This window comes from Ranitomeya variabilis, chromosome 3 (assembly GCF_051348905.1).
Source record: "Ranitomeya variabilis isolate aRanVar5 chromosome 3, aRanVar5.hap1, whole genome shotgun sequence".
Classification (NCBI taxonomy): domain Eukaryota; kingdom Metazoa; phylum Chordata; class Amphibia; order Anura; family Dendrobatidae; genus Ranitomeya; species Ranitomeya variabilis.
Window position 1 is genome coordinate 59426813 of NC_135234.1, and position 72089 is coordinate 59498901.

The following is a 72089-nucleotide window of genomic DNA, read 5'->3' on the forward strand; positions in this document are numbered from 1 at the left end:
CAAAGGAGAAAAAAACTTTTCTCACTGTTAATTACTTAGAACATTAAAAATAACTTTGCTAATTGCACATCACAATATCTATTATATCCTGAAGCTGTATAATTAATTGAATTTTATTAATTTGAAAAATAAATTAGCATATTGCTACAAGAAAAAATATAGATCTTGCTGGTTTTTACAAGTAAAATAAGTGCAAAAATTGCAAATTCTTAAAACTTATACCACTTTGTCACCTTTTGCCTACTTTAAAAACATACAAAACCTGAGTGTGTTGCTTCAGTTGGGACATCTTAATATGTATCCTGATTTCAGTTAAGTTAGCATAGGGAAAAACAGAAATGTCAAATCCTGGCTGCTGCAATGGCCATTGGCTCTACAATCTTAAAACAAAAAAAGTGTGCCCATTGGGCTCCTGACCACAGGTAGATGGTGTTTTGACTGAGTTACCAGCCACACCATGTTTTTTCATCCTTAGAGTTGGGTTTTGGTTTTTAGCAATTAGTAGAGATTAGCAAATCTTTTGATATTTGTATTTGCTGAATTTTCTAAGAAAAATAAATTCTCTGAGTTGCGGAGAGGGAGGCTCTCCAACACTAGTACACACTATACTTATCTTGGCTAAAAAGTTGATTGTCAAGCATTGGCTCTATTCATCTACCCCACAGTTCTCAGATTTGATAGCCCAATTACATCATTATATGGCAGTGGAGCAAGGAGACACACTTACAAATAAGGAGGCTAAGCGGGCAAATTTCTTAAGAAATGGAGGCAGTTTATTCGAAAACTTTGTAATAGTGACGAAAGTCAGAAGATAATAACTCCCTTCTCCTCCACTAAATGGTACCTTACCGAAAAACTGAAAAATAACCTAGACCCACTTCAATTACCAGAGTATTATTCTTAACTTGATTGGGGTTGAGCGATTTTACTATTTGGAGGGGGAGACAGGCTAGATCGCTGGTTTGGCTGTGATAGGCGGTTTGGTGGAGCCTGTTATGGACTGGTAATTTAGGAGAGACATATGACCAGCTCTGAGCAGGTGGTAACTATACAGACCGCAGTTCCTGATCTTAACACAACACTAGCAGTAGCCGTGGGATGTTCCTGTCACTCTCTGGACACCTCGTCACAGCCAGAGAACTAGCTACCCCTAAAGGTAGGAATAGGAAAGCTATCTTGCCTCAGAGAAGATTCCCAAAGGATAGGACAGCCCCCCACAAATATTGACTGTGAGAGGAGAAGGAAATGACATACGTAGTATGAAACAAGATTTAGCAAAGGAGGCCACTTCCAGCTAGATAGATAGTAAAGGAAAGAACACTGTGCGGTCAGTAATAAAAACTAGAAAAAGTCCACCGCAGAGATATGCAAAAATCTCCACACCTGACTAAAGGTGTGGAGGGCAAAATCTGCAGCCCAGAGCTTCCAGCTTAGCTGAATAGATCCATACTGATAAGCTGGACAAATGAGCAAAACATAGAATGTGCTGAACAAATAAGTCCACAACAAGTGGACTGCAAAAGGACAAGCAAGGACTTATCTTTGCTGAACTGGACAGAGTGTCAGGGAAATCCAAAAGAGCAGTGGCTCCAAGCAGGAACAATTGACAACTGGCATTGATTGAGGAATAAGGCCAGACTAAAATAGCCGAGCCGGAAAGACGATCAGTGGAAACAGCTGCTGATGCTAAATCCAAGAAGCAGCTATACCACTCAAAACCACAGGAGGGAGCCCAAGAGCAGAATTCACAAAAGTGCTACTTACAACCACCGGAGGGAGCCCAAGAGCGGAATTCACAGCAGTACCCCCCCCTTGAGGAGGGGTCACCGAATCCTCACCAGAGCCCCCAGGCCGATCAGGACGAGCCAAGTGAAAAGCACGAACCAAATCGGCAGCATGGACATCGGAGGCAACCACCCAAGAATTATCCTCCTGGCCATAACCCTTCCACTTAACAAGATACTGAAGCCTCCACCTCGAAAGACGAGAATCCAAAATTTTCTCAACCACATATTCCAACTCCCCCTCAACCAACACCGGGGCAGGAGGATCAACAGAGGAAACAACGGGTACCACATATCTCCGCAACAAAGATCTATGGAAAACATTGTGGATGGCAAAAGAGGCTGGAAGGGCCAAACGAAAAGACACTGGATTGATAATCTCAGAAATCTTATAAGGACCAATAAACCGAGGCTTGAACTTAGGGGAAGAAACCTTCATAGGAACATGACGAGGAGATAACCAGACTAAATCCCCCACACGAAGCCGAGGACCAACACACCGACGGCGGTAAGCAAAACGCTGAGCCTTTTCCTGAGACAACGTCAAATTGTCTACCACATGAATCCAAATCTGCTGTAACCTGTCCATCACAGAATCTACACCAGGACAATCAGAAGGCTCAACCTGCCCTGAAGAAAAACGGGGATGGAAACCAAAATTACAAAAAAAAGGCGAAACCAAAGTAGCCGAACTGGCCCGATTATTAAGGGCAAACTCGGCCAACGGCAAGAAAGCCACCCAATCATCCTGATCAGCAGACACAAAGCATCTCAAATAGGTTTCCAAGGTTTGATTAGTTCGCTCAGTTTGGCCATTTGTCTGAGGATGGAATGCGGAAGAAAAAGACAAATTAATGCCCATCCTAGCACAAAAGGCCCGCCAAAACCTGGAAACAAACTGGGAACCTCTGTCAGACACAATATTTTCCAGAATGCCATGCAAACGAACCACATGCTGAAAAAACAATGGAACCAAATCAGAGGAGGAAGGCAATTTAGGCAAAGGTACCAAATGGACCATTTTAGAGAACCAGTCACAAACCACCCAGATAACAGACATCCTCTGGGACACAGGAAGATCCAAAATAAAATCCATGGAAATATGCGTCCAGGGCCTCTCAGGGACAGGCAAAGGCAAAAGCAACCCACTAGCGCGGGAACAGCAAGGCTTAGCCCGGGCACAAGTCCCACAGGACTGCACAAAAGAACGCACATCCCGCGACAAGGAAGGCCACCAAAAGGACCTAGCCACCAAATCTCTGGTACCAAAAATCCCAGGATGACCGGCCAACACCGAACAATGGACCTCAGAAATTACCTTACTTGTCCATCTATCAGGAACAAACAGCTTCCCCACAGGACAGCGGTCAGGTTTATCAGCCTGAAATTCCTGAAGCACCCGCCGTAAATCAGGGGAGATGGCAGAAAGAACCACCCCTTCCCTAAGAATGCCAACCGGCTCATGAACTCCAGGAGAATCAGGCAAAAAACTCCTAGAGAGGGCATCCGCTTTAAAATTCTTAGATCCCGGAAGATATGAAACCACAAAATCGAAACGGGAGAAAAACAGGGACCATCAAGCCTGTCTAGGGTTCAGCCGCTTGGCCGACTCGAGGTAAATCAAATTCTTATGATCGGTCAAGACCACAACGCGGTGCTTGGCTCCCTCAAGCCAATGTCACCACTCCTCAAATGCCCACTTCATAGCCAACAACTCCCGATTGCCGACATCATAATTGCGTTCCACAGGCGAAAACTTTCGGGAAAAGAAGGCACATGGTTTCATCAAGGAACCATCAGAATTCCTCTGTGACAAAACGGCCCCTGCCCCAATCTCAGAAGCGTCAACCTCAACCTGAAAAGGAAGAGACACATCCGGCTGACGCAAGACAGGGGCAAAAGTAAATCGGCGCTTAAGCTCCTGAAAGGCCTCAACAGCCTCAGAGGACCAATTTGTCACATCAGCGCCTTTCTTCGTCAAATCGGTCAGGGGCTTAATTAACCACACTAGAGAAGTTGGCAATGAAACGGCGATAAAAATTAGCAAAGCCCAAAAATTTCTGAAGGCTCTTCACAGATGTGGGTTGAATCCAGTCATGAATGGCTTGGACCTTAACAGGATCCATTTCTATAGATGAAGGAGAAAAAATAAACCCCAAAAAAGAGACCTTCTGAACTCCAAATAGGCACTTAGACCCCTTCACAAATAGAGCATTATCACGAAGGATCTGGAATACCATCCTGACCTGCTTCACATGAGACTCCCAATCATTGGAAAAAAATCAAAATATCATCCAAATACACAATCAAGAATTTATCAAGATAATTGTGAAAAATGTCATGCATGAAGGACTGAAATACAGAAGGAGCATTAGAAAGCCTGAAAGGCATCACCAGGTATTCAAAATGGCCTTCGGGCGTATTAAATGCAGTTTTCCATTCGTCACCCTGTTTAATACGAACAAGATTATATGCCCCTCGAAGGTCAATCTTGGTAAACCAACTAGCCCCCTTAATCCGAGCAAACAAATCAGAGAGCAAAGGTAAAGGGTATTGGAATTTGACTGCGATCTTATTAAGAAGGCGATAATCAATACAGGGTCTCAAGGAGCCATCCTTCTTGACAACAAAAAAGAATCCCGCTCCCAATGGTGACGAAGACGGTCGAATATGCCCCTTCTCCAAGGACTCCTTAACATAGCTCCGCATAGCGGTATGTTCTGGCACATACAGGTTGAAAAGTCGGCCCTTAGGGAACTTAGAGCCTGGAATCAAGTCAATAGCACAATCACAGTCCCTATGTGGAGGAAGGGAACTGGACTTGGGCTCATCGAATACATCCTGGAAATCTGACAAAAATTCAGGAACATCAGAAGAGGGGGAAGAGGAAATTGACATCAAAGGAACATCACTATGTACCCCTTGACAACCCCAACTAGTCACAGACATCGATTTCCAATCCAACACTGGATTGTGTACTTGTAACCATGGAAAACCCAGTACAACAACATCATGTAAATTATGCAACACCAGAAAACGACAATCTTCCTGATGTGCTGGAGCCATGCACATAGTCAGCTGAGTCCAATACTGAGGTTTATTCTTGGCCAACGGTGTAGCATCAATACCCCTCAAAGGAATAGGGCTCTGCAAAGGCTGCAAAGAAAAACCACAGCGCCTGGCGAATTCTAAGTCCATTAAGTTCAGGGCAGCGCCTGAATCCACAAATGCCATGACAGAGAAAGATGACAATGAGCAAATCAGGGTCACAGACAGGAGAAACTTAGGCTGTACAGTACTAATGGTAACAGATCTAGCGACCCTCTTAATACGCTTAGGGCAATCAGAGATAGTATGAGCTGAATCACCACACAGCAGAGAAATAACTATTTTAACTTGCTGAGTGGGGTCACCAGAGAAACGGGGTTTCAGAGCAAAAAACAATTTGCAGTTATTTTTAAAGTTCAAAAACTTAGATCTATCCCCGTAAAACAAATCTGGAGTAGGAATTCTAGGCTCTAAGGCTGGAGTCTGAACAACATAATCTTGGATACTCTGAACTCTTGCTGCAAGCTGATCCACACGAGAAAACAAACCCTGAACATCCATGTCCGCGCCCAAATCCACCCAGAGATTAAGAGGAAGGAAAAAGACAAAACAGACTAAAGAAAAAAAAAATGGCTCAGAACTCTTTTTCTTTTCCTTCTTTTGAGATGCATTCAACTCATTTTTGGCCAGTTGTACTGTTATGGACTGGTAATTTAGGAGCGACATGCGACTAGCTCTGAGCAGGTGGTAACTATACAGACCGCAGTTCCTGATCTTAACACAACACTAGCAGTAGCCGTGGGATGTTCCTGTCACTCCCTGGACACCTCGTCACAGCCAGAGAACTAGCTACCCCTAAAGGTAGGAATAGGAAAGCTATCTTGCCTCAGAGAAGATTCCCAAAGGATAGGACAGCCCCCCACAAATATTGACTGTGAGAGGAGAAGGAAATGACATACGTAGTATGAAACAAGATTTAGCAAAGGAGGCCACTTCCAGCTAGATAGATAGTAAAGGAAAGAACACTGTGCGGTCAGTAATAAAAACTAGAAAAAGTCCACCGCAGAGATATGCAAAAATCTCCACACCTGACTAAAGGTGTGGAGGGCAAAATCTGCAGCCCAGAGCTTCCAGCTTAGCTGAATAGATCCATACTGATAATCTGGACAAATGAGCAAAACATAGAATGTGCTGAACAAATAAGTCCACAACAAGTGGACTGCAAAAGGACAAGCAAGGACTTATCTTTGCTGAACTGGACAGAGTGTCAGGGAAATCCAAAAGAGCAGTGGCTCCAAGCAGGAACAATTGACAACTGGCATTGATTGAGGAATAAGGCCAGACTAAAATAGCCGAGCCAGAAAGACGATCAGTGGAAACAGCTGCTGATGCTAAATCCAAGAAGCAGCTATACCACTCAAAACCACAGGAGGGAGCCCAAGAGCAGAATTCACAAAAGTGCTACTTACAACCACCGGAGGGAGCCCAAGAGCGGAATTCACAACAGGAGCCCTCCCTTTTTCTCTTTCCCTCTCTCACCCCCTTCCTGTTGTTTTCTTGTTCATTTTTATATTATTAATAATTCTTTTGGATATGTCATATAAGTTATATAACATGGCTGACATTACCTTTGCTACCTTTGAAAGAGGACATTCTCAATCAATAACCTTGAATTTTGTATAGCCATAACTGTAACAACTCTAACAATTATACTCTCTTTATGCTATGATTCATGCTAATTAATTGTTGTTTTTTTGTTTTTTTATGAAAAATGTTCAATAAAAATTTATATTAAAAAAAAATAAATTCTCAGGAAATCAACACCAAAGCCTTAAATTGTACTGAAAATTGTGTATGTGACACAGAGACTCTATTTTTTCCCCTATGAATTCAATTCATATTGCTCTCTATTCCTCGCACATTAATATTCACACACTATCTGTACAGTTTCTTCAGTGCTTTAGGCTTTCTCTCCCTACAGTTGTGAGCTGTGACGTCTTCTCACTATCCAGATTCACTACAACATGACTGTTGCATTTGATGATTCTGCTTTTATACATGCTATGATAATCTCCATTCATGCTATGGTTCACTGGGATATACCATGGGATGTGATAGCTGCAAAGCATTCTTGGTAAGCCCTCCCAACCATACCCAAGGTTATGTATAAGTGTTCTACCTGACTCAATCTTCTGCAATGTATGAAATGGCTGCAGTTGTTTTACGTTATTCACAAATTGAATTTACAACATTCAGCAAATTCCTAAAACCCAGGCAGAATTTTGCATCAAATTGATTCACTCAGTGCTAGTAATCATCATACTGTTTTACAGTAATGGTGAAAGAGTGTACTGGATTAGTGTCTGCTTTATTTTCTAGAAATGGCACCACACATGCTGCCTGGTGTTGCAGATTTGCTACATTTAGATTTGTGGGATTGATCTGCAATATTAGAAACAAGCTTTAAACAAGGGAACGTTCCACTATAATTATTTATAAAAACATATATGAATAGAACCTTGCATCGCCTATAACTAAGAGCCCACTAGATTGCTTTACAAACTACAATAAGATCATGTTAATATTATTAATCACAATATAACCAGCCTCGGTTACTCAGTGTATGAGCATATGCATGGATTATTATTGGCATTCACTGCCGTTTCTGATTGAATGAACAGATGGTGAGTGATGCCTGTTTTGTATGTGGCTCGCCTTGTTTAGTGTTGTTGTGTTTTACTTTGAAGATCTTGGCTGAGCTAATGAGATGACTTCCAATAAGATTGCTCTCATATTATCTTAAATCATTTAACCAACAATATTAAGATTATCTCAATTGTATTAAATATCTCTTTTATGCCTCCAGGAACTAGTAAAAATCATATTACCCATTATGTTATTTTGCATTTGTAGAGTTTAATACATTTTTGATTTAGCAGGTTTCGGCATAAATTTATTTACTGCTAGATTCAGTCAATGTATTAAAGCCCCTTGACAAGAATGATGGCTTTCTATTATTTCAAAGGTCAAGACCACCATAGGGAATGATCAAAAATATGAGAACATAAGAGAGACTTATCCCAAAATAAGTGAGAAATTACTTTATAAGGGTGATCAGGAGAAATGAAATTTGTCATCACTGTCCTTCAAGAACATTTATGGTGTAGAAATTGTCATGTTCTCTAAAGCAACCTTCCCTTTGTCAAAGTAGAGGGCATTAGCTGCACTCTAAGACCAAGTGTAAGTAAAAGACCCATATGTGGAACATATCAATGAAACATTCTCAAAAAAACGTATATGCAAGGAATAATGAAAAGGACACAAATCTGATTAGTTTTCAAAGTTGCTATTATTCGCTTGTAGTAAACATTCCATCAAAATAGAATACATACCGTCTCTGAAGGATATTCTATGCAGCAAGTAATTGCCTTGTTTCCATGTAATTATCCCCAAAGTATTTTTAATTCTATTTATATCTTGTATATCCTTTTCATTATGCCTTGCATATGCATTTTTGGAGTATATGGTTCATGTGGTTTTTGCATATCCACTCCTTATTGATTTGAGCAGGGGGCATATGTGCAGTCCCCCACTGCGGCCACTATACAGTAGACAGAGCTGGGTGATGCAGCTCCATAACTGGTCAGTTCCAGCTTCTGACATCAAGAACATCTGATCGGCAGGGGTACTGGGTGTCGCACCCCCCCACCGATCACTGATGATGACCTATCCTAACGATAGGCCATCAATGGTAAAATAGTGGACAACCTTTTGAAAATTATTAACCGCCCAAAACTGAATCCATATAAAGTTAAGTCCATGTATTGTATGTGAAGTATCTTGCTGACATTTTTATTTTGGCATTATGTGCTACAATTTAATTACTAAAGGAAAGCAAATGCTTGTCTAGAAGTGCACACATGCCACAATATACACTGTAAGCAATAAATAACAAAACTGTATTGATGGCTGTACGGATGAGTGTCTACTTCATGTTCTATATGCACTAAAGGTAATCAAATCTGTCAAGTTTTGAACTTGACAAATTATGCCAATTTAACAGTGAAATTCAATTTGCATCAAACTTATTCATTGTTCGTTATGTTCTGCAGTCTCTTCAGACCTTACAGAGTAATAAATGTAAAATGTAAAAGTCCCCAAAAATTACCTCATCCCTCACCTGTAGCACCACCTCCATAGCCTTCAGTCTGATTCTTCATGTCTTTTTTGTTTGCTTTTCCCCATCGATTGCATCCCTCTTCAGTCTCCTTCACGTCATACTGGCACTTCTGGCCTTGACTAGGCCTATAACTTCACTGCATGGCTTACCATTGCGGCTCACATTGTAATGTTATGATGTATGTCCCTTGGAGCACTGACAACAATGGCAGTGATATTAGAGGGTTAATTGGTGATGTAGGCCAAAAAAGCATGTATGCTATAAAAAAGGTTATAATTACATAAGCAAAAGACCAGAATGCAGGCTGAAGCCCCAGTGATGTCATGCGTGCAACGTGCCACAGCTTAATGATATCATAGAACCTACTAATCAGAAGAACCACTGGTGTTCCTAGTGCAGCAGTCCATTGGCCATGGACCAGAGTCTGGACCAAAACCACTGGGGTTCCCTGTGTTATCCTTTATCGGCCGTGGACTACTTTGGACCAGGGTCATGCAAATCCTTTTGCTCAACTGTTGTTTGGTCCTGTCAGATTTTATTTTTCTTTAAATAGCCAGAACAGGATCACTTCCTATGTTTAGTGAAATAGCATGAGAAACTAATGAATCTTATTAAAGTCTTTGTTATTTATTAGGATTCAAAATGCTTATGTTTTGATACTGTATATTGAATCTAACATAAAAATGAAAGCCTTGGCATCAATGTAAGAGAGCCTCAGAATAGGGTTGAGCGAAACGGGTCGGCAATTTTCAGAAGTCGCCGACTTTTGGCAAAGTCGGGTTTCATGAAACCCGACCCGACCCCTGTGTGGGGTCGGCCATGAAGTCGGCAATCTTCTGAATCTGGAATCGGAATTCCGATACCGATTCCCAATATGTTTAAGATATCGGGAATTGGTATCAGAATTCAGATTTAAGTGTCAAATAAAGAATTAAAATAAAAAATATCGCCATACTTACCCTCTGACGGGCCCTGGTACTAACCGGGAACCTTCCTTCCTTAGAATCAGCCTTCCAGGGCCTTGCGGTGACGTCGCGGTGACGTCGCGGCTTGTGATTGGTCGCACGGCCCCCATGTGACCGCTCGCGCGACCAATCACAAGCCGCGACGTCGCGGCTTGTGATTGGTCGCGCGAGCGGTCACATGGGGGCCGCGCGACCAATCACAAGCCGCGACGTCACCGCGACGCCACCGCAGGTCTTGGAAGGCTGATTCTAAGGAAGGAAGGTTCCCGGTTAGTACCAGGGCCCGTCAGAGTGTAAGTATAGCGATATTTTTTATTTTAATTCTTTATTTTACACTTAAATATGGATCCCAGGGCCTGAAGGAGAGTTTCCGCTCCTTCAGACCCTGGGAACCATTGGAAACCCAATGCACTGCATTGGGTTTCGAGTTTCGGCCGACCCCGACTTTTTTATAGGATCGGCCGATTTCACTCGACCCGACTTTTGAAAAAGTCGGGTTTCGTGAAACTCGACCCGATCCTATAAAAGTAAAGGTCGCTCAACCCTACCTCAGAACATTGCATATTAGTTTCCAATTTAAATGACCTTGTAAATAAATTTATAGACACTATCTAAACTCCATGATTATTAGGCATAGTGAAAGTAATATTTTCCAATAAGTCTATGAGTGAATATATGTTACAATTACGCAATACTGATCTATAGTCAATACATTATAATTTCAAAACATTTTATTGATCTTATTTAATTAAAGTAGAAAGGTTAATAATTAAAAAAAATATTTATGAATGTGGACATTTTCCAGAAGAGAATAACACATCCTAATCCATACTCATGATGTACGTATTGTCCAATGTAACATGGAAATTAATTGTCCTGCTTCCAGTTCAATTCAAAAACCATATTAGTAAGAAAAATTTGGCACTATGAGTTGAGTATGATGAAAAACACTCAAGAACAGGGTCCCCACCCTTAAGAACGATGACAATTTTTGTTTTTGTACTTTCCATTTCCATTTTTCATCCCCTTTTTCCAAGACCCGTAACTTTTGTATGTTTCTATTGTCATAGTTATATGGGAACTTGTTTTTTTTGTGGCATAAGTTATAGTTTTGAATATCATAATTAATTCATACCATATATTATATTGACGAAAATTAAAAGTACTCTGAAGTAGTAAAAAAAAAGCCTCCCAGCAATTGTTTTTGGGGTTTGTCATTTGAAGTCTTCAATGACCGACAACATTATTTTTCAGGACATTGAGATCACAGATTTACCAAATTTGCATTTGTTTTTACAATGGTGAAAGAAATGTTGGAATTTTGTAAAAAAATAAAACTGATATGTGTCACCATTTTTTAGAGACACATAGCTTTTTTTATTTTGCTTGTTCTTTTTGTGTCTACCTGACTTTTTTATTGATACAATTTTGAGGGTACAAACGTTTTGACCACTTTTTGCTGCATTTTTTGGTGGAATTTCAATGACCAAAAAAGACCAGTATTTTTTTCATCATATACTATATACTATACATTCACTATAAGGGGTAAATATTGTTTATACTTGTAAATATCATCATCGTGCATGACAATAGCGTTTAAGAGGTTAGATTAATGCAATCAGAGCTAGCTCTGATCTCATAAGCTACTGTTAAGTGCAGGTATCTGTGCTGCATAGAGTGGACTCAAGTCCTCAGCTCATTCCATACAGTGATTGCCAGGGCTGTCGTTAGGGGCAGGAAGACTAGGCATTTGCCTAGGGCCCACACTCCCTCAGGGGCCACCACCACCTGGCCGCTATGGGGCCCATGAGTCAGGGGAGCCCGGCATGGTCACTACCCCTCCGCTCATAGATGACAATACAATTGAAAGCAATGATGGAAGAGAGCACATCAGAGGATCCTCCCACTCTCATTATTCCTCCTCTACCTCTGATGCAGATATCACTTAATCGCACACCTTGCTGTGCAGGACAGTGTAGCTGCTGAGAAGCACTGCTGAAACCAGAGAAGCAGGGGAACAGGGAGAGGTAAGTATTGTATTTCATATATCAGTGAGTACATGGTGGCCATAATCAGGAGAACTGTGTTGCTGCATTATACTAAGTAGGGGCTGCTTTATACTCTATGAGGGGGCTGCATTATTCTCTATGGGGGCTGCATTATACTCATTGGAGGTTGCATTATACTTTATGAGAGGCTACATTATACTCTATGAGGGGGCTGCATTATACTCTATGAGGGAGATGCATTATACTCTATGAGGGGACTGCATTATTCTCTATGGGGGCTGCATTATACTCAATGGAGGTTGCATTATACTCTGTGAGAGGCTACATTATACTCTATGAGGGGGCTGCATTATACTCTATGAGGGAGATGCATTATACTCTATGAGGGGACTGCATTATTCTCTATGGGGGCTGCATTATACTCAATGGAGGTTGCATTATACTCTGTGAGAGGCTACATTATACTCTATGAGGGGGCTGCATTATACTCTATGAGGGAGATGCATTATACTCTATGAGAGGGAATGCATTATACTCTGTGAGGCTACTGCATTATTCTCTATGAGCGGGGCTGCATTATACTCTACGAGGGGGGTTGCATTATACTTTTTTGAACACTATGGGTTGCATTATACTATATGGGGTCTGAATTATACAACATGGGGGCTGCATTACACTGTATGAAGGACTATTGAAATTGCATTATACTATATGAAGGACTTTATACCATGGAGAGTGCATTGTACTACATGTAGGACTATGGGGGTGCATTACACAATATGGAGGACTGCATTATATTATAAGGAGGATATAGGCTGTGCATTATACTGTATGCAGGACTATGGAGAGTGCATTGTACTGTATGTAGGATTATGGGGTGTGCATTGTACTATATGGAGGACTATGGGTAGTGTATTGTGCTATTTGTGATATACAATAAACTGAAAATTGCAGATATGCTATTGATAACATGTATTGTATGTGGACAGATTGATCTTTTAATGATTGTTCTGTCCCCATCTTTATTCCTCAGCCGGAAATGTTTCTGTGCGATGGTGTAATATGTTAGCATTTGGGGCCTGACTTTAAACCTTTGCCCCGGTGATACCTCACAGCTATCATATATATGGGGATCATCGTTAAGGGGTTAAAGTCCATTATTATTGGAATCCAATTAAAGTATATTATGGGATGAGTGAACTGGCTTTACTCTCTTAGATAGATCTATACCATCCATTGGCTAGCTTCTGCATAGTAAAAGAGTGGTTGCTTTATACATTCACACTCTGTTCTATTAATGTTAACTAAATAGAGAAAAAGGAATGCTATTTTTAAGAATGCAAAGCCAAAGAGCGATGCTGTCATGCTGTGAAATGACTGGAACTGGCAGGTAAGCAGTACTTTTACACTGAAAGCACAAGTTGGAAGATATTTACTAGAACTTCATGAATATGCATCTATATTGCAATCATCCAAGCCAGGGACTTCAATTCTCAACTTCCTTGTCATATTTCTAGCGTAAAAAAGTGATATTTCAGGAGACCGTTGCAACCAAACAGGGATTGATATGTTAACTTGCACTGTTGAATGTGAGGATCTACTTTATAAGCCTGGAATATATAAATAAAACATGTTAGAGGAGCACAGCGGATTCATGCATCACTGCCTGGATTGAAGACAATAAGAATAAAATTCACTCAAACTGTGACTGTGAGCTGTGTCATTTTGAAAGCACAATAGCTACTTTAGTTTAAAGTGGACCTGTCAGCCTTTTGTAAAACCATACCAGCATCTTTAAAACCTAAAATAAGGATTAGGTCAAATTCTCTGGAAGCACAGAGGCAGAAGGAGACATCCATGACTACCTTTTTAGTTGCCATCTAAGAACCAGAACGGTGACATTTCTGTAATTGCAGTTTGGACCATATTTGTTTTTAAGGTCATCTTCTACCATGAGAGGTAGTGAGCCAGATCCATCAAAAATTTGGTGCTTTTGTATTAGAAGCCATTTTTAGCAGGAATAAATGCACTCAGTATCTCATGTTGCAAAGTACCTGTACAAAATCAGCGTCTTATTTGTATGACTTGTATTATAGTGTGGCGTTCTGGTCCTCAGTTGGCTATGGATCCAATAAAATTCTATACTTACAATAGATGAGTCCCATGAACCACGCTGTTGTCCATGCACACTTGGTGCAACCCTCTAGAAGGTTGTAGCACTACAGAGAAATATCGGAACAAGGGCACCCGACATCCTCGTTTTGATAACTTTATTAGTACATAAAAATCACAATGTTTTGGCCACACAGGACCTTTATCAAGCCATTAAAATGCATATTTCTTTGTTTATAGCTTTATAAAGGCTCTGCACTGCTGATATGTTGGTGCTTTGATTCCTGGATTTCTCTCTCCAATAAAATTCTAGATAGAGATAGATGAGAAGATTGATCAGTGGAAGGTCGCATTTGAGTTGAATTTCCTGAAATTTGCAGGTACCAATGTGCAAGGATCATCAAAAATATGCCCAGCACATTTTTGCTCACTACTTAAGTGACCTCAGTGGGCTAATCAGGTTATGTGCAGCCGTTCAATTCCCCTATAATGTCCTACAGCTACCACATCGCATAGTTTACCCAGACAGTAATGATAAAACAGTTATTATAAAAGATGGGCTGGCCAGAGAGTACAATTTTATGCTTGTACAGTGTAGGAATAAGAGGTCACAGCTCATTCCACGTAGTGACAGAAAAAGGCCCAATCAGATAGTGGTGTACTACTTCAGCATGTTAAAAATAGGAGTGGTAGTCTCATTCTGGGAATAATAATCCAAATAATTAATTGATATAGGGAAGTTCTATATCTGTATAGTTAATCATTGTGACTGTGACTTGATTGATCTGTGATATACTGCAGCAAGACTGCTTTAATAGAACCCTTTTTATATTAGACACCCTTAGTGCTAATTTTGCACTAACCCAAATCCCGATATCAAGACTTTTGTGTCATCGAATGTGCACCTCCTCCTTTGTTAGATGGATAAGCTATATGGGTATTTTTTAAGCCAAAATAAGAATCTCCAAAATCCAAAAATTTAAACACAGCTGTCTACCTCTCAAAATTAGCGTGAGATAAAAAAAAAAAGTATTTTTGTTTTGCATTTACACTACTTTGTTGTAATAGTTCAATATTATTCCCATACCTGTTGCCCAAATATCACTGTTGGTTACCACTGGTTGCTATCCATCCACCTAGCCAAAGAGGTTGAGGTCACTTGGACATAAATAAGGCAGTGTTTGCATTAAATAGCTCAAAATGGGTTTAATACACAACACGTAGAGAACTCATAGTAGTATACACATATTTTTGGTCAATCAGAGGCTTTTTAGTAATACTATTTTTTAGGAAAATATCGGCAAACCTGGTGAATTCAAATTTTAAATAATACACCCACCTGTACCTCTAGTTACCCCAAAGATAAACTTTTCTAGTGTTTAATTTTTTTTATTCATCTTAGAGTTCCATAATTGTGGCATAGCCATGTAGAAATCTTTCATACCATAAGATTCTTCTTCCCATTTACATTACTTAATACCTATCCTAATCCTCTTGATTGATGTTTACTAGTGATTAGCGAATATACTCGTTACTCGAGATTTCTCGAGCATGCTCAGGGGTCCTCCAAGTATTTTTTAGTGCTCAGAGATTTAGTTTTTCTTGCTGCAGCTGAATGATTTACATCTGTTAGCCAGCATAAGTACATGTGGGGGTTGCCTGGTTGCTAGGGAATCCCCACATGTAATTATGCTGGCTAACAGATGTAAATCATTCAGTTGCGGCAAGAAAAACTAAATCTCCAAGCAATAAAAAATACCCGGAGGACCCCCGAGCATGCTCGAGAAATCTTGAGTAACAGGTATATTCGCTCATTGTTACGGAACCCCCCAGCACCCAGAATATGTTATGCAGTTATATGTATATATAATAGGTTCCATGTGAGATGCATGTCCCTAATGCATCAGTCCACAGGCTGCGCCCCTGGGCAGAGGGGACAAGATATCCCCCTTCTGACCTCCCCCACCTTTGTAATTCCCACAGTAAATATCGGCAGGCTCCGGTCACCTGCGGCCATTGTAATGTATGTCTGGCCTGCCACTTTTCAATTGGCCCACCCTCTGTATCTGTGTGATATATTCTGTGTCCTGTGAGTAAAGTGTTGTCACACTGGAAATACATGGAGAAGCAGTGATCTTTTATATGCGCCCAAGTAACCAAGCAATTCCAGCCAGCGTCCTTCATTCAGACTCCAGCCAAAGCAGAGTGGACCTCCTGAAACATGAGGTGGTACTGAAAGAGGTACTCCAGCACGGTAGACGCCATTACACTCATCACTAATGTTTACTATTGGTGTAAGTGGCCATTACATTACAGCTTTCTAGTCGTAGGTAATTCAAGTGCCTGCTAAATATTTAAAATCAAGAAGGAAGTTAGTTACTCTTCAAATTCATAAATAAATTTTTATTGCCTGTTATATTCATATTTATTTTCAAGGAGGAATGGGACAGTTTGTTGAGCATTTTTTAAAGGCTTCAGGCTTTTAAAGACAACAAGCATGTAAAAAAATTAACTTCAATTATTCTTGTACCTCTGCTATGAAAATGCTCAATATTTTACACTACAAGCCAGTGTGAAGGATAAAATGATGCCAGGAAGATGCCCAGTCATTGTTTTGAGTGTTTTGGCAGCATTTTACATAAACCCCCACTAAGTTTGACTACAGTTTTTAATAGTGTTATGAAAATATGTTGAAAACAGCATTATAAAAAGGTAAACAAATTCTAATAAAGAATGCAAGTGGGAAAAATGCTAATAAAAAGTGCAAGTGATTTATTATCTAGAGCATAATAAACGTTATATGTATAATATTAAGAAAATATTTATTCTCAACTTAGTGTACTTATTCTCAACTTAGCGCTCACCTCTCCAGTCCCTCCACCTTTTACCATCCCCTTGACGTAATCTTGGCCCATTTTCTTATCAAAGTTGTCGATTGCTGAAATGCTGGACTCCTCCACACTACAATGGGACTTTGATAAGGTCTAGTACATTTCTGCTAAACTGCCCATAAAGTCACAACATCGTGATGTCATAACATGCACCTTGACCTTGCATGCAAATGCACGGAAAAATCCCTGGCCTCCTCAGAGCCCTAGGCTAGCATTAATATTCCCTAGGTCTCAGCACTCGGTGGAGGTAATAGGAAGATGTGCCAAAGACCACATCGTTGGTGGTGAAGAGCAGATTGGCTAAAGAGGTGAGCAGTGAGGCGAGTATAAATACTTTTTTTATTTATTTAACCTTTTGGTGGCCTTCTATGGTTAATCAAAATGGAAACCTAGTTTGGCGGATGTGGATGCTTTTAATATTTGAGTAGAATTCTATTTCACTAAAATAAATTTGCTCACCTCTAACCAGGATCCAAAGCTATCCATCAGTATATGTATTCCATTTTAAGCATTGTATGTGGTGGACTATGATCAGCATAGTTAAAATGTTATTCACTGTATTACCTCTTGGTATAATAGGCTACATTAAGTTTTATTGTGTTATTGAGCCCAGCCAGCTAGCAAGCATCGATGAGTCTTGAGTTCTATTTCCTGTTAACTAGCTGTCATTTTTTGGATTATTTTTGGTTGGTATTGACCACTTTTTACTGGGAACTCCTGTTTAGCTATCCAGGCGGATGTTTTCAATCAGCAAATAATAATAAAGACTTACATTTTTTCACATCGGAGTACTGGGGAATAATTACTTTTTTCCATGCATTGCATCTAGCCAAGTTTGTTCCGTTCAACTGATTTGTGGAATCATTGGTGAACTGGAACTTAGCTGTTGAAAAAATACTTTATAAAACATACCCATTTTGGGATGTTCACTTATTATCTAGTCATCTAGCCATCACCACTTACCTCTTTTCAATGCGCCGATCCTTATGCTTGTTTATTTTTTCAACTTCACAAAAGAAACTTTCCTTATAAACTAATGTAGGCCACATGTTCCTTTGAAAGGAGATAATTGATATTTTTCACTTCATCTTTTAATGTAATGGCTGACTGGTGTACAAGGTAAATTTTAGATATTAGCACTGTGAGGGATTCACTAAAATAAATTATTTCTGCCGGATTGACTCTACAGAGATCCCTATTCATCTAATAGTTCAATATGGTCCATCAACAATTATTATTTCAACATCCATTTTCCCATGCATTAGTGTGTGCATGAAATTCAATAGACTTTTGATGGATGTTCTCTTGGCAGACAAGGTTAACATGGTTCAGGCAGCAGTTTAAATTTTGCTCAAAAGCCTAGTAAATCACACATGCCAATTACGAGTATTAGCCACTAGGTTTGTCATTTTTCCTCTCATATGTTACTTTATTAGTTTGTGCAGTTATCAGTTTAGCACAATGTGCATAGATAAATTGGTAACACTATATAATAAGATCAAAAAGAAAGGTTTCATTACCCTCTGTTTGATAGAATAGTTAGGACACATAAAGGGACATACCGAATACTCTTTGTAGTCACCATAGCAAGCAAGTTTCCTATTCATTTTTGGCTTCAAAGAATAACCCTAGGGTCACATAATTCTTGTTAGTAAACACATTGATCTTTGATATCCTGACAGGTCGAGAGCAGTAGAGCATGAGGAGTAAATACTGTATACATGAATTCATTTTTGACTGTTTTAATGGGTATTTTTTTTTAATTCTGACCTCATTTAGTTAAGGAAGATTCCACATTTTTTTGTAGGGCTTAATTTGTTTAGGCAACATCTTTGCACTATGCAGCAACATATTTTACAAATTTGTTATTTATTATCTGTTGAAACGTAATTGTATCACTTCTACTTATATATAACAATTACATTTGCAATATACTATAGTAAATTGCCAAAAACTGAAAATAAAGAGACACATACAGCTGGGTCTGTGGTCACTATAGCTCCATCTAAGACTATTTCCACACATTCGTGTGACATGTTCGAGTGCTGTCTATTTTTTTCTCTAACAGCGCTCATATCCATAGAGTAAAATGGATGTATTCACATTTATGTTAAAATCATGGATCCAAGAATGAAATCTAAGAGACTCAGAGTATGTCTTATTCTTATCTGATTTGTGGATCAGACTCAGTCATTCAAGTCTATGTGGATGTTGGAGACACAGATTGAAATCAGAAGGTTTTCGAAATTCTTCCGTTTTGCATTTATGTCTCAAACATCTCTTGATTAGTAATAAACTTTAATAAAAATGTGACTTTCGATATGTTTTTTATAGCAAGCAAAGAACAAATTTAGATAAAAATTGAAGCAACTAGGATGTAATATATCCACTGTATACCTGAGTAATATTATCTTTCATAGCTAAAATAATAACAGCATACCACTAGTGTTGAGCGATACCTTCCGATATTCGAAAGTATCGGTATCGGATTGGATCGGCCGATACCGGCAAAATATCGGATCTCGCCGATACCGATACCCGATACCAATACAAGTCAATGGGACACAAATATCGGAAGGTATCCTGGATGGTTCCCAGGGTCTGAAGGAGATGAAACCCTCCTTCAGGCCCTGGGATCCATATTCATGTAAAGAATAAACAATTAAATAAAAAATATGGATATACTCACCCCTCTGGCGGCCCCTGGACCTTAGCGATGTAACCGGCAGCCTCCGTTCCTAAGAATGCTGAGTGAAGGACCTTCGATGACGTTGCGGCTTGTGATTGGTCGCGTGACCACTCATGTGACCGCTCATGCGACCAATCACAAGCTGCGACATCATCGCAGGTCCTAAACTCACTGCATTCTTAGGAACGGAGGCTGCCGGTTACATCGCTAAGGTCCAGGGTCCGCCGGAGGGGTGAGTATATCCATATTTTTTTCTTTTAATTCTTTATTTTTTACAAGAATATGGATCCCAGGGCCTGAAGGAGGGTCTCCTCTCCTCCAGACCCTGGGAACCATACACTGGGAACTTCCGATTCCGATTTCCGATATCACAAAAATATCGGAACTCGGTATCGGAATTCTGATACAGCAAATATCGGCCAATACCCGATACTTGCGGTATCGGAATGCTCAACACTACATACCACATTACAATACCCTATAAAAAGTAATCTAATAATAGCGCTGTGCAATTTTTAAATGATACTTAAAAGCCCTGATTCATCATTTCCATGTTCATTTTTTAGAAATTCACTTGCCCTTTTTAGCACCAAATTCATCAAAATGATGCATTTGATTCATAACATAGTCCAAAGTAAAAAATGGGCTGTTTTGTTGCCTTGAACTGTTCTTGCAACCACAAGTCACACGTTGGCTTCAAAAGTTGCAAAACTGGCTCCAAAATCCAGGTGAATTGAAAAATATACCTGAGGGGAAACGAAACTGAAGACAAAAGCAATGATAAATTTGGGGCCCAAGGCTATGAGTGTGGTAATTTTATTAAGAAGTAAATGGCAACATTATCTTGAATGAGGAATTTTTTTTTCTCTAGCAAGATGGTGCCACCGGAGCCTGCGCAGTAGCAGCTATTGGATCACCGACTTCTGCGCAGTCGCTGTGGGCACCATTTTCAAATGGATTTTTTAATATGTTTATATAATGTGTATTATGTAAACTTGGGGGCAGTTCACTGAAAGGTAAGTGATCTGTCAGAAGCCATACACATGAATACCTAAGCAGTGCACCACATGAAGATCCCTCACAGGCCACCCCGGGGCACGAGCATATCATTAACTCAAAATTGAAAAGAAAGATAAAACAACAACCACAAGACGGATTTCATCAACCAAGGTATCATTTCAATCAGTATACCGGCGCCAACCTTACACTGTCTGTAGGTTACTGTGCACAATCCTGCTGACAGGATCCCTTTAACCCCTTAACGACCAGAGGCATTTTCTTTTGGTTTTGCATTTTCATTTTTTGCTCCCCTTCTTCCCAGAGCCATAACATTTTTATTTTTTGGTTAATATGGTCATGTGGGGACTTGATTTTTGCGGGACAAGTTGTACTTTTGAATGACATCATTGGTTTTACCATGTCATGTACTAGAAAACAGGTTAAAAAAATCCAAGTGCAGAGAAATTGCAAATTACCATATATACTCGAGTATAAGCCGACCCGAGTATAAGCCGAGCCCCCTAATTTTTCAACAAAAAACTGGGAAAACTTATTGACTCGAGTATAAGCCTAGGGTGGAAAATGCAGCAGCTACCGGTAAATGTCAAAAATAAAAATAGATACCAATAAAAGTAAAATTAATTGAGACGTGAGTAGGTTAAGTGTTTTTGAATATCCATATTGAATCAGGAGCCACATATAATGCTCCATACAGTTCATTATGGCCCCATAAGATGCCCCATATAATGCTCCATGCAGTTCTTTATGACCTCATAAGATGCCCCATATAATGCTCCATGCAGTTCATTATGGCCCCATAAGATGCCCCATATAATGCTCCATGCAGTTCATTATGGCCCCATAACATGCCCCATATAATGCTCCATGCAGTTATGGCCCCATAGATGCTCCATATAATGCTCCATGCAGTTATGGCCCCATAGATGCCCCATATAATGCTCCATGCAGTTATGGCCCCATAGATGCCCCATATAATGCTTCATGCAGTTATGGCCCCATAGATGCCCCATATAATGCTCCATGCAGTTCTTTATGGCCCCATAGATGCTCCATACAGCATTGTGCCTCATGTAATGCTGCTGCTGCACTAAAAAAAAAATCACATACTCACGTCTCGTCGCTGCCCGCTGCTCCTCAGCATCCCGTCTGTCTGCACTGACTGTTCAGGGCAGAGGGCAGCGCGCACACTAATATGTCACCGTGCCCTCTGCCTGAACAGTCACAGCAAGAGGACAGGAAGATGGAGCTTCGGTGGAATGAGGGAAGGTAAATATACTCACCTACTCCCGGCGCTCCTGACGCGGTCCCTGCATGTCCCACAGTGTACGGCGTGGCAGCTTCTTCCTGTAGTGAGCAGTCACATGGTACCGCTCATTACAGTAATGAATATGCGGCTCCAACCCTATGGGCGTGGAGTCCATATTCATAACTTTAATGAGCGGTACCATGTGACCGCTGAACAGGGGAAGAACTTAAAGCTGCCGTACCTGAACACTGTGGGACATGCAGGGACCGTGTCAGGAGCACCAGGAGTAGGTGAGTATTTGACAGATGTCGCTCTCCCTCACCCGCCGACCCCCCCGCCTTCCATGACTCGAGTATAAGCCGAGAGGGGCACTTTCAGCCCATTTTTTTGGGCTGAAAATCTTGGCTTATACTCGAGTATATACGGTAAGTGCAATCCCACACTTGTTTTTGGTAGGACCCGTGGAAGTGCAGCAGTGCGAAACGGCTGTTGTCTGTCACAATTCACATTCTCCCCTGCTGAAGATTCTTCCATTGCAATAAATGACTATTTTTAGGATGGTGAGTGCTCTCAGTTTTCTTCTTTCATTGGAATTTTCCTCCACACTTGTTTTTGGTTTGTCACTAAATGCTTAAACTGACCTCCATTATGACTCGCCATTACGAGTTCATAGACACCAAATATGTCTAGGTTCTTTTTTTTATCTAAGTGGTGAAAAAAAGTTGCCATTTTCCGAGACCAGTAGCGTCTCCATTTTTCTGGATCTTGGGCTGGGTTAGGGCTTATTTTTTGCACACCAATCTGACATTTTTATTGATACCATTTTGGTGTAGATATGATCTCTTGATCACCTGTTATTGCATTTTATTGCAATGTTGCAGCGACCAAAAAAAGAATTTCTGGCATTTCGATTTTTTTTTCACTACACCATTTACCAATTGGATTAATTATTTTTATATATTGATAGATCGGGCGATTCTGAATGCGTTAATGCCAAATATGTGTATATTTGATTTTTGTTAATTGTTTTATTTTGAATGGTGCGAAAGGGGGGTGATTTGAACTTTTATTTTAGTTTATTAATACTTTTTAAAACTTTATTTTTACTTTTTACTTGCTTTAATAGTCTCTATGGGAGAATTGAAGCTTCAGTTGTCTGATCGCCACTGCTACATAGAGCAGGGCTTCAGATCAGCTGTCATGTGCCGGAAAAGGTGTGGGCTTATCGCCGGAGACAGCACCAAACAGGGGGAGGCGTCCAATGATGGACTATGTCTGTCATTGGACGTTAAGGGGTTAAACAATTTTTCTGCAGAGTGATTTTAAAGTAGTAAAGTTGGCTAACTATATATTTAATAAGCAAATAATCATTAAAAAAACATTGGTGTATACATGTACATAACCTTTAATATTATGATTTATGTGTTAGGATTAGCAGATCGCACTAAATAAAATAAAATACTAAAGTGCGATCGCAACCCGGGGTTCACCGTGCAGAGATGTAAAACTGCTGCTATAGAGTAATGACGGAACACACGGCAAGCATTCACCTGACATGACTGCGTTAACTCCACGCAGTGTGAACAGAATGCAGAGCCCACAGCTCTGTTAGCTTCACAGAGTGAAGAATCTAAGGGTTGAACTCGCTCCGTAATCGACCCATGCCAATCACACACGTGGCCAAAACAGATGCAGAGTCAAAGGAAAATACTACGCTGATGCTAGCTATCTAAACAAAACCCTGTAGAACTCACAGGGGGAGCAAAAAGCCTTTGTGGTTGGACTTGCTCTGTAACTTTGCTGTCCTAACCACACACATGACAGGATACAGATCCTGGTAGCCAAATGGCAAGCAATAACCCTAACTGGCTCAAGCCTCAAGCTGAGGAAGATCACAACACACACATGTGCAGTCAGAGTGATAGCGTATCCACTCATACATACCAACACAAATTATAGTAGCGCACAGGCGTGCACCATTGAGAGCCTTTTATACCTTAAGCTAAAGTCCAGACAGACAGGTCCTTGCCTATGGACCAATCTGAAGCTGCCACATCACCAAAGCAGCTGACGTCCGAGCACCAATGAGAAGGCACCACACCATGGACATGCTCAGTAGGGTGAAATCTGGACTTAGGCTCCAGAGCACAACACTGCACGTGTAAACCAGTAGTCACCATAGGCTTAGCTGGAGAGCCTGCAGTAACTACACATACAGCATTAGCTTGGGCAAGGTGCTGGGACCGAAGTCTGTGCTGAGCAGTCATCCCAGTGGCTGAGCCTGAATGAGAGTGTGTTTTTGTTCCTATTTCTTTGGAGTACTGTTGAAGTCTTCATGCTCTTAATAGAACCCCAGAGTATCGACACAATGCCTATATTTCCAGAATGTCCAGCTGAAGGATTTGGAGACTGAAAATAGGATATAATGGGTTAAAATAAATTCATATATATTTACCATCTTTCAGTGAAATATTGATTACATTGTATCAACCCCGAATGCACTAGGATTTCATATATACTGTAATTTCAAATATTGACATAAGTTAGACCAGTGATAACTTTGATGTTTTTTTCTGAGTATACATTGCTTCAAGATAACGTATCATCATCAGACTGGAGCTGCTGATTTTAGATTGCCTGTACACTCATTTCTTTAGCAATTGGGTAGTGGAAAGCAGAGAGCTGCTTTGTATATAGATGAATGGAAGACGCACACTGTAGCATCATGCTTTACTGATGAGGAGATCATTATTCCTTTTCTTTTTATTTATTGAACTCATAAGCAGAAGCTGAACTCGAATGTGAAATTATCTCCAAGTCATTAGTTAGATCAATGCTTTTTAGATTGGGATTGATATAAATACGTGACTCATTCAGGTCAGAATTACTTAATCTATAGCCGTTAAAGAATCAGTTTTCTCCTCCAAATTGGAAATAGAATTTCACCTTAGACAGCAAATCTAAAGTGATACAAACAAAAAGTAAATATCTCAGATCTTCATTCCAGACTGCACTTAGATATATTTTAAGATTCTGTACAGATTTACAATGTCGCTTGCTTTTCTTATGGAAGTTTCAGCACAGTGACATATCCAATGCAGAATGTGTCACCAGCGGTCTCTATTGACTTGACCCTTACTATATTAATGTCTTCCATTATTTGTCTCTTCTCTTCTCCCTTACTCCTTGTCTCCATCAAGTTATCTTCCTATCTGTGTCACGGCTTCTTCTCTAAAACTATATTGACCAACCCTATTGATGTGAAACAGTGTCCGTTCTTTCAATGTTTCTTTATAGCAGGAATAGTACTGCAGTGCCATTCTTCCTGCCAAATTTTATGAAATTTTGCAATGTGATGATGTAATAAAACTTGGATTAAAATGTTACCAGTGTTAAAGTTGACTTTTCACTACAAGCTGTTTTCTGTATGTGTATATGAACATAATGTATAGCACTATTTGGATCTAGCATATGGTGTTTTTACCACTTTTTCCTTATTCAGACTACATTTGCAGTTGTCAGTTTACTCAGAGCTAGTGCTTACCTTTCTCTGTGTAGCACATGTTCAGAAGCAGTAGCAACATAGAAGCATTACTAAGCAGGGTAGCTGTGAATTCAGCATTTGGGTGAGATAAATAATTACTAGAATTACTAGAATGCATCACTATCTCTTTGATTCTTTCCTCAGTTCCGTTCCTATCCATAGACTTTAATAGACAGCTATAATCTAATCCATCAGTGAGCTGACAGTCCAGGTTATTACAGGGGGGGAAATAAGTATTTGATCCCTTGCTGATTTTGCCCACTTACAAAGACATGAACAGTCTATAATATTAAGGGTAGGTTAATTTTAACATTGAGAGATAGAATATCAAAAATAAAATTCTTGGTGATTGTGGTCCCAGCTGCCTTGAGATCATTAACAAGTTCCCCTTGTGTAGTTTTAGGCTTATCTCTCACCTTCTTCATGATCAAGGATACCCCGCTGTTAGGCGTTGGGATTCTTCCGCTGCATGGGATAGATTCCAAGCCTTATCTGCCTCTCTGGTCTCCCATTCAGCTTCCGCTGCTGTGGGTGCTGTTGAGTGTAGATGTCAGTCCCAGCATCTTGCTGAGGCTTGTGCTGTTCATTTGGTTATTGCTGGGTCTCCAGCCAAGTCTATGGTAACCAGTGATTGGCAGCAGTGACTGGATGCTCTGGAATTTAAGTCCAGAGATCACCTTACTGAGCATGCCCATGATGTGGCGTCTTCCTATTGGTGGTCAAACTTCTCCAGCTCTGCTGATGTGGCAGCTCTGGATTGGCCCACATGCAATGTCTCGCCTGACTGGGCGTATGTGTTTGGGGCGGAGCCTTATGTATAAAAATCCCCCAGCGGCACACGCGGGCTCGTTAGTATCATTTATGTGTGGCTTTATCTAGTTATGGTTTCTTTTATTAAGAAAATAACAAATCATCCTTGGACTTTGTAGGTTAGTTCACTTCTGCCCTAATCACTAAAAAAATATATGTAGAGGTTGTTTTTTTTAATTGTCAACCTCTGTTAAAAGCATGTGTAATGTATCAAAAAATAAGTTTTATTCATAATAAGTGAGCGTGTGGAATATGCAGAGATTTTCAAAAAGGATGATACAAAAGTAAAGGCCTGTGGTTAATGAACATAAGTGGTACATGGCCAGTGACTAAAAATCAAAGGAAAACTGGCATAGTTCCTCATAACTAGTGTTGAGCGATACCGTCCGATACTTGAAAGTATCGGTATCGGAAAGTATCGGCCGATACCGGCAAAGTATCGGATCCAATCCGATACCGATACCCGATACCAATACAAGTCAATGGGACTCAAGTATCGGACGGTATTCCTGATGGTTCCCAGGGTCTGAAGGAGAGGAAACTCTCCTTCAGGCCCTGGGATCCATATAAATGTGTAAAAGAAAGAATTAAAATAAAAAATATCGCTATACTCACCTCTCCGACGCAGCCTGGACCTCAGCGAGGGAACCGGCAGCGTTGTTTGTTTAAAATTCGCGCTTTTACTTGGTTACGTGAAGTCCTGGCTTCTGATTGGTCAGGGCGGCCATGTTGCCGGGACGCGGACCAATCACAGCAAGCCGTGACGAAATTACGTCACGGCTTGCTGTGATTGGTCCGCGTCCCGGCAACATGGCCGCCATTCACCAATCACAAGCCGGGACGTCACGGGAGGCTGGACACGCGCCCATTTTAAAAAGCGCGCGTGTCCAGCCTCCAGTGACGTCCCGGCTTATGATTGGTCACGGCGCCCATGTTGCCGGGACGCGGACCAATCACAGCAAGCCGTGACGAAATTACGTCACGGCTTGCTGTGATTGGTCCGCGTCCCGGCAACATGGCCGCCATTAACCAATCACAGGCTGGACACGCGCGCTTTTTAAAATGGGCGCGTGTCCAGCCTCCCGTGACGTCCCGGCTTGTGATTGGTTGCGCCGCGATCAACCAATCACAAGCCGGGAGGCTGGACACGCGCGCATTTTAAAATTTTAAAATGGGCGCGTGTCCAGACTCCCGTGACGTCCCGGCTTGTGATTGGTTGCGCCGCGGTCAACCAATCACAAGCCGGGAGGCTGGACACGCGCGCATTTTAAAATTTTAAAATGGGCGCGTGTCCAGCCTCCCGTGACGTCACGGCTTGTGATTGGTTGCGTCTCCCATGTGACTGTGACGCAACCAATCACAAAGCCGGGACGTAATTTTAAAATCGTTAAGGACCTGAAATTACGTCACGGCTTGCTGTGATTGGTTGCGTCGCCCATGTGACTGCGACGCAACCAATCACAACGCCGGAACGTAATTTTAAAATCCTGAAGGACCTGAAATTACGTCACGGCTTGCTGTGATTGGTTGCGTCCCGGTCACATGGGCGGCACGCAACCAATCACAAGCCGGGACTCACGTAAATGAAAGAAAAGCGCGAATTTTAAACAAAGAACGCTGCCGCTTCCCTCGGTAAGGTGCAGGCTGCGTCGGAGAGGTGAGTATAGCAATATTTTTTATTTTAATTCTCTCTTTTACGCATTTTTACATTAATGTTGTTTCGATACCGATACCCGATATCACAAAAATATCGGATCTCGGTATCGGAATTCCGATACAGCAAGTATCGGCCGATACCCGATACTTGCAGTATCGGAATGCTCAACACTACTCATAACAAATAATCACATCACAGCCTTCATGTTTCAAGAGCCAAATTTACAATGTGCTTACATAGAGTGACATAAAATGACAGAATTAAAGCAAGAAAAAGCTTTTTGCGTGCTGGAATTTGCAAGAACAGGATTTGTTTTCTTCCTGGTTTAGAAATGACATTTTGTTTTAGGTGAAGCAATTTGAAAACACTGGGTGTTTATGTCATGAAAACCGTCAGTTTCATCAGGTCTAAGACCTATTAAGGCCTTCAACTTTGGGCCATTTTCCATTTTTGTTTTTTCCACCCTTTTTCCAAGAGCCATAACTTTTTTTAATTTTTCTACAAATATAGCCGTATGAGAGCTTGTTTTTTGCAGGATGAGTTGTACCTTTTAATGACATAATTGATTTTTATCAAATAGTGTTCTTGAAAATGGGAAATTTGCCAAAAAATATGCAATTCCACAAATATATATATATATATATATATATATATATATATATATATATATATATATATATATATTTATTTACCATGTTTATTATATGGCAAAACTGACCTGGAAATATGACTCCCCAGATCAGTATACATACGCAGATACCAAACATGTATAGGTTTCGGTTTTTACTTAAGTGGTGAAAAAAAATTCCAAAATGTGTATGAAAAAAGTTTTGTAGTTTGTCTCCATTTCCCGAGACCCGTAGTATTTCCATTTTTTGGTATCTTAGGTTGTGTGATTGCTTATTTTTAGCACTCTGAGCTGATGTTTTATTAATACTATTTTGGGGTAGGTACGATGATTTGATCACCTTTTATTGCAATGTTGCATTTACCATAAAAGCGCAATTCTATTGTTTTGTTTTTTTCTCGTTAAGCCATTTACCAATCTGATTAATTTATCTTGACATTTCTGAATGCAGCAATACTAAATATGTCTATTTTTAATTGTTTTATTTTTATTGAGACAGGTGATTCGAGCTTATGTGTTTTTTCATTTTTTTAATCTTTTCGAAAACTTTTTTTTTACTTTATTTAATAGTCCCCTTTAGGAGACTGCTGCGATCGTCCGATTGCTTTTGTTATACACAGCAGGGCCTAAGCCCTGCTATGTATAGCAAAAATCATAATCTCCTATGAACGCCAGCCTTGGGTCATTAAAATTCATCAGTGTCCCACAATGACATGACAGGGTCACCGATGGACGGGATCAATGACGCGCTTCCAGCTGGCACGTGTTAAATGCCACTGTTAGTGATTGATAACAGCATTTAACTGCTTAACAGCCGCAGGTGGATCTTGGATCTACCCACAGCTGTTATAGTCACTTGATGGCTGATTATATCAGCCATCGAGTGCAGGAAAAGATGTGGGCTCAGCCTATGAGCCTGCATCAAAGGCAGTGACATGGCCAATGATGTAAATATGCATAATCAGTCGTGAAGGGATTAAAGAGGTTGTGCACTACTTGGACAGCCCCTTCTTAAATATTACATTCCCCAGTGTAAATGAAAATAGATACTTTCCACATTGGTTCCTTTCTATCAATGTTGGTGTCAGGTCTCCCATTGTTATGCCTTGTGTGTACTAAATCTAATCAGCAGTTGATAATGAGCTGCACTTGTAACACTTCCTTTAGACATCTACGATTTGTATGAATGATGCAGCTCATTAGTGATTGCTGATTGGCGGCAATGTTCATGTGGCATAAAATGTTATGTGAGCCCTGGGAGACTCGGTGCCAACATTGCTGAAATTGCACCAGGGCAGGAGTTGATTGTCTATTAATTTATTTTACAATGGGTTATATAATTTTATTAAGAAGGGGTTGTCTGAGTAATTGACAACCTCTTTAATCATGTAAACAGTTTGTATCATTAAATCTGCTGATAGATATATACAGCTTAAAAATATACAATTTTGCAAATACTGCAAACTAATTAGTTACTCTTTTAAAATGTCATGAAATATTTTTGATTAAAAGTCATCTCAGGGTTTAATAAATATTTTGTCTTCTTTACAAAACAGCAAAACATCTCTAGATAGATTATGTTTGCCATTACTCCTTGGCTCTGTTAAAGAAACACTCGCATCAAAGTTTGTTTCCTCTTAATATATTTCAATCATCATATTTTATAACACTGTGTACTTACAATTGCTCATTTTGCCTTTCTACCCAGTTCATCCTTCTCTTTTTCATTAGTTTTACGACCTCACATGATTATAACTGACTAGCTGAATCTCTTCTAAGCTTTATGTAGAAACAGGAGGTCTATCTTCCCTGCATGAGTCATATGTCACTACAAAGGTCCCTGGCAGGGGGAGGAGCGAGCAGCTGAGTTAAAGAAGGTGATAATGATAAGTGTAGGGAAAAGTTGACTTCCTATTTCTGCATAGAGCCGCGAAAAGAGAAGAACTGGCTGGGTAACAAAGGGACAAAATAGCAATTGTAAGTACACAGTGCTGTATAATATGATGACTGCAATATATTAAGGAGGATACAAACTTTTATTTGAGTGTTTCTTTAATGTGAGTAATGATGGGCTTTATTACTATAAACCACCTGGGTACAAGTTTGGCACTGTTTTTAGAAGAATGCAGCCATGATTTTTCAATCCTACAAATGCCCTCTAAGAGTTGTGATCTTTTTTCTTACCCAGCTTTGAGGACCTAATGATATCACTTTTGAACAACTTTTCAGCCAGATTATTACTATTTGTAATTGTACTTTTATATCTATTGTTATGTTTATATGTTAAACATAAGAGGACGCCATTTGTAGTGCTGCATATGAAACCCTCCAAGCTCATTCACAGTATGAACATTCAGATCACAGAGATTTGTGGCCACACCGTTCTAGCTCCATAAATCAGCAGGACAACATTAAATTACATCACAACGTGATGGGATGAATTGCAGGAACTCTTTATAGTCAATATCCATTTTTAACCTCAAGACAGGAAAAGCTTTTATATCTGTGATCTAATGCACCACTCACCTCATGTACAATTTCTCTTTGCATATGCTCGCCACTTGTCAGCATTATAATGTACAGTATTATACAAAAGTCCTAAGTGCTGTAGATAAAGTAATGCATCTCTGTCACTTATAGAAGGCAGGGGACTACAGATGAGCGGGTGACGCAAAATTCTAATTTGCCTGTTTGCATGTTTTTTTCACTTGAAAGTCTGTTCACCGAGAATTTATTCCCTGTGAACTGAAAGGGGTTTTCCCACAAACAAGGTTAATTTTAACGTTTGATCTTTGAATAATAACTTCCACAATAGGATGTGTTTAAAAATAAATGTTCCTGTGCTGAGATAATCTTATAAATGTGCCCCTGCTGTGTACTGTGTAATGGCTGTGTCTGACCGTACAGGGACATGGTCTGATCGTAACATATCTCCTGGGCAGTGGAGGATACAAAAAAAGAGTATACACTCATTACAGTACTGTATCACAGCCATTTCTTTCTTTGAGGCAAAACATTGCTTACAAACCGGAAAGAAAATGTTTTACCACACAAAAAGAATTTGCTGTAATGACTGTATACTCTCTTTTGCTTCCTCCTCTGCCCAGGAGCTGTGGAATGATCAGACCATGTTCCTGCAAGGTCAGACACAGCCCAGCCATTACACAGTACACAGCAAGGGCACATTTATAAGATTATCTCAGCACAGGAACATTATTTCAAAAAAACACCCAATTATGAAACTTATTTTTATTCCAAGATCTATTAATTAAAATGTACTTTGTTTGTGGGACAACCCCTTTAATGTCCCTTCTTATGCTCTAGTTTCTCTCCAGAGCATAATAAACATAAAATAGTGAAGAATCATTATATTCACCCTCTGCTCACCTCTCCGGCACCTTCGCTATTCACAATCACCAATCCAGGCCTTGCCTTATCTTCTGATTCCCTGCTGCTTGCAGTCAGTATCATTCTCATTCTATCAAATAAGTCTGGTAATTGAGCTGGCCAGTGACAATAATAAATCTTTTTTTTACTCTGCTGTTAGTAATTCATCCTATATTACATGCACTATTTTACTTGCATTGATTCTCTAATTTATGGTCTGTCCAATAGTAAGGTGTGAATATTCAATTTTACTGTAAGCTGTAAAATGAGAAACTTCCGAAGTGCAGGACCTGTATGGTTTTCTATTTAGCCACTAGATGTCAGCCATAGTGAAAACACTGCATTATTTCATAATTCATTTTTACGTGAATAAACTAAATTCTTAAGAAGCAATACAATTACTTTAAAATTGATCACGTTCCTACTTTTGTGAATTTCGAAAAAAATTAAAATGAAAAGTCAAAGAAAGAAAACCTTTCTGATGTGTGCCTTTAAGAATATTATTGTGTTTTTTTATTCACTTATAAATGGATAAAATATTTCTTATCGTCACATTTTTTTTATTGGAGTAAGGTTTTGTTTTGTAAAAGTTAAGAGTGAATTTCTGGTTTTCATGCACGCAGTGTGCGGATTGCTTTAGTTTGGAAAAACTGTCATGTTCTTTAGAATGACTGGCATTGAGTGACAAGATGAGAAGGAAGCCTGTTCAGGGCAGTTTGACCTTCAAGTAAAGGCTGTGACGGGTGACCTTCTGAGTATACAACAAAAGAAATACAAAGGCTACTCCATCAAATATTAATTCCTCATTGAAACCCATTGTCCGACTTTACACGAGCAACTGTATGCTCTGTTCTTTTTAACATAATGTATTTAAAATAAAATGGTCTTTTCTGCTGTTCTCTCAAACTTGAATTTAAATTGCAGAGTTTTCTCATGCATTGACCTGCAGAATACTAAGGTCTATTTGACTCAATACAGTTTTAGAAATTCTAAAAAAAAGTAGCACATTTGAATATAACAATAAAACTAACTTTCGATTTGAGAACATCCCGATTTGTCATCTTAAAGAACTGTTAACATGGATAAAAAGCCTCCGCTGACATCTTGCCGAAACTCTACAAAGTTTCAATACATCATATTTAATTACAACCATGCAAATGTGTACAAGGCTACATGGAAAATATTATTTTGAACATGATCAATACTTTAGAAGAAAGAATCCTGCACGGCTGCAATGCCTGAGCCCAAATATCCACTGTGTGTGATTACCACGTCAAATACACCACCCTTTCGGATTTTTTTTTCTTCCCGTTCTACACCCGCTGCTGAAGATGTTTTAAATCGTCACAATAAAGATTGAATTTTTGAAGCGGTGAGTGCCGCCCATTTTTCTCTTCCATATATGGAATTATTTAGAACAAGGATGCTTTAATAGGGGTTTAAAATTTTACATAGCAGTTTAGTTGGCTTTCTTCTGTGCAAAACAAATGAAAAATGATCAAGCATGTAAGCGTACTTCATGATAACAGGAAAAAATGAATTACTTGAAAGTCAATTCTATCTTATGATATTTTACATACTTGAGTTATTTTTTAACTATCCCTTAAAAAAGTAATTATTTACATTGACTGCACACAATAAGGTGATATATCCAGTTTTTTGCAACTTTCTTTTAAAGTTTACTGAATAGGCTGGGGCAGAGTCAGCAAAGCCATCTCGTTATCATTCATGGGTGAGTGATTTTATGAGAAAGGGACAACTTGATTGTAATACTAAATATTTGAGGAGAGTAAAGGATTCTATGTTCTGAGGTTGGCATCTTTTTCCACTGAGCAAAAGCAGATACACCTTTTCTTTGGATGTTTTACACTGTTCACCCTATCGCCTTTTGGGTGCAGCTTTATATACCTTCCCTGCTGGTATTTCCTGGTAGTGATAGTCTTTGTTGTATTCATTCACTTTACTGTAGTTTATGATAGTTGCATCGGTTTCATGTGTGATTCCTTTATCTCTTAGGGAATTGCTATTCTGACAATACTAGAAACAGCTATGGACATTCAGGGTAAGCTGCCACCAATTGGGGGTGCCATTGCATTATCTTATTGTGCTAACCTCCGCGGTCAGGCAGGGACAGAAGAGGGTCAAAGGAGGGCTTTTCCTAGTCTGAACAAGGTTGGGCCAAGGTCAGTTATTTGTCTCCCTAGCTTGTACTCTACCTGAGTGAATGTGCTTTAGCAGTCATAACAGGTACCCATAAAGATAAAACATAGTAAAGGTTGCAAAAAAGCCTAAGAATACTGATGGACAAGTATTTTCTATCTTTACCAAACAGCCAATACTCGTGAATGTTTAGTACAGCCCAGAATGCATTTTTTTTATTCTGCAACATCCACTCGATGCTTATATCTAGAAAACACTAATTGAGCCAAAATAGTCACTACACCCAAATAAAATTTCCCTGAGAGGTGTAGTTTCCAAATTGGGGTAATTTGTGGAGTTTCTGTAGTTCTAGCCCCTTAAGGCCTTTGCAAATGGCACTAGCATACTATGCCAGTAAGATCTGCATAAAAAAGTCAATAGAGCTCTTTACCTTCCTAGTCCTACCGAGTCCTGGTGCATGCCTAAACATAGTTTCCAACCACAAATGGGTCATAGCCTTATTTGGGACACATTTTGTAACAAATTGTGTGACTAATTTTCATCTATAAACTTTTATGAAAATGAAAAATTTGGGGCTACATCCACATTTTACATTTTAAAAACTACCAAAAGGAAAATGGGCCATTTTTTTTTGCCTGACATATTAAGTAAATGTGACATCTTTAACTTTAGGCCGTTTAGAGCTCATTTCATCTTCAACTTGCTTAACTATTCACAGTAACAGCAATTTTGACTAGGGGTGCCCAAACTTTTACATGCCACTGTACATAAAGTACAATGTCTCACGAAAAAAAATATTTTCAGAAGTTAAAGCAAAACAAATTGATGCATGGCCGATGTGAAAAGGTCAAGATGGGTAAAAACTGGTTTTAGCTTAAAAGGGTGAATCTGGTTATCAATAACCAAAAATGCTCCAAGAACTAGTAGATCTAGTTGCTTCATGTTCTTGGAAACATAACAGTTACATCAGATTAATGTAAAAATGCTTGAATCTTCTTGTATGACTCATGTCATACAGTTTATCTTTTCTAAACTTCAAATGTTGTGTCTTACAGTGAATTCGACTTTGGTTCAAACATACCAAGTCTGTTCTAAAATATCGGGATGGAATATTGCCAAGATTAAGTAGGGCACTGCTATTTCCAGGTTTATAAACTTGCAGCTGGTTGATGTAGTGGTTGAGATCTTTGCTGAAGAGGTTCCCTGGGTGATAACATTAATGTGAGCTCATTATAATCATAACGAGTATAGCCTATGTCGACATTTTATAATGGGGTAAAAATGAGGCATCAGGGACAAGAAATTATACAATAGGATGGAATTTTGCATGCACACACAATAGCCCAACTCATCAATGAATTATAAGAATTTAACCAGAAGTAATTTCAATCTCCATAGTGTATAATTTTACAGATGAATTCTGTCATAAGTTCACAGGATGATATAATAATCTTTTTTCAAAGGTTCACCTCCTTTTTGCATGCCATGCACATATAGGATCAATTTTTAAAAGGATGAATAAGGCTAGAAAATTATTTTTCTGCAGGTTTGCAGTCTTTATTTTTAAAGGGGTTACCTGGGATTAATTTTTAATTCTTCATAAGCTTTTAGATGTTAAAAATAACAAATACAGGAATACTAAATTTCCTCAGGTCGATGAATACCTCTCTGGTCTCTATTGACTGGCTGAGAATTTTAGTGCACTTGACCCTTGCAGCGAATCATTGGGCTCAGAGATTCATACTGTTTACATATGCAATGCTGTTAAACCCAGTGATGGGCTGTAGTGGTCACATGTACTGCAGTTCTTAAATCAGGACTAACGATGAATAGACCAGTGGAAGTTTGGGTTCATTGTGTTCAACCGAAATTTAGACGAAAGTTTGGTCCGGTTATCAGAACTTGAACCTGAAACTGAACCTCATAAATATACATTGGGACCTAAACTTTGGAGCTGTGAATACTCTTTCTCTCTTTTTCTTCCCTGAATTCCTCAACTGTAAAATGGACTTCCAGGAGAAGTCTGTGTTCGGAGTTCAGCTCATTTACAGTTCTGGTTCACTCATCTCGAATTATGACTGTAGCCAGTTAACAAAGATCAGCGCTTCAGCAGAGAGGCATAACTCGATGCACTGGCAGACACAGTCAGGAGAGGGCCCCTGTGCAAGAACAATATTTGGGCCCTTTATGGCCCAAAAGCTCATCATAACGCACAATTCCACCTGTATTGGGGGTGGAAATGGGCCCCCTTACATCTTGGGCCCTGGTTCAAGCGCTCAGGTTGCACCAATGATATGTCCACCCCTAGCTTGTCGTGATGAGGTCATATGGAAGGCATGGAATATGTTGAGAAGAAATGACAGAATTTGCAGAGATTAGAAGTTGGAAAATATCTTAAACATATCTGGGAAATTATTCAGTGCTAATGAAAAGTTCTATATAACACATATACTCACCTCACTGCGCACCTGTTCTGCCGCCCCCAATGGTTCTCCTTTTATTTGTCAAGTACATTTCTCATTGGGTGCCAACCAGTTAACATTACAGTGATAAAGGGTATTGTATTTTTATTGTAATGTTTATATATAATATACTGTACTTCCCTTCAACTAAAAATAAAATGACAGGTAGATATTTCATAAATGGACAGACTTTTAATGTCCTTTGACAAGAGAACATATAAACTGTAAGCAAGCAAGTACAATATTTAATTAAATCTTATTTCCTGAATTTAATAATTTCCACTTCTGGGTTTTATTGATCTGGAAAAGGCTTGACTCACTTGACTTGGCTCTACATTTGTTCTTGGAACACAATTTAAGAGTAAATAACATCTCACAAGTGGGACATCTGTTTATTGAATTGCGGCAGACAGACGGGGCAGCGCAAGACATGCTTATTGTATCACACAAAAGAGTCCAAAAATGTGCATTTTTTTATTTCTATTCTTCATATCAAAATTACATCTTAGTATTGTGAAATGCTCAGATTCAAGGCTTCTTACACATGAAGCTCTTGTTGGAACTTTGTGTCCTTGAGCAATACATTGTGTGTGGAATTACAATTTGGCAAAAATAGGAAAATATTTGAATTTTCTTAGAGTTAGGGAAATTGTCCAAATAGTGTATCACCAAAAAGACGATGATATACTATAATACTGTTTTTATGGAACTTAATGATCCTTTTTATTCAACTGCGCAAAGTATTATAAGGTGATCTGAATTTACAATTATTTGGTTTTAATGTGTAAGGATTAAATTTGCAATATGTTTATTGTTTACATTCAGGGTTCCTTGAACAAATGAAATTGAATTTCGGTACATAACATATGCGGTGTTAGCAACAAATTGCCTGTAGGTTCCTCCTGTGCTATATGTCTTAAGCATTAAAATATGGGTGTCACTTATACTTGCAACCATGCCTCATTTTAGAAAAATCATTATATTGTGAGTGCCAAGGGCCAGAGCAGAAACTGCAAGTTTTAAACTGTACCTGTCATTCAATGTGAGCTTTCACATAAGCTATTATGTGCATGAATGTGAAGATTGGAAATATCTCAGGCTATTAAAATGACTTGTAGGCTGCAATTATCAAAGTTATATTATTATTAGTTATATTATTAGTTATATTACAAAGTTTCTTACGGTTGTTCTTATAGTGAAATGGAAAACTAAAAAAAAAGGAAATATCTGGATTTTTGAAAAGTATGTTTAAGTTACTTAATTGAAACAATTCTTTGCAACATGCCGGCAGGTTTTCTTGAACAACTTAAAGATTATTTATAAACTATATTATAAATGGTAAGTTTTGAGCATTGCTATTGAATAGAGTGCAAAAGGTAGTATTTGAAAATTTGCTTAAAGGGAAACTGTCACCTCTAAAAATGCTATTCATCTGCAGATATAGGGTTAATCTGCACGGGAATAATGGTACAACGCTGCCCACCTGCCTTTTTGAAAGTGCGCCTATCACGAGAAATGAACTTGTTTCCTGCCATACACTGCTATTTTTCAGTCACAGGAATGTGCACAAAGCGGCTGCAGTCAACACTCACAGCTTTACTCACTGTGAGTGGCAGCTGTAAGCACGCCCCGGAACTTTGATTGACAGCTTGCTCTGCACAAATGAGTGATGCTGCGAGCAGTGACTGTAATTGCCTCCTGAATATATTTAATTCAATAGCTGCACTTTTAGTAGTTCAGGGCAGCTTCATTCCACTGTTTACTTGCATATTAACCCCATATCTGCAGGTAAATAGCATTTTCCAAGGTGACTTGTTCCCTTTAAAAGGAATCAGTCACTAGGATTAACTCTTTTGAGCCATCTATATAGACATGCAAGTCACAGGAAGCTGAATAAAATGATACCTTGATATCCATGATACAAAGTCTTATTCTAGAGAAATCCTTGTTTTTCTTACATGCAAATGAGCTTGTAAGAATTATGGGCCTTGCAATTGATTTCTCTGAGATTCTGCCTACAGAAAGTATTATAAATGAAAGGGGTAGTTACCAGTGTGAGACATGTAACTAACACACAATTCTAGAACTGAACTTAGTCTTCTTACAAACACATTTACTGCAGCTCTCACACCTCTGCTATATTTACACCACCATCTGTCTGTGAGATGGAAGCTGAAGCTGAGAGTAACCTTCAGATGTGTCAGTTATAATCACACACAGCTCTGCAGTGAGATCAGGAGAGCAGAGAGCGGCCATTACACATCACACTGGTAACTTCCCCTTTTATTTAAAATAAGCTCTGAATGCAGAATTTCATGCAGATCATTTTACTAATGAGTACATACTTCCAACTCTTTTGTGAATTCCATAGAACTTCAATTTGTCTTTTCCTTTTTTTTCTTCCGTTTTGTCAATTTTCAAACAACTGGTCTCATTGAAATTTTGAACTACCAGCATTATGATTCAAGCTTTTGTTTGCACAAGATTAGATTACTGCAATTCTTTGTTTACAATCTTTCTCAATCTCGCATAAAGCGGCATGCAGCTCTGGCTTTAACCCTAATTCAGTTAAGCTTTTAGAGGATACATGTTTGTTTTCTGTTCGAATTCACTTTTCAATGACAATACTTGACTGGCTTCAAGGCAAAATATTGGACTCAAATGTTCATTTCTGATTATTTACCTAATTCTGCTTCTGCTTTCAAATTTGTCCGAAATGCTTTTTATGTTGTTATTGCTTTTATCAGTTTTTTCATCAGTAATAACATGATTTTACACTATTTCATCAGTAATAACATGGTTATACACTGATTGTTTAAAAGGTTTGTCTGTTAGTTCACAAGTACAGAGCAGACCATGGATAATGCCGCCTGCATAATAGTCACAGAAAGTAGTTAAGGGGCATTCTCTGCATCTGGAGGAGAGAAGGTTTTTCCACCAACATGGAAGAGTGTCATGATTCTCAATGGCGAGAGAACATAGCCCAGCATATATGAGAACTAGCTCTTGGAAGATGGAAACTATACTGACCATGAACTAAACCTGCCGCACAACTAGAAGTGGCCGGGTAGCATGCCTACGTTTTTTTATCCCTAGATGCCCAGCGCCAGCCGGAGAACTACCTAATCCTAGCAGAGGAAAAGACAGTCCTGGCTCACCTCTAGAGAAATTTTCCCAAAAGGCAGACAGAGGCCCCCACATATATTGGCGGTGATTTTAGATGAAATGACAAACGTAGTATGAAAATAGGTTTAGCAAAAATCGAGGTCCGCTTACTAGATAGAAAGAAGACAGAAAGGGCACTTTCATGGTCAGCAGAAAACCCTATCAAAACACCATCCAGAAATTACTTTAAGACTCTAGCATTAACTCATAACACCAGAGTGGCAATTTCCGCTCACAAGAGCTTTCCAGACACAGTAACGAAACAGCAGCTGTGAACAGGAACAAAATGCAAAAACACACAAGGACAAAAGTCCAACTTAGCTGGGAGTTGTCTAGTAGCAGGAACATGCACAGAAAGGCTTCTGATTACATTGTTGACCGGCATGAAACTGACAGAGGAGCAAGGTTATATAGCGACTCCCACATCCTGATAGGAGCAGGTGAACAGAGGGGATGATGCACACAAGTACAATTCCACAAGTGGCCACCGGGGGAGCCCAGAATCCAATTTCACAACAGAAGAGGCTTCTTTACTGTTATGGCAGTGAGAATCTGGAATTCCTTGCCTGAGGAGGTGATAATGGCGAACTCAGTCGAGGGGTTCAAGAGAGGCCTGGATGTCTTCCTGGAGCGTAACAATATTGTATATTACAGTTATTAGGTTCTTTAGAAGGACGTAGATCTGGGGATTAATTCTGATGGAATATAAGCTGAACTGAATGGACAAATGTCTTTTTTCAGCCTTACTAACTGTGTTACTATGTTACTATGTTAGTTGTACTAAGTGTATAAAATTAAGATTATGTTTGCAACTTCTTTACCTCTCACATTAAGAATCCAAGCACAGACCATACTACTGCTGTTAGGGCTGGCGGAATGCACCAAGTAAATATGGAGATAGTATAGGTGCGTTCGCAGCCCGGGGTCCACCGTGTAGGAGTGGAGCCTGCTGCTAGTAGATGGTGGTACTACACCTGAATAGACATGGGTTCTGTCACCCGATCTGTATAGGAGCGAACCCTGTTGCTTCACAGAGTCGCCGGGATTGAAGGTAACACTGTGCTCTGTTAACCTCACGGAGGATCGCAGCTCAATAACGGAGCAGGTAGCATGCAGTGGTCGTTTAGTCAGCAACAGCACACAAACAACTCCTCTCCGGAGGTGCTGGAATTCTAGTGGCTATATGCCATCCCTAAATTCACACACACAAACTCCTTTCTGGAGGTGCCGGAATTTTAGTGGCTATACAGCCGACCCTGAGCACATGCTGACACAGACCACCAAGTAGCTAAGCTCATACGCTCATAAACTTAAGTTGATACTAGTGCATGACCATGCGGCCATGCAAACCTTTTATAGAGAAAGCTCTCCAGGACCTTCATAGTGGTCCAATAGGAACTGCTTCAGGACCTGAGCATGTGACCCCTGACTTCCAATGAGAGGTTGTCCCTTGGGCATGCTCAATAGCGGAAAAGCAGGACTTAGTCCCAGGAGCATCTGCTCGCCGCTGAACAGTGCTGGTTACAATGGCTGAGCCTGGAAGATCAGCAGTAACCAAGCGCACAGTATCTGACTGAGCCAGGCGCTGGGACCAATGTCTCCGCTGAGCAGGCTCCACTGGAGCTGAAGAAGAATGGGAGACCGCAGCAGAGATGGCTCGAGATTCCCCCTGTGCAGCGGCAGGAACTCAACACCTAGCAACTGCTATGAGACCCATGGAGAGGGCTTCATGCTATTGAATTATGAGCTCCTATGCAGGACTTCCCTCGCTAGAAGGACAATATTGTTAGCACCAAAGGGATTATTCCAAAGAGGATTATTCCAAAGGTCAAGTGGAGAAAAGGGAAAGAACCTTCTGACTCTTCTCTCTCTTCACGGCACATCACAACAAAGCCCGAGACAGTCCTTTCCTGCAATATAGAACTGTATTCTGGACCTATGGTCTACTGATAGAAGTGAAAGCAAATGGAATTGGACACTATTGCATGATTAATAAATCTAAGTAATAATCTATATATGTTCCCAGACCAATGTGCAAGGCTATGTGATTCAGATGGTACATGTCCAAACCATAGTTACAGAGCAACACAAAAGTCAACATTTCAAAGAAGAGCACTCCGGTCCTACTAGCAAGCTTAGAATCTATGAAGAAATGGGTTCATGCAAAAAGAAACAAAGTGCTTGTAGCCTATGGTCCAACCATCTTTTAAAACAATTAGGATGGTACATGTAAATCTATATGAGGAAATCACCAGTAAGATTTCTGCATGGAGTATAGGGAAAACTGCTAAAAGAAGAGACCCCAAAAAGTTGCAGAGAGAAGGGAAAGAAAGGTAAATTAATGACTGTGATGGGCCTTTCTACCCGAATGTGTTTTTTAGAGCAAATGTAAAACTGTGAATGGGGCCAATTCCACTGTTTGCCTCCAGTAGAACATTCTATAAAACTAGTGAAGCTCCAGTAAAGCCTTGGTGAAGGGAGAGGTTTGTTCAGATTATGCAGGAGGTTAGGCTTAGATCATTAGCACAACAGGGAACATGGCTATTGTCATACACTGAAATGAAGGGATATGAAGGGCTGTATGGCATAATGGAGGTATATTTGGATTAGAGGAATAAATTAAAATTATGTTCTAAAGTGAATGGACACTCAGTGACTGGCACAGGGTAAAGGCATCAGAAAAGATTTGGGAAACATGTATATGTTGGCTTATATAAAATAATATAACTTTAATGACACAAATGTAACATTAAAAACACGAGACTTCATAAGAGTGGTCTAAAATGCAGCAGCAACTTCAACATTTTCAAAAAAAGCCCATTTTAGATTTTCACTCTGATGGTCATTTGATTGAGATATACATATGTCAGTCATTTAGGAATGTATGTTAGTAAATAACCCACAGTATTTAGCACTGCCCATGGGAAGAAAAAAGCTACAAACTCAATTAACTCACTGACTATTTGCAATTTAATTACATAGTTAGTACTGAATATGTTCATGGATCAAAAAATGAGCAAAAAAACTTAAGGCTTCACGTATTGTGGTCATTTAGGGCCATAAATAAGGAGGCAATCTGTTTTCTCTTGGCTTTTGGTTAGTAAACATTGATGTAACATACTGCATTTAATTATTAGGATAATCCTGTAAAACAGTGTGGAGAAATCACAGATGGATTGCAGGACACTTGGTTCCACAATCAATAACAACACATTAAGAGTGAAAATTGATGTCTGCAGTGGTTACAAAGACAGAAATTCAGTTAAAGCGTTAGAGATGATTGGTCCGTAACTCTCCATAAACAAAACTTATGATATTCATCTTGATAATTTCTGTGGTTAAACTTTCATATATATGTAATAATGCCTATATATACTTTTTGAGGGGAAGGAGTGACTTGGCTATATATGCAATGTGTGGAGGACATGGCTTTATATTCTATATAGGAGCTATCTGTGAGGGAGGGTGACTTGGCTATGCATATTTTATATGATTGATGGCGGACATGCCTATATATGCTATATATTTGGAAGGGTGACCTGGCTGTGAATAATATATGTAGGGAAAGGAGACATGTTTTGAAATGTTAAATGTATTGGGCATGCCTATGTATGCCCATATGTCTATATACACTATATGTGGGGGATGGAGGACTTATATGTGTATATATAGTGTATACCATATACACCGTGTGCTATATGTGGGGGAGGTATGTCTATATAGGTGCTAAAATGTCCATATATGCTATATGTGTGTGAGGAAGGACTTTTTTTATGTATGCTATATGTGAAGAAGGAGAACATGTCTATATATCCCTACATATCTATGAAGGCTATATATATGGGAGAAGGAACTTGTCTATATATACTATGTAGGGGAGGGGAACATGTCTATATATGTCTAATGTGGTGGAGTTAGATATATGCCTAAATGTCCATACATGCTATTTGTGGTGGAGGAGAGACTTGTCTATATTTGCTACATGTAGGTGATCAGGGCAAGTTTATGTATATCTCCATTTATCTATATATACCATATGTGGGGTGGGGTACATGTTATATATAACTATATATTGTATATATCCTTTATATGGGAAGGAGGGGCTATATAAGCTACATATGGGTAAGGGGCACATGTCTATATATGCCTTTATTCCTATACATGCTATATGTGCGGAAGGAGGGATTTGGCTATGAATACTATTTGTGGGGAGGGAGACATGTCTATACTGCAAATGCCTATAGATCTATATATGCTATATATGATAGGTTCGATAAATTAAGTGGACAAAGTGAAAATAGCCTAATAATGTTAAAAATGGATTGTACATGGATGACATCCTTGTGTTGTCTGTGAGTTTTACAGACCTATAGATGTATAGGTAGATTTTGATCAATGAATCACAATTTTTTTTTACAAATCTCCATTATTTTTATTTTCCACACAGTTCACAGAAAAAAAACAAGAAAACTAAACAAAGAAAAAAAATGGAACATGTGAATAGCACCATAGACTACAATGAGTATACATTCTAATGTACACTGCTCAAAAGGGAACACTTAACACAATGTAGCTCCAAATCAATCCCTCTTCTGTGAAATAAACTTGTCCAGTTATGAAGCAACACTGATTGTAAATCAATTTCTCTTGCTGTTGTGCAAATGGAACAGACAACAGGTGGAAATGATAGGCAATTAGCATGAGAACCCCTATAAAGGAGTGGTTCCACAGGGGGTGACCACAGAACATTTCTCTCTTATCATCTTATCATCACTTTTGAATTTTGTCATTGCTTTCACCCCTAATGGTACAGTAGCACGAGGCGGTATCTACAACCCACAGAAGATGCTCAGGTAGTGCAGCTCTTCCAGGATGGCACAACAATGTGAGCTGTGGTACGAAGGGCTGCAGTGTCTGTCAGCACAGTGTCAAGAGCATGGAGCAGATTCAGTAAACAGGGCAATACATCAGGAGACTTGGAGGGGGCCGTAGGAGGGCAACAACCCAGCAGCAGGAACGCTACCTCCTACTTTGTGCAAAGAGGAACAGGAGGAGCAGTACCAGAGCCCTGCAAAATGACCTTCAACAGGCCACTAACATCCGTGTGCCTGCTCAAACTGTCAGAAACATTGCATTGTCTCTACTTCACCATAATAAGCAATTGCAGCTCATCTTAAATCACTAATTGGATTCTTGAATGTGGTCTATCAGCAAAAAATGACTGTTCAAATGAAGCATTGTTTTTGGCTTGTCTTGGCTAGGAATTTTACTACACCTTCCCACCTACTTGTTTTCCATCCATATTGATCCACTTCTTCCTTGATTGGAGCCAGAGTAGGAGCCAGAGAAGGGCAAAGATAATTGGAAAATAAGTTGTTGAGAAGGTGCCGTGAAATAACTGGCCACGCCATGAGTGCACTGAGCTCCTGTGATTGGTTTAATCACTCATTTTGCGCTGACAGTCTCCCTTGAAACAACTGCTCTTTCCAACAAATGTGTTTTACACTCTGGTTTGGCTTATTCGGGATGGCTGCTGTATATAAGCACAAGCTTATTAGATGTTCAAGTGATACTGAATACTGGAAAAAAAGAGAAACAATATTCCAAATGGCCTTTAATACACTGAGAAGGACAATGTAAGATAATATGGCACATAATAGTTTAATAGAGAAACTGCGGTGGTCAAACGTGAAAATATAAAACAGCGGTAGGATCAATTTTAGCCTGTATAATTGGTGAAATGCATAGTGAGTCTCCTATTAATAGCTATGAAGCCTCTCACAATGAACAAACGAACTTGATGTGTCAAATGATACAATAGATGGAGCTGCATCTGTGTAATGCAATCATCCCTGGTTCACAGGTTCAATTCTTCACTTCTCTGATATAAATACAAATTGGCACAAAGGGCAAACCACAGACCAGAAATTCATGAGCTTACGTAAATTATAACATTTAAATCAGTATGGTTTTTATTTTGCCGATAGTTTCAATATTTCAATTTAAAAGACCCTGGAATTTACTAGTATTCATCTTTAGCCATTTAATATATGATTGTACCATTATACCAGTGCTAAGAATTTCATAGCAATTTTATTCTTTGTTTACTAAAATCATTAATGGGAGCAAACATTAAAAAAGCGAGGGAGTTCTAAATAAATCCTCAAGTAATGTTATGTTTTATCATCTGATCAAGTAAGTTTCATCAAAGATTCCCCAAGGCTACGGTCATGCATGTATTGCAAGCGCAACATGAGAGCAGTTCAAGGGATCCCCCAGAGAGATTTCTCCAGCGATAAAATCAATGACATCCATTTCCCCCAGGGACATTGATGTATACTGTCCTGCGGTAATTGTACTACAGGATGAGAACATGGGTTTCTAGTAGAGCTAGTTGTGTCATAAACTATTTGGGATTCAGTGTTTTTGTCGGAAGCAAACATGTATATTGAAAAACTTTTGAAGGTGGGTAGAAAGGTATCACTCAATGAATACTTCTGTCATCATTGGGCAGAAAAGTATTCACATCGAAGGTGGGTAGAAAACTAAATTATTTGAATTACAAACATCTAACTTGTCTGTAATGTCAACATTTCTAATATAAAGTTGGTTAAAATTCACTACCCGAATGCTGATCTCTGGGAGTATGGCTATTAAAAAAGGAAAAATATGTGTTTGTATGCTTCGGATATAAAGAGCAACATTTCTCCTTGTGGAGAGTCACATGCTTGCCATGTCAGTGCAAGGAGCCATGATATACTCCTCTAGGAAACTAAATATGCAAATTGCCTCTACAAAGAGGAAGAAGATTTTAACTTTACAGCCACATATTGGAAGTAGCAATCCTGAGAAATCAGAACCAGGTCACCAGATGTGCCCGTTTGGTCACTTTATTAGTACAGAAAAATCACAATGTTTTGCCTATACAGGGCCTTTATCAAGCCATAAAAAAGAGATATTTATTTTACCAATAAAGTTAACCAAAGAAGGACGTCTGGCGCCCTGGTTCCTGGATGTCACTGTACTGCTACAACCTTGTGGACGGTTGCACCAAGTGTGCATGGTCAACAGAGTGGTTCACAGGACTCATCTATTGCAAATGGAATCAGCAATCCTAAAAGTCAATATTGACCCTTTATCAAGCTTTGTCAAATGACTAAAGGTACCTTCACACTGAACAACTTAACAACGATAACGATGGCGATCCGTGACGTTGCAGCGTCCTGGATAGCGATATCGTTGTGTTTGACACGCAGCAGCGATCAGGATCCTGCTGTGACATCGTTGGTCGGAGCTAGAAGGCCAGCACCTTATTTCGTCGCTGGATCACCCACTGACATCGCTGAGTCAGCGTGTGTGACGCCGAATCAGCGATGTCTTCACTGGTAACCAGGGTAAACATCGGGTTACTAAGCACAGGGCCGCGCTTAGTAACCCGATATTTACCCTGGTTACCATTGTAAATGTAAAAAAAAACAAACACTACATACTCACATTCCGGTGTCTGTCGGGTCCCCCGGCGTCCGCTTCCCTGCACTGTGTCAGCGCCGGCCGGCCGTAAAGCAGAGCACAGCGGTGACGTCACCGCTCTGCTTTCCGGCGGCGCTTACACAGGATGCAGGAGGAGTGCAGGGAAGCGGACACCGGGGGACGTGACAGGCACCGGAATGTGAGTATGTGATTTTTTTTTTTTACATTTACAATGGTAGCCAGGGTAAACATCGGGTTACTAAGCGCGGCCCTGCACTTAGTAACCCAATGTTTACCCTGGTTACCCGGGGACTTCGGCATCATTGGTTGCTGGAGAGCTGTCTGTGTGACAGCTCTCCTGTGACCACACAACAAAGAAACAGCGACGCTGCAGCGATCGGCATCGTTGTCTATATCGCTGCAGCGTCGCTTAATGTGACGATACCTGTAGAATGAAAGCCTGATCAGAATCCCAGTCAGAAGCCTCTCATGCAGCCAAATCAGATCTCTTACTTTGCACTGATGATGACACCCTGAAACACTGTGCTTGAAAATTGAGATTCTGGTTTGGCTTTTATCCTAAGTGATGTGGCAAAGCTCATTAGAGGGTTGATGTTGACTTTTAGGATTGCTACTTCCAATAGGTGGCACTAAAGGTACCTTCACACTCAGCAACTTTGCAACGAGAACAAAAACGATCCGTGACTTTGCAGCGTCCTGGATAGCGATCTTGCTGTGTTTGACATGCAGCAGCGATCTGGATCTCGCTGTGATATCGCTGGTCGGAGCTAGAAGTCCAGAACTTTATTTCGTCGTCAGGTCGGCGTGTATCGTCATGTTTGACATCAAAAGCAACGATGTCAGCAATGTTTTACATGAAGCTAACAACCAGCGAGAACGATAAGTGAGTCGCCGTTACGTCACTGGATCACTCCTGCATCGTTCTGGAGCTGCTGTGTTTGACGTCTCTACAGCGACGTAGGCAGCACACTGCAGCGCTAACACATGCAAACATGAAACACAGAAATTTAACTGCATTACTGCACTAAAAATATGAAAAATGAGAGCTTTAGCGCATAAAAAAGGCCAATTTTATGTGTACCTGGTAGCCACTTTATGGCATCTCTCTTATACCAGGTCCTACGCTTTCCTTCCTCGCTGAGAATAAATGTCTCCATGTGAATGGGTACCTATGAAAACCTCTCATGAGACTAACATTCTCTTTCTCTGTGGAGGGGTACTAGACCTGCTGCAATCAAGACACCTGTGACTAGGAGGCGGAGTGCTCGGTCAGAAGGTTAGACAATACATTTGAAAAAACTGACCGTCACATCCAAACAGATCAAGTGTGAACAGGTGCTGAACCTTAGAGTCACCAACTCCTATACAGTCAAGCAAAAAGGCAGCACACTGCAGCGTTAACACATGCAAACATGAAACACAGAAATTTACCTGCATTACTGCACTAAAAATATGAAAAAATAGAGCATTTAGCGCATAAAAAAGACCAATTTTATGTGTACCTGGTAGCCACTTTACGGCATCTCTCTTATACCAGGTCCTACGCTTTCCTTCCTCACTGAGATTAAACATCTCCATGTGAATGGGTACCTATGAAAGCCTCTCATGAGACTAACATTCTCTTTCTCTGTGGAGGGGTACTAGACCTGCTGCAATCAAGACACCTGTGACTAGGAGGCGGAGTGCTCGGTCAGAAGGTTAGACAATACAGTTGAAAAAACTGACTGTCACATCCAAACACAGATCAAGTGTGAACAGGTACTGAACCTTAGAGTCACCAACTCCTATACAGTCAAGCAAAAAAGGCAGCACACTGCAGCGCTAACACATGCAAAAAAGGCAGCACACTGCAGCGTTAACACATGCAAACATGAAACACAGAAATTTACCTGCATTACTGCACTAAAAATATGAAAAATGAGAGCGTTTAGCGCATAAAAAAGGCCAATTTTATGTGTACCTGGTAGCCACTTTACGGCATCTCTCTTATACCAGGTCCTACGCTTTCCTTCCTCGCTGAGAATAAACGTCTCCATGTGCATGGGTACCTATGAAAACCTCTCATGAGACTAACATTCTCTTTCTCTGTGGAGGGGTACTAGACCTGCTGCAATCAAGACACCTGTGACTAGGAGGCGGAGTGCTCGGTCAGAAGGTTAGACAATACATTTGAAAAAACTGACCATCACATCCAAACATAGATCAAGTGTGAACAGGTGCTGAACCTTAGAGTCACCACCTCCTATACAGTCTAGCAAAAAAGGCAGCACACTGCAGCGCTAACACATGCAAACATGAAACACAGAAATTTAACTGCATTACTGCACTAAAAATATGAAAAATGAGAGCGTTTAGCGCATAAAAAATGGCAATTTTATGTGTACCTGGTAGCCACTTTATGGCATCTCTCTTATACCAGGTCCTACGCTTTCCTTCCTCACTGAGATTAAACATCTCCATGTGAATGGGTACCTATGAAAGCCTCTCATGAGACTAACATTCTCTTTCTCTGTGGAGGGGTACTAGACCTGCTGCAATCAAGACACCTGTGACTAGGAGGCTGAGTGCTCGGTCAGAAGGTTGGACAATACATTTGAAAAAACTGACCGTCACATCCAAACATAGATCAACTGTGAACAGGTGCTGAACCTTAGAGTCACCAACTCCTATACAGTCAAGCAAAAAAGGCAGCACACTGCAGCGCTAATACATGCAAACATGAAACACAGAAATTTAACTGCATTACTGCACTAAAAATATGAAAAATGAGAGCGTTTAGCGCATAAAAAAGGCCAATTTTATGTGTACCTGGTAGCCACTTTACAGCATCTCTCTTATACCAGGTCCTATGCTTTCCTTCCTCGCTGAGAATAAACGTCTCCATGTGAATGGGTACCTATGAAAACCTCTCATGAGACTAACATTCTCTTTCTCTGTGGAGGGGTACTAGACCTGCTGCAATCAAGACACCTGTGACTAGGAGGCGGAGTGCTGCCTTTTTTGCTTGACTGTATAGGAGTTGGTGACTCTAAGGTTCAGCACCTGTTCACACTTGATCTATGTTTGGATGTGACGGTCAGTTTTTTCAAATGTATTGTCTAACCTTCTGACCGAGCACTCCGCCTCCTAGTCACAGGTGTCTTAATTGCAGCAGGTCCAGTACCCCTCCACAGAGAAAGAGAATGTTAGTCTCATGAGAGGTTTTCATAGGTACCCATTCACATGGAGACGTTTATGTTCAGTGAGGAAGGAAAGCGTAGGACCTGGTATAAGAGAGATGCCATAAAGTGGCTACCAGGTACACATAAAATTGGCCTTTTTTATGCGCTAAACGCTCTCATTTTTCATATTTTTAGTGCAGTAATGCAGTTAAATTTCTGTGTTTCATGTTTGCATGTGTTAGCACTGCAGTGTGCTGCCTTTTTTGCTTGACTGTATAGGAGTTGGTGACTCTAAGGTTCAGAACCTGTTCACACTTGATCTATGTTTGGATGTGACGGTCAGTTTTTTCAAATCTACATCGACCTAAACAGCGACGCTCCAGCGATCGGCTCGTTGTCTATATCGCTGCAGCGTCGCTGAGTGTGATGGTACCTTAACGTTCAAGTCCTCTTTTTATCTGAAGAGGTAATTTGCATGTTAATACGCTTTACATTTCATCCAGGGATGTATAATGAAATGTATACATTTGCTTAACATATAATACCATTTGAAATAATGTCTCGTTGTGCTATAACAAATATTTGGCTCTCTTCACACTGTATCGTGATATAAACTCTGACATACTGTATATCTCCAATGAAAGATTAAGCATAGAAATAGGCAAATATAGGCATACATCAGGCATTAAAAATTTTTGCCGTATTCCTCTGTAATGAAGGATGCATTCTACTCTGCTATCCAGTTTGGTTAAAATATTCCAAAAATTTTAGCAATTCTGGAGGATTCTAAAGGGCTTTAGGAGAGTTAAAAAAATATCAAAATGTAGTAAGAAATACGATGATCGAATCTGCTGAACTCAAATTTGACAAATTTTCTCAAAGTTGACCTAGAAATTCAATTCACAATGCAAATAAAATGTGCCTAGTCTCTGACTAGAACTCACACAGTGTCATGAAGAGCTTTGGCCTACAACGTCTGGATCCTAAGAGGTCTAGTATGCACTGAAGATGCTAAAAATGCAAAATCACATAGACTAAAGAGTAAACAAGAGTGAAGCAGGGCTTTACAGCAAGACAAATAAATTCAATGTGAATCAAATTTCCATCAAATTTGAGCAAATCTACCAATTTTAAATTTGGGCAGATCCATTTATAGTTAATTTTGATGCATCCTGATCCCATAATGTACTGATAGGATACTTTTGGTATACTGTATGTTTGGTCAGTAGGTCACTATAGATGTGTTCAGTGTTTGCTCGGTGACCTTTCCTGGTATATGCTTACATTGTAAATGCAGTTCTAACCTACCCAACAGTATTTAGTTTTCAGCAAAAAATTAATTATATTGTGAAATGTCTACAGTTTTCCAGTATATTATTTGTATCAATTCTTCACAGACCTCTGCTTTCATTCTTTACTTCTCGAGTGTAAAAAATGCTTGCACAGGTACATGGCTTGTCACAGTTACAGCACAGCTTTCCGAGATCTTGCAATGGGTATTGCATTAATGTAATTATAATATGACCAGATATTAATTTACTTAGAAGTAACCAATGGTAAATCCCATTTACAGACTACAAGTTCAGGTCTTAAATGGAACTTGTCCATGGGATTTCATGCCCCAAGTTGTTTATATGCACATATATGAGTATAATGAGTATAAATATAGGGCCAGTGAATTAAGAAAAAATATATATTAAAGAAATGTGCAGGGCCCAATGTATGAAAAGAATACATATCTTTAATTTTTATTATTACACAACATTCTAAAAGCAAAAAAAAACATAAAAGTCAGAAAATTAAAAAATGCTAAAGATAGATGAATAATGACACTGTCCACCCATGCAAAGTATAGGGTGTTAGGTGTCGAGTTCCCGCCGCTGCACAGGGGGAATTTCGAACCATGTCTGCTGCGGTCTCCCATTCTACATCAGCCGTAGTGGAGCCTGCTCAGCGGAGACGTCGGTCCCAGCATCTCGCTCAGCCTGATACTGTGCAAAGGGTTACTGCTGCCTTTCCAGGCTCTGCCATTGTAGCCAGCACTGGTCAGTGGCCATTACTTTGCAGCAGATATCTCTGCACGGTGGACCCCGGACTGCAAACGCACCTTGTTGCTTCCTACCTAAACTCGGTGCATTCTGCTAGCCCTAACATAGGGTAGATCAAGTAGGAGAAATGTATGGTATATAAATTACAATATCTAATGTCATAGCATTGAGGACAGATACTCAAATAACCATGTGAGTCCAAAATAGTGAATGCAGGTCAGATAATGATGCAATACAAAGGTGTCACGTAATGGTAAAAGAGCACAGTGGTTCAACAAAGACTTCACCTACCAAGAAAAATGCACCCAATGGACATTTCGCATCCTGCCTAGTCATGAGGTGTTTTGAATGTTTATAATCCAAGCTACTTACATTCTACAGCACCAATCACACATATGGAAATACTTAGGTAATCAAGAACTTACCAGTTTGTACTGCAGACCAGGGAATGTATCCCAGCAGTGGACATAAGGTGCGCCTGGGTAGATAGTGCTGTTACTTTCCTACCTATGGAATTTTTTAATTGTCTCACTTTTTATGCTTAAGTAATTATTTTTACAAGTTTGTATAAGTTTCTCTCTTTATGTAGCTCTTCCAAAAGCAAATCCAACAATAACTTTACATGGACAGTCCGTTTCTCTGTTACTGAGAAATTAGCATTTGAATTGACATTGAAATGGCTATTGTAGATCTGAAGCCTCTGTCACTATAGCTCTATTCCCAACCCAGTGTCACTTCCTCCTGCTTGACTGATGGCTCCTACCCCTGAAGTCACATAGAATAGAGGCTGTCAATCAAGCATGAGGTGGCTGTGTTGGACGGGGAGTAAAGCTGGAGTAACAGAAGCTTCAGATCTACAAATAGTTCATTAGCATCATTTGCACATCAATTCAACGCCTTTTTTTTCACTAACGGAGAAATGGACTGACCATGAAATTGCATCACTGATCTTTTCTTTAAAAGAGCTCCATACACATCTAAACTATTTGGGACGTTAAATCCTGCTGATAGATTCCCTTTAAAAAGGGTGAACATTTAAAAGCAAATTAGGAAATTGTATATTTTCCATTGTGCGGTGGGTAAGTTACAATTATTGTAATACAAACAATTTTGTGAAAGTCAATTGTATAAAAAGTAATTAAAAAAAACTAAATATTTAGGGATTTATTTTTTCAGCTACTTTTTGATATTAACTAAATTATGAAACCAAATCTGTAAAATGCGTCTGTGGTAAAGTAAAACCAATATTTCAATATAGTTTACTGTGGCAGATCCCAACCATACTTTTAAAATAACATACTTGAGGGCTTTACCCAGAGGATTATATCCAAAACTTATTAAAACAAGAATGATAATTTTCCTATTTATAATGCATTGATTTTGCATTCCATTTAAATATTTTACAAACTATTTATCATAAATCTGAAAGAATTATATTTCAAAGTGCATTTTGCATGAATCTATCTGATCTTAATTCATTGGGGTCAGGACTGCGATCATTCAAACCTCTCTTATCGGAGATCATCTAGCCATAATGGAATGAATAGTCCCGCTCAGAGCGTCAAAGGAAATGCACAACAATATAATTAAGGCAAACAATCTCTGATTGCCTTTTTTGTGCTTTGCTTCGTTCGAGACATCTTGCTTGTCAATCTTGCCTTGTCGAATGAGCAAGATTCCTGTATCATTACTTCGAAAGCCTAGAAGTCATTACCATTAACACGTTTCTGTACGTGCAGTAATGAACAAATGACACATAAAAAGAGAATACTGAATGTTGCCTTCCTCGGATTACATACGTCTTAATAATATTTTTCTGTGATTTGTATGAATACTCCTTTTTTTTGCTTGTCGTGGCAATTTAAGAAAATGAAGACTATTAAAAAAGATGCAGCTTCAACATGAACTTTTAGTGAAATCCCAATGCTTACGTGAAGCGACTTGCTTTCCAGAGACTGTAAAGAAAAGCACTCTAGGCTTGCAGTTAATTACCAGGGGTGGATGCTATTATGTTGCTTGCATACGTTATCTTGGATGGTATAATACATTGTAATAAAGAGATTATTTGTCACTTCAGTGAACCATAGAAAATACAAGGGAAATGGTATTGTACGGCATACAGGGCATGCTGTGCGGCATTATAATAGCCTCAGTCTGATAATGTCATGGGACATTATCATTTTATGGTAAGATTGCAGTTTACCAGAAGGGTCTATATTGTAAAAATTAAATGAATTACAGCGATTTCAGTCATTGTTTACTACGTGTTAATTCAATGGTAGGTTTTTGTATGCTCTTTAAATGTTGGAGATTTTTGCATAATTTAGACAACCCCTTTGACTTTGGGGTTTTCAAAGGACAAGTTATTGTACTCCAAATACAGTGGCCATTAAAATCAATGGATCTTTGGGTCATTTAGAGCCAAGAGCAATGTATTAAATAATATTGGTAGTGGTACAACCACAAGACTTCTGTCGCCCTCCATGTGTGCGGACACACTCAGGATTCCTCTTCGCATCCAGGCTTTTTTGAAAACTCTGTTGGAACCAGTTTTGACAGGATATATGTATTTCCCAGTATACCAGTATAATTGTTCTGATGAAGGTCCGGATGTGGACGGAAAACGTTCAATTTTTGTCTCTATGGATGCACATTGAATAAATAACTATCCACGCTAAAGTATTTTTCGAGTGCAAAGTTTCTCTATTGTTTTAAATAATATTGGTGTTGTTGTAAATGACAGAGATGGCCATTAACCCTTTACATATACCCCAAAGGGCACAACAGTGGCTTAAGTTTTAGCCCTGTGGCTTTGCAGTGCTTAAGTATTGGGTTCAAATCTCACCAAACAAACTAGTTTGTTTGTTCTCCCCATTTTTGCATGGGTTTCCTCCCAATCTCCAAAGCCATACTTGTGGGGAAATTAAATTGTGAGTCCCAATGGGTACAGTGATATATTTGATGTCACTAGAGCACTGTGGAATTTAATGGTTCTATATATGGGAGTAAAATATATAAACTTTAATGGATGCAAGTTTTTTTGTCACACTTTTGGCCTAAAATTGGCCTTTTGGCCCCCAAATTAATAATTGTACACAAAAAGACCTGTGATAGTCAGGGAACCAGTTATAGAATTTGAATTGGTGCCCATTAGCTTCAAGTTCTGCCTGAGTGCACCATTTGGTTGCTCTTATGAATTGACAGTTATTAACACATAATAAAATAATTAACAATTATTTTTTCTATTAATCTCTATCTGCACAATTTTCTCTGTCTTGATTGATATAATCTCTTTTGCATACCATAGTTGAGAATTGTCACTAATAGTAGGAAATCCATTTTTATACTTCTTTACAGGATCAGTTGATGCAAATTCAGGTAGGAAAGAGTCCAAAACATGATGGATGCAAACAATGCCCGACAGACCGCATTGACCATGAGGATGAATCGCATTTTTGGGTTTTCATTAGATTGTCATTTTAATAAATGCAGTGAAAATAATGGCGCTTACTAAAAGAAGCTCAAATATATGTGAGAAACACTATTTTCATAGCTCGATACTAACTTCTACTAGTTTATGTATATTATCACCTTAAATAAAATCATAGAGTCATAGAATGTGAGAGTTGGAAGGGACCTCATGGGTCATTATGTCCATCCCCCGATTCAATGCAGGATTCATTAAACCATCTCAGTCAGATCTGTCCAGCCTCAGTTTGAAGAATTCTATTGAAGGAGAATTCACCACCTCTTGTGGCAGCCTGTTCCACTCATTGATCACCCTCACTGTCAAAAAGTTTTTCTTATATATAATCTGTATCTTCTCCTTTTCAGATACATTCCATTGCTTCTCGTGTTTTCATGTGCAAATGAAAATAAAGATATTCCCTCTACACTGTGACATCCCTTCAGATATTTGTAGACCCCTATTAAGTCTCCTTTTATCCTTTTTTTTGCAGGTGAAACATTTCCAGATCCCTTAACTGTTCCTCATAGGAAATATTTTGCGGTCAGCTCACCAGCCTGGTAGCTCTTCTCTGAACTTGCTCCAGGTTTTCAATATGTTTTTTTTAAAATATGGTGCCCAGAACTGAACATAGTATTTTAGATACAGCCTGACAAAGTAGAAGTAGAGGGAGATAATTACTTCATGTGTTCTAGACTCTATGCTTCTCTTAATACATCTTAGAACTGTGTTTGCCATTTTTGCTGCTTTATCACACTGTTGACTCATGCAGTCTGTGATCTTTTAGTATACCCAAGTCTTTTTCACACATACTGTTGCTTCGTTCTATTCTTGCCATTTTTATATGTATTTTTTGTTTTTCTTGTCTAGATGTAGAATCTTGCATTTCTCCCTGTCACATACCATTCTATTAGTCTCTATCCATTTTTCAAGCTTATCCAGATCCTTCTGAATCCTTTCTATATCTTCTCTAGTGTTAGGTATCCCTCCTATCGTTGGATTGTCCGCAAATTTGATCAGTTTACCTTTAGTTCCCTAATCTAGATCATTTATAAAAATGTTGAACAATAGTGGGGCTAGGACAGAGCCTTATGGTATACCACTTGAAACACTCTTCCAATTGGCTGTGCAACCATTTATTACCACTCTTTGAGCATGATCAGTAAGCCCGTTATGAATCCACCTAAATGTAGCCTTGTCAATCCCATACTTGGCCATTTGTTTCAATAAGGATAGTATTAGATACTTTATCAAAGGCTTTACTGACGTCAAGATATACTATATCTACTGCATTTCCCTGATCCACCCAGTCAGCGATTCCACCATAGAAGGAAATTAGATTTGTCTGACATGTTTTGCTTGCTACAAACCCATGCTGGCTCTGGTTAATTGCTTTATTCTTATCCTAACTCTTTCAATACTCTAGGATGTAATTCTTCTGAACCAGGAGATTTAAATTCATATCAATTAGCTAAGTTTTCCCCTCACCATATCTCTTTTTATAGATAGTGTGAATTATTTTATTCTTTTGATGGCAACATGAAGATCAGTTGATATAATTGCTTTCTTAAAGAACGCATATGCAAAATATGAATTTAAAAGTTCGGCCTTCTCATCGTCATTTTTAACCACTTCACCCTTTTCATCCAGTAAAAATCCTATAGCATCTTTGACTTTTCATTTGCTTTTGACTTATCCCCAAAATCATTTTTTACTGCTTTTGGTCTCCCTTGCAAGCCTCACTTCATTACTGGCTTTAGATCTTCTAAAGCATGCCCTGCATTCCTTGAAGACAGTCTGTTGTGACAAAATACAATTTGCAAGAGATTTCTTTACTCGGTGGACAGCACACCACTGCACCCCAGCAGACCAGCTTTTCAGAAAATTACTGTCCAAAGCCAGCACAGGTGCATGGCGCATCCTTGGTGTGGCCAACCAGTTCACTGCGTCTCCCCACCTACTTGTTTTCCATCTATTGCTACAACCTCTTTCTTAATTGACAGCTCCAGCTTTACAGGAACCAAAGGAAGGCAGAGATAGCTGCAAAATACGTAATTCAGCTATGGAAAGGGTGCACCAAATACCTGTGTTTGGTTTTAACAGTCATTTTGTGTTGAAATATTTTCTCTCGGGATCTTTAATGCAGCTCTGCAGATTTGCAATATCCAATACTCATATGTTCAATGTCAAAATTTATGTTGTGGTAGGTAAGCCTGAATATAATTAGCTCAGTTGGTATATATCTCCCATGAGAACTGACAACCACTCAACACAATTTGTTTTGGGGCCAGTTGTTAAAAACATAGAACCACCGGGTAGCACCCTTGCTGCCGTTCTGAAATATAGATTTATTTGTATGATCTGAACATCTGTAAACTAGATCAAGTTGGAAAGGAGTCAGAAGACAAGGGACAATAAAAGGTATGACTTTGTATGGAACTATTTTAAGGAGATATGATCATTTACAACCATTGTTCTGTTATATCTTTGTAATACTATGTCCAATGGATCTTTGTATATCTTCTAAAATTGGAGGCATACAGAGGTACATAAACTGTCATGGGTACCATATTACATCTTTGCACAACTCAAATGTTACATGGTGTTCTTAGTTCAATTCTATTTAGTTATGCTGTGTTGTAGCCAGAAGCATACTTGGTGTCACTTACAAGGTCATCCGACAAAGATTCCTAAGCATTGACTTTCACTAGCAGAAGTTGAGCATCTTGATAATACAATGAGCAAGGAATTAATACTATTTGTAAAATTTCATGTTCACTGAGAAGCCAACATATTTTTGATAAAGCAGAATTGCAGAGAGATATACTTTTGGTCTAATGCTGAAGGTTATGAAGACAGAGGAAGTCATTACCAATACCACAATCAATAAAAAAGCCTTGCAGCAAATATGGTAGAGCCGAGAACATTTATTGATTTGGAAGCTGTTTGAAATAGGCTCCAGGGTATACTAAATGCTGAACTAAGGCTCGAAGCGGTAAGGGTCAGAGGCATCTCTGGAAATAGCAAAATCATGACTGCAGGTCACTTTCCATTGCTCTGAAATACTTAAAAAAACTTTGTATTTGTCACAATGTACAGATACAATATCAATCAATATGCAGCAAGAAACTTAGTGAATCCAAGTGTTATAACTTAGGTCAACTTTTAGTCATATTTTGGGTCACTGAAAAAGTTGGTGCAATTTTTTCACAAAACCCACTCAATGAGCCACAACAGTAGTCTACAGCAATCGATGCTGTCATAGGAAAGAGTGATACACCACTATCATGGCTGATGAAATAATACATGAGAATGAATTTGCACCAAATCTAGGCACTCGTATAGCATTTACGATGGCTTGTAGAGCCAATCATGAAAATACCATTTCTTTACGGATATATTTGTAAAGTTTGAAGCCACAGTAGATAAAAAAGACTAATAACTGTAGCAAACCAAATGACCAAATAAGAAATGCAAGATGACTGCATTACAAAATGTATTGATGAATTAAAGAGGGTCAGAGTTAAGCAAACTCCAACATTTTATACTAACTAGGCAATCTTCTGAACTTGGATCCAGGGTGGCCTCTACTTCTGAATGTAACAGCGTCTTCTTTTAAATTCTGAACACATGATGATATTGTGTTACAATAAATACAATGATGTCGCGGGGCTGAGTATATATTTTTTTATTTTGTTTTACCATTGTTTATTGGACTTTCGAATCTGGAGAGACCTCAGAACATACTATTGCACATTCAGTTTGTACCAAAAATCCCTAATGTATCTACAATTTCCCAATCTACATTGAGCAATTCTGCAGTTTGTGAATTTCGGTAGATTCGATTAACCTTATCATCATGTATTTATATGTAATTATATGTGTGAAAATATGGATATAACATGTTAACAAAGTTTGCAATTCAAATGTATGACTCAGATGTCTGAAAATTTCATAAAATTTTATTGTTATAAATGGAAGTCTCTACAAAGGTAAGATTGTAGACATCTATATACTGTATATATCAGAATAGTGAAATTGTCAACCCACTGAACATGGTTAATTCACAATAACACAATGGGGAAATTATGCCAAGTGCACCAGAATTCTGACTTAGTTTTTGAAAAACAAAAAAAACTTTCATCTTTGGCTTGCAATAGATGTTATATGTTGTAGACAATTTTTGATGAATTACTATACAAGACTTGTGGCCCAATGGAAATTTAATACTGTGTTTATGAATTAAGCATGAATAATTGGCACAACGTAAGCCAGTAAACAGGTGGTATAAATGGGGAATGGACATAAGACATTTTTATAAAATTGCAAAGTTAAAGATTGTCGAGTCTGAATGTGCAGTTTTAAAATATTAGACAGTAGAGATGATTGAATTTGTAAATGTGAAATTTAATTTTCCTCAAATTCTTCAAAAATCCATTTTCTGTAGCAGCTGTCACCATTTTACTAAACCACAAAAGGCAGGCAAAAGATTTAAAAAAATATTATACTATCACCTCTCAACTATCCTACAATCCGCCACATGGTGCTCTGTGCCACTTCTTTCCTCCTTCCTTGGTGAAGCAATTTCTTTGACCTGCTTTACTCTGACTGGGACTTCTAGCTCAATCAAGCCTGTGAAGTGACTGCATGATGTATTGTCACTGTGCACCTCATGGCCATCTTGTATTTCCTTAAATACTGGCTTTGGTTGAGAAACATTGAATGTTGCAGCACCAAGATGATGCGGCACATATTCACATCCCAGGCATAATTGAGCCAGAAGCCCTATCCTACAGTGAAGCAGGACAAATAAGATGGGGAATGTAAAAAACAGAGGTATGGATGACCGGATGATAGCTGGGAGGGCTACATGATAGTAGATTGGTGAGGTCAGTATTATTTATTTTTTAAATCTAGCATTTACTATGCTCATAATAAGAAACATTCAATTTACAGCAAATAACAATGTAAAATAACTTTTTCCCTGTAAAATATGCATGATTTGTCAACTTTGAGTTTTTCAATCAATTCTAATAATCAGTTTTAGCCCCATTGTGTTGAAGTCTCCTATATGATCATTAATATAAATTAAATTTTGGCTTTGAGGTCATTTTAGAAAAAAATGATAGCAAAAATGTTCAAAAAGAAAGAGTAAAACAAAGGAAGGAAAACTTGGTAAACTCAATGAGTTATCATCATGTACAGTGTGCAAAATGAGTCAGAAATATAATATTGCTTGACCTGATACTCATGAGTCATCAATCTGTTATGCTTTTTGATTTGTTAGACTTTGCCTGTAGTAGTCTTAGATTTCTTAAGCATGAAGACATTTCAGTGGGGGCAGTAGAGTATTGTGCAATGAATTATGCAATAAGTTGGATGACACATTATCTGTAAATTCTGTATGTGCTTTATAAAAAAGGATTTATGGCATAAACAAATAAGTTGAGGAAAAGATACTATGAACAAGTGCCTGCTCAATAGCTCATCTGCTTTCGGATAAGCGGAATTATTTTTCGAGGATAGACTCTCTTTAAGTAGATAACAATAAGTATCTTAAAGGATGTACTTTTAATCCCTGAATTGAAGTGGAGCTTTAATGCATGCAATGAGAACTATTATTCGAAATAGTTTTTTTCCCTCTTTTCAGTTATAAAATATTACATTCAAGGCTGGTGCATGTAGCTTAAACCGTGACCAACTGAGCAACTTCACAGTCGCTAAATGTTTACTTCTTCCTGAATCATGTGTTAACGCTGATAAGAACTCCTTCAGTTTACATGATAATAGCAACAGAAAAACAACATTATTAAGAATTAGTAAAATAAACAATTGCTTAAGAATACAATACAAGTAATTAGTTAAAAAGTTATTGATGGAAAAATAATATTAGAAATACAAATAAGCTCCTTAATGTAGGAAAAAAGGTAAGCTTATTCCTTATAATGAAGTGACAATTCACTTAAAGTGAACAAATAACTGAAATATGAACTATTCCTTTGGTCAGGTTTTGATGTATTAAACATATTTTCTTATTTTTTATTTCATTCGTTTTTTATTTTTCATTTTGCTATTAAAAAAAAAAAGAATCTAGGCCAAACATTAGACTTTTATTTCCTGTTGGGTACATGGATATTAACAGTGATAGACTGACTGAGATCCTATCTGTTTATATAGCAGGTAATGGAAATGGAAAGGAGGGGATGTCAGCTCATCATGTGTAGAAGCACCTTGTCTGGCAATGCATCCTTGCATGTTTTCTCCAGTGATGGACTTTATGAATAAATGTAACGTTTAGTGTATTGTCATTATAAAAGCAAGGACAATGGCATACCATGGATACCCGGGAGGCAAAACTGACGCATTTCAACATCTAAGTCTTAGTCATGAGGTCTAGTTCTAACCTGGACTATGACTTAGCTGTCGAAACGCGTCTGTTTTGCCTCCAGGGTATCCGTGGTATGCCATTGTCCTTGCTTTTATAATGACAATACAATAAACATTACGTTTTATTCATAAAGTCAATCACTGAAGAAAACATCCTTTTTTCATATCTGTTTATAAAGAAGTTTTATTTGAGTATGCTCTAATCTGAGCAAAGGTCACTGTGCAAGGTGGACGAGGAGAGAGCTTTAACTTTACCTATAGTGAATGTTGTATACCAAAACACAAATCTCTTGTAATTTACTTCCCTGGGATTAAGCAATTTGGCCACATTTTTTCTGAGCCATAAAAAGTCATCAAAATGTTAAAAAATCTAAAACTCACCTTACTCCTCACCTCTGCAGCCATGTCACCTGTCGAGTCCACGTCACATCTTCAAATCGACGCTGCCCTCTCTGAAATCTCCAGGCTATTCACGCTGGGCCAGGACTTCTGTTTAGTTTGTCACTGACAGAAGCTACTTGCTGTTTTGGAGATGGAAACAGGGAGGTCCACTTACCTCTTGTGCCCTTATTCAGCGGCACAGGTTTCAGCAATTGTACATCTGCCCATATCATGTAAATGTCAGGGCAGCACTTTCTGAAAACCCTGTCTTAAGTAACAGGAGAGTTAATTTGATCCCTTACTTTCACAATAATATGTCTTTTGGCTACCAATTACTTACTGTATTTTGTGTTTCACATTAACTTTTGAATTGTTTTAAAAGATAAACTTCATTTTCTAATACTGAAGAACTCATATTTTTAATGTGAAAAATTTGTTTATATAATTTTTTTTAGGTTTACAGATACTTAAAAAACTCCATAAATAGGTATACGGTAGAATAACTCAAATATTCAGTAGTATTCTTCCTATACCTGTGAAAACCAGGAGATTTTTTTTGTATGTTTTTGGTTACTGAAATTTGCACAGGTCAAGTATCAGACAGATAACGTTCAAAATAAGTCAACACAATGCAATGTTAAAGTCTTGACATCATAAGAGTAAAGGACTTGACCTCTTCATTGAAGGATGCCTGTGTCTCTTTCTCCTTTACCTAGTATTACAGTATTACAGCATAGCCAGAAAAACCGTACCATCCTTGACCCCTAAAGATGTGTGGAGTTGTAAGATATACAATAGATATAACTAATCCCCTTTTCACCTACTACCTGCTGTCTTCTGTCTTTTTCCTTTTCAGTTCATCTTTATTTTGGCTCTACCTTTGTTTCCCCTTCTCCTTCCACGGTATCTACATCTCTTATGATCGATTTGATTTGGGCAATCTTCACTTCATGGTGAACTCAGTTTCTCAGTTTTTCACTGTTCTCTTTTCTACCTTTTTATAGTTTGATCTGTTCTTTATGTAATTCAAAACCTTAGTAGGTTGGAATGATCCATTACAAAGCAATTCTAAGATATCTCCCTGAAAGGGGTATCCCAAATCATATAAACGGATATCATATCTCTCCAATGTAATCAGCACGTGTGTAATCAATTTTCACTATGATAAGTGAGAATCCACGTTCAGTCTCTGCTACTGTTGTTTATGATCAGGATCGATGGTCGTCCAAGAGGTCTGGCATCCATTGAATATAAAGAGATAGCATGTAATAGCCAAATGCCATTATGTTATTGGCTGAAAACATGCTTTTTTCTTTGTTGTATTATATATTATAATATTATATGATATTCTTATTCCCTGACTCGTTGAGGTGCATTTCAAGCCTTTTTGATGCTTGTGCACTACGAATGTGGTTTTTTCTATTTTATTTATATCAAATATTGAAAAAATACTATCAGTTGTAAATGGGTTTTATTCTTTTACAAATTACAGAACATTCTTCTACAAACATACCTGATCTTACTCTGATATTTGTTGCCACTGTCAAGTGTCCCTGCTCTTACAGTCCTGATTGTTGGACAGCATGCTTGTGCTCAGTTAGTCACTCTGTGTTAGCATTCATACAGAGTGTCTGAGGAAAAAAATTGCTTCATGTCCGAGTTTAATCTAATATTCAGATCGCACTTGGTCATGCAAGTCAATGACTCAGATAAAATCTGAGTGCAATACAATTTCTGTGCACTGACACAATGGAGAAGATGGAGAAATGTTGTTCTTGAAAGTGACCTCACTGTGTGCTCCGATTCTTTCATCTGAGAGAATTGTATCACACTATGTTAGGGGTCGAGTTCCCGCCTCTGCACAGGGGGAATCTCGGGCCATCTCCGCTGCGGTCTCCCATTCTTCTCCTGCCGCAGTGGAGGCTGCTCAATGGAGATGTCGGTCCCAGTGTCTCTCTCAATCTGACTCTGTGAAGAGGATTACTGCTGCTTTCTAGCTTCTGCCATTGACGTCAGTGCTGGGCAGTGGCGAGCAGATGCTTTTCTCCTTCTGAGCATGCCCAGGGTAAGATCTCTCATTGGAGATCGAGAGTCATATGCTTGGATACTGCAGCAAAGCCAATTAGTCCTCCAGGAAGGTCCTGAAGGTGCTCAGGCTTTGTGGCAGCTTCTCATTGGTCCTTCTAGGAAGGTCTTGTTCTGGCTGCAGCTATAAAAGGCTCGCATGGCCACACCGCCATGCGCTAGTATCTTTCTAAGTTATGTGCTTTGCGCCAGTGTGGTCATATAAGATTGTGTTCAGGGACCCGGCTGAAATAAGCCCCTAGAATTCTGGCACCTCCGGCGAGGAGTTTGTGTGTTTGTGTGTGTTCAGGGACCTGGCTGAAATAAGCCCCCAGAATGCTGGCACCTCCGGCGAGGAGTTTTGTGTGCATGCATGACCACTGACTGCTCTCTGTTGGGCAGTTAGCCTGTGCTCTTGTGAAGTCTAACAGGGTGCAGTACTTTGCTTTCATGGCTGTTCTGTGAGTTAACAGAGCTAGCCAATACTGCCATATAGTGCTGCCATTTGCTAGCAGCAGGTTTTCCTGCACGGTGGACCCCGTGCTGCGAACGCATCAATAACAATAAAAAACTATATTTTCTCGGTGCGTTCCGCTAGCCCTAACACACTATTTTCACACTCTGATCAAACTCAGAGTTTGATTAGAGTGTGATTTGCATAATCAGCCCTATACTCTTGGATGGGGGAATCCACAGTCATGTGTATGAGCCCTTATAAGGTTTTCTCGGTGAGCATTCAATGCCAAGTCAAACCCCTCTGTCCCCTCCTGCTAGGTGGCATGATTTCTGTACATCTTCCTTGTTTATTTTAGGTAAATTAATTGTTGACAGTCCATTGACAATCCAAAGGCAGAGCAAGGTGACCAATTAGGGATTACAATTAAATTTGATACTAACATTCTGTTGTTTGCCAGTTATACAGTAGATGATATGAAGAACTAGACCCTTGGCGATGAATTTGAGGTGATGTTTATTTGCAATCCATATATTTATAATGTTTTGGACTAAAAACCTCTTGAGATTTACAGACTGCATATAGTAGTGACATGTATGGTATAGAGGCACTAGTGCTAAGGTGGCTTTCTTATATGTATTCTGTATATCTCAGGAAAGTCTTATTGACCACAACTTTATTTTTATTGGATTGCAAATAAACATCACCTCAATTTCACTACTGATCACCTAGTTCTTCCTATCTACTGTAAGTGATAGGACCCTACTAGGGCAACACTGACTCAAAGTTCCATCATCTACTTGCAATTACTTGTCAGTTCTAAGCATTCAGTATGACGCTTGTGCTAGATTCCCGATTGTTGTTTTTGATGCTTGATGTAGATTATTATATACTACTCTGTTGTCCTACCTAGATAGATACTTGGACTTGACAACGGATTGCTTTATCCCCTCATTTACCTGCTGATTTGTCTTAAATCATATTACTTTGGTTTACCCTTGGTACAGTCCTTTGGATTCTGATCAAGCAAGTCAATTACACCACTGCCAACTTGTTCCACTCGCCAGCAACTACTCCTTGGGCTCAACCAATGACCTTTACCGTAAAGTCCAGATCTCTGAATGAGGGTGAAAGGGTGAACAACAATGTGTTTCCAGGGACCTGCAAAAAGAGGTGACTAAAGCAAAGACTGTTTGTGGAAGCCCACTTAATGGTTGCCACACTGTTACAATACCAATTTGTAATAAATAGTAATAAAATATATATTGATTGTAAAATAACATTTGTTAATAATTTTACAGAGAACACATTTTCAATACTTCAGGCAAAGTAACATCTAACAAGGGTTCTGAATTTTTGTGTGATTTAATGTTTCCAGCAACTAAAAATATTGGTATGACAGTGGCACACAGAGCTATGGCGTGGCAGTTTGGAGCCAATGTAGAGCCATGATATTCCTGTGTCCATGTTTCAGTAGATTATTTCTTAGCAATCACATGGTTTTAGGCTGGCGGAACGCACAGAATAAATATAAAGATAGTAAAAGGTGTGTTCGCGGCCCAGGGTTCACCGTGCAGAGATGGAACCTGCTGCTAGGTAATGGCAACACTATATGGTGGTACTACGCCAGAATAAACACGGGTTCCATCTCCCGGTATGAACTGATGTGAGCTCGGTTTCTTCACAGAGTCACAGGGAAACAAAGGAAATGCTGTGCCCTGTTAGCAGTCACAGGATGCAGCAAATGGACGCTGATGGGATCCCTGAAACTTACCCCCACTATGCTGGTGATTGATCTCGCTCTAACCCTCGGTGGCTTTTGAGCCCATGCCTTAAGGACACCCTGAGTCAGATGCTGAGATAAAGCTGGAGTTCCCACCCTACACTGACCAGTTGTCAGGACTGATTAAAGATTACTGCACAGAGTGTGTACAGCGCCGCTCTGGCGGACGCCACTAACCACCCTAACTAGGGCTAGGAAAGCGCACTGATTGTGCACGGTACCGCACTGGCGGTCGCTGCTGGTTTGATGCAGTAGGATCATGCTCTTGTGTCTAGGATAGCACTGTCAGGCACTAGGTAGCTCCAACATTCAACATCCCTAGGAATGGGAATGATTAAGGAGCATTTACCAGATCAAGCATACATCCACACACACACAATATAAGGTTTATACCAGCGCATGGCCATGCAGCCATGCAAACCTTTTATAGCGGAAGCTCTTCGGGACCTTCCTAGTGGTCCAATAGAAGCTGCTACAGAACCTGAGCATGTGACCCCCGACCTCCAATGAGAGTTCGTCCCTTGAACATGCTCAGTAGAGCAAAAGCAGAACTTAGTCCCAGGAGTGTCTGCTTGACGCTGATCAGTGCTGGTTGCAATGGCTGAGCCTGGAAGGGCAGTAATAACCAATCGCACAGTATCTGCCTGAGCCAGACGTTGGGACTGACGTCTCTGCTGAGCAGGCTCCACTGCAGCTGGAGAAGAATGAAAGACCACAGCGGAGGTGGTTCGAGATTCCTCCTGTGCAGCGGCGGGAACTCGACACCTAGCAGAGGCTTTCACTTCCAGATCAGTTGATTTGAGAAAAACAACCTGTCTATTCAGTTTACCCCTTGTCTAAAAATGAAGGCATTGCTTGTAAAAAAAACACTAGTAAAGTATGATTTGTACAACCATTAATTCCATGCAATGCAATCCTCGATCAGTGATTAGTTTACACAATGTGATGCTGCTGATTAACTATCCATTAAAAATGAAATATTATATTTTTTTATCCACTTACTTTTCAAATTGCATCTTGTTAAACAAAATTACATGGTTCATTTCAATGCTATTTCTGTTTTGCTAGATAATTTGGGTTGCCTTTGTTTAATTTGTGTAGTCTTTATGTGTTGTGAAAGGTAGAATGAATTACACTAATGGAACATTTAGTAAAAACACAAAAGATAACAGAATTGTTTATTTTCTGCTTAATTCATGTTAGGAAGTCATAGAAAAGTCCATGGCTACATCCGTTATATCATTCTGTGCTGTATTTCATTATAAGTTATAAGAAAATACCCTTTTTGACCAAGAATCTAGAAATTGAGTTAAGAGGTAGATCCTTAAAGGGAACCTGTGGTGTCCCAAAATGTTATTAACCTGCAGATATCGAGATAATTTGTAGGTTAATACAGTTCTAAAGCTGTGCTTCTGCATCACTGAAAGCCTGACAGCAGGGAGTAAATTAACTTTACTCCACTTGGCAACCTCCAACTTTCAGTCACAGAGGTGTGACCCTCACAAGAGATGAGCTGACCCCTGGATGTTTGAGTCCTGCGGGTTCGGCTGAACAGTTAAAAATTGTTCTGGTTTGGGTACCATAACAGTACCCGGATCAGAACCCGCACCCCATTCACTTTAATGGAGGGCCCGAACATCCAGTGTTTGCAATGCTACCTTGTGATTGACAGCGCAACAAATACTGCTTCTAATCGGTGGTAAAATCATTACCACCATTCAGACATCTGTGGTTCCCAGCTCGCAGCTGTGATCAAAGGTATAAAGTTTACCTTTGGTCACTGGCATCAGTAGATGAGACTACTGCTACAATCAGCTTCCACCTGCTTCCACTAATAACAACAATATGTCACTGAGGTCACCGCAGTTCAGGGGCCCGGCTGGGAATGCAGCCTCGTTGACCAGCAGTAACCTTGATGACGTCATCGCTAGTCACAAATCCTGCGCTCAGAGCATCTCATTCTCTCAGTGATTCTCAGCCTGGCCTGGATGGTCGCATCTTAACATCATCTAGGTTGAAATCTGTTTATCGCCATATATGGATTGCGACTCGGAACAGAACGACATACAGATAAGGGATATAGTTATTTTTTATTTTTACTTTATTACAGGAGATGATGGCTTCAATGGAATACGCGAAGACATGAGTATTGTTTAATTTCGTATCATTAAATGAATCTGTGTCATTCTTTCAATTAAAGGACTTTATGTCACAGGACTATACAAAGGTGACATCAATGCCACAAATATGAACCCCACTTGCCACTGCTACAGGGCAAGTGGGAAGAGCTGGGCAAAGCAACAAAAATTGGTGCATCTAATGCCCCTAATTGGTGCCCCTTTTCTGGTGCATCTAATCTAATTGGTGCCCCTTTTCTGGGCAGCTGCGGGCTGCTGTTTTTAATATGGGGGGAGATATCAGTGGCCCATTACAAGCTTGAGAATACCAGCCCTCAGCTGTCTGCTTTAGCAAGGCTGGTTGTCAAAAATGAAGGAGACCCCATGTCGTTTTTTAAATTATTTATTTAAATAATTTAAAAAAACTGCGTGGGACTCCTCTATTCTTGATAACCAACATTGCTATCATTGACAGCTGAGAGTTGAAGACCAGTTGTCAGTTTTGGCTGATTATCAAGAATACAGGGGAACCCATGCCGTTTTTTTATTATTTATTTAGAGCACAATACTCCCATCAGCCACTGCCTGCTCTCGTTATAAGAGGCTGCAAGCGTAGGCTGATGGGAGCAGTTTTCTCATCAGCCAACACCAGTGACCATAGGTAAACTTTTTATCTCTGACCACCGCTGCGGGCTCACTCTGTCATTTGACAGCGTGGGAATCGTGGCTGTCTGACTGGCAATAACTGATCAGAAGCAGTGTTTGTTGTGCTGTCTTGCACATGACAATGGGACAAGCACTCGGTGTTCGGGGGGCCGGACCTAAACAGTAACATGGACTCCCTGTGAAGTCTGTGTTCAGTGTCCGTAATCAAACAGTATGTGTTCAGTACGGACACAGAACTTTACTGATCAGCTTCGCTCATCTCTAGTGATCACGGCTTCAGTCATGGCTCAGTATTAGTGATTGGTGACTGTGCATCAGTCCAGGGTCAGCTGTAAGTCTGTGCCGTGAAGTGGGTGCAGCCACTCTTCACTGTGCACTAATCGGTGACTGTATCTACATGGTCACAGCTCTATCATTGAAGGCTGGAGGCTATTCAGAATGCTATTAACCAGCCAATTAACCCCATATTTGCATGTTAACAGTGTTTTTTGACATGACAGTTTCCCTTTTAATGTTCCAATAGGTACTTTACATTTTAAATATGCATAAAATCCATAAATATACAAATTATTCTGAATGAAAATCTTGGATTTTTTGCTTGTTAAGCCCTTTACCTCGAGAATGGTTTGCACGTTAATGACCAGGCCAATATTTACAATTCTGACCACTGTCCTTTTATAAGGTAATAACTCTGGAACGCTTCCATGGATCTCAGTGATTCTCACACTGTTTTCTTGTGCCCTATTATACTTCATGATAGTGGTAAAATTTCTTTGATATTACTTGCGTTTATTTGTGAAAAAAATGGAAATTTGGCGAAAATTTTGAAAATTTTGCAATTTTCCAACTTTTAATTTTTATACCCTTAAATCACAGAGTCACACACAAAATACTTGATAAGTAACATTTTATTTTTTTATTTAGTGTTTGTGACTCTGCTGATTTATTGCGCCTCCGTATTTTCTCCTACTGGGCCCCCCTTTTAGACTGAAAATGACCCCGGACTTCATCTCATTATATGGGAAAATTACAGCCATCTCAGCGATTTTGGATAATTTCAATTTTTGTAATTTGTATACATTTTGTGATGTTATAGTTATATGCAGCTATGTTGTTACACAGCGTTTTTTTTTTCATGCAGTTAATTGTCCTCATACATGCTCTCATGGCTGTGCGCATCGCACTGCGACCTATTGTTTCCTGTCTGTGGGTGGGTGTCTTTACGGTGTGTGCACCACTTGATGGGCTCTCCCCTAGTGTGTGTGCACTTCCCGTGATGCCCTATCTGCAGTTCAGGACCTGATGGCCGCAATGTGCATGTGCCGACTCTAGCGTCCTGATTGGCCGTTTCAGGCCATGTGACTAAGTTCATGGGGTTATTAGAAGGTCCTGCAGGGACCTGAGACACACTCCCTTGAGAAAGCGGCCTCTAGATGCCGCGAAATGCTCGTCGGAACCCTCCATCCACCCCCTTCCTTGTTTCCACTAATCTGTTGGTAAGCGCTGCATTTCTTGCCATGCACTATTGCACCTTAGATGTTAGATAGACGGGTGTAACTTTATTCCCGATCATCTGGTTCATGCATGCTGCTTCCCTGACGTCCATGTTTGGACGCAGTATCTTTTCACTGAGTTATGGTCTTTGGACCTTTATTTATTTATTTTTCCAGGGACTGAAGTGTATATGTGGGGTGGGGATAGGTGTGGGTGGGGTTCATAACAGTCTGCATTGTTTTTTGGTGTTCTACATATTGTTGTGACATTTTACCCTTTCTATGATATAATAAAATTATATGATATCTTTTAGAAATAATCAGTTTGCTCTTTTTGTCCTCCTGCTGTTATAAGTAACATTTCTCACATGTTTACTTTACATCAGCACAATTTTGGAACCAACATTTTTTTGATAGGAAGTTATAAGGGTTAAAAGTTGACCAGCGATTTCTCATTTTTACAACATCATATTTTTTTTAACGGACCACATCACGTTTGAACTCACTTTGAGGGGTCTATATGATAGAAAATACAGAAAAGTGACACCATTCTAAAAACTGCATCCCACAAGGTGTTCAAAACCACATTAAAGAAGTTTTTTAACCCTACAAGTGCTTCACATGAATTTTTGGAATGTTTAAAATAAAAAAAACAATTAACTTTTTTTTCACAAAAAATTTACTTCAGATCCAAATTTTTTTCATTTTACCAAGGGTAACAGGAAAAATTGGACCCCACAAGTTGTTGTGCAATTTGTCCTGAGTACGCTGATACCCCATATGTGGGGTAAACCACTGTGTGGGTGCACAACACAGCTCAG